The sequence below is a fragment of the Zingiber officinale genome, chromosome 2B (genome assembly GCF_018446385.1).
Source record: "Zingiber officinale cultivar Zhangliang chromosome 2B, Zo_v1.1, whole genome shotgun sequence".
Classification (NCBI taxonomy): Eukaryota; Viridiplantae; Streptophyta; class Magnoliopsida; order Zingiberales; family Zingiberaceae; genus Zingiber; species Zingiber officinale.
In genome coordinates this window covers 61,356,208-61,422,180 of record NC_055989.1, presented here as the reverse complement: position 1 = coordinate 61,422,180, position 65,973 = coordinate 61,356,208, and the positions used below count along the sequence as shown (strand labels likewise).

Below are 65,973 nucleotides of genomic sequence, written 5' to 3'. Positions count from 1 at the left end.
ATTAGCCGGTTCTCCGGGGACTCATCCACCGACGGATTGATAGGCTTCGTCCACCTTACGGACACGCCGAGGAGTAGGAGTTTCATCTCCGAACCTCGTTACATCGTCGAGTTCGAGTTTGAGGTTTGATCTTTCCTTTTTGCGTTTCTATTTAGTTATTTCTGCTGCGCTAACCCTAATCGTAGGAAGAAACGCGAAGAATTTGGGGCGGCTATTCACACCCCCCTCTCTAGCCAAGTACGACGATCCTAACAATATATATCTATACTAAGGGTGATTGGCCCAAAGGAAAATCATTCTTATATCGAATATATATTTAAGGAAGCTCACAAATTAAGTTAAACTTCTTGATCATGCGTATAGTGTGGCAGCCCAAAGGAAAGGGTACTATGTGGCCATTTAAGGGTATTGTGAGTGATGCTAGAAAACATAAGCTAACTAAAAAAACTCATACATAAAGTTAATCATGTGTATGACGTGTCGTCTCAAAGGAAGGCATGTTGTGTAGCAGATAAAAGTAGTTATGAGTTGTTTGGAAAGTACTAATAGCAAGTTACAATTTTATCCAAAAACTTAATGTAATGTTACACTAGATATCTCAATTAATGTCAATAAAGTTGCATGTTTTATTTGTTGCATTTTGTTGTTGTGTAACTATAAAGATACATGCCTTTTTTAGTTAAATTGAGCTATGCTCTTTGTTTTTGTTTATATAGTTCTCTTAATATATGCTAATTTGAACAACATCTTCAAGCTTACTGGCACAAATTTTAGATAATGGAAAGAATATATAGCAATCCTATTAGGTTACATGATACATTTAGGCATGATTGTCATGCACATTTGACTAGTGATTCCACTACGGATCAAAAGGTGATATTTGACAAGTGAGAGTGATCAAATCACATGAGAAGATGTCTATTCTGAAATCACTTAGAGGTTTAATTATTGAGAATGAAGATGCTAAGACCTTCACTAGGGAGTTAGCAGACCAATTTGCCTCAAACGAAAAGGTCGAGACTACTACACTTCTTACAAAGTTAGTATCTATACAGTATAACGGGAAAGGTAGCATAAGGGAGTATCTCTTGGTCACAAGGCTTAAGACACTAAAGTTAAATATGTATGAAAGCATTCTTATGAACCTAATCCTAATCTCTCTGCCTATGCAATTCATTGCCTTTAAGATAAGTTACAACACTCAAAAGAAGTGAACACTAAATGAGCTTATAACTCAGTGTGAATAAGAAAAAGAGAGATTGAGGCATGACACTCATTGTGCTCACATTGCATCCTTATCTCATTATTCGAACAAGAAGAAGAGAAAGGATAAAAGTAAGAGCAAGGGTAAACAATTTGCAATAATTGGTGTTTCAGGGCATAAGGTGCAAAAGCAACAAGATCCGGAGCTAACCTATTTTTTTGTAAAAGGAAAGGTCATATGAAGAAGGATTGCTCTAGATACATTAACTGACATGTCAAAAAAGGTATATTTTTCAACTTTATAGTTTAGAAGTCAACCTAGCTACTGTGCCTAATAACACTTAATGGATAGATACTAATATAACTACTCACATAAGTGTAACTATACAGAGTTGCCTCATGAGTTGAATGTCAATTGATGTTGAAAGATTCATCTATTTGAAAATTGGCAAGAAGACAAAAGTAGATACAATAGGTGTCTTTAGAGTTTGTTTAAGGAACAATATACTTTTAAATTTGAAAAATATATTTGCAGTGTCATCTTTTAAACAGAACTTAATTTATATTTTATATTTAGATAAATCTGGATACACTTATTCATTTGGAAATGAAAAGTTTAGTATTTTTTAAAATTCTATCTTGTGTGGTATTAATTCCTTGATTGACAAACTATATAGATTAGACACTATAACCTATATAGATAATATTATCGTGCATAGTATATATGTATGAAATGAGGTGTGACAAATGAGAATTCATCCATGTTGTGATATGGCGTTTAGGGCATATCTCTAAACAATGCCAAGAAAGGTTAATGCCACTAGAAATTCTTGGTTCCCTTGATATGTTAGATTTTGGAATCTATATTTAGTGTGTCAAAGGGGAAAATGACTAACAAGAGTTATAAGGGTTCAATGTGTTGGTGTATGTTGTACTAATAATTAGGTTTAATGTATGACAAATAGGTTAAAGTTAGATATGTTGTTTGTATAATCTTTTACCAAGTGTACAAGACTTGATAGGTCCAGAGGATTGGAACACCAGTTTGAAGTCTAGCTATGTTGATAGCTGACACAAAGTTCAGATTGGTTGAGATTTAGCAAAAGGAAGTCCAATTGGGTTGATAACTGGCTGAAGTTTAGATTGGTTGAGATCTGGCAGAAGAAAATCCAGTTGGGTTGAGAACTGGCTAAAGTCTAGATTAGTTGAGATCTGGCAGGAAGTCCTGGTGGGTCAAGGGATTTGACATCAAGGAAGTCTACGATTGGTAAGTAAGATAAGTATTGGAGAAGAGTGATCTAGTGAGGACGAGTTCCATTTGGGGACATTACGTAGGTCCAATTTAGGTCTATTTCGAAAACCTAATTTGAGACTGTGACTATATCTTGATCTTGGGGAGACAAGATCTAATTAATACTGCTATCTTATTATTATGCTAACTTTATTTTAGAGGATAAACATATTATGGTTGTCTGGACTAACTCTTTTTTGCAGTAAAGACAAAAGTGAAAAATAGTTATCTAGGTGCCTAGTAAGGATCCGGGCACCCAGACTCCAGGCGCCCGAAGTTGGTTCAAGCGCCCGAACCATCTTCAATGAGACACAGGCGGGTGCCTGGCTAGGCACCCAGGCGGTCCGGGTGCGTGAAGGTGTTCCAGGGTCCCGGACTAGCAAAGTTCATTCAGAAGCTAAGTTGGAGCCGACGGCTGGCCAACACATCAGCAGTCTAGGCGCCCAGATGGAGTCCATGCGCCCAGATGTGAATAAATTTTGAGGATGAAGTTTCGATGAGAGCTCTCCAGTCATCACAGTCCAGGCACCCGAGAGGGGATCCAGGTGCCCAGACGGGGCTATAAAAGAAGCATTCGACCAGCAACTCAAGAATATCAATCTCTACAACTTTTGTACTCGCGCGTTGCTCCGAAAAGGTCTCCATGATACCTTTCATACTTTCGTACTCGACCTATGCTCAAGTTTTTAAAGTTTTATTATTAGTATAATTTAATTCCTACAATTATACTTAAGTTCTATAATTACTTCGTGATTATAGTGATTGCCCAATAAAAGTACTCAATTAGCGCGAGCCTTAGAGTAGGAGTCGTCGAAGGCTCCGAACCAAGTAAAACCACTTGTGTTAGCGTTCACTTTTCTTCTTTATTCTTTTCCATTGTATTTATCTTAACTCATGATTTTTTGAAAAGGCGAAGAATTCTATTCATGTCCCCCCCCCCCTCTGAGCATCTTTACTATCTAACAAGTGGTATCAGATCGAGGTTTCACTCTGACAATGTTATCAACACTGTTAGTAAGAACCTATAGCTGGAGAAGAGAGTAGAGGCGAGAGGGGAATGGGAGCCAGTGGACAATCTGTTACAGTGAGATGGAGGTTTTCGATGCCACCAAATATTAGGGAGCAGTGATAGCATGGGCGATGATAATAGAAAATACCATTATATTTGATTCACCTTTTCCTTTTCATTTCTTCCATATTTTTATCGATTAATTCTCAAAAGTGACCAATTAGATCTAAAAAAAATTTCTACATGCCACCAAAGAAAATTCGAGAATAAATTTTAATAGATGATCCAATATCACATATACCACAAGCCTATGAGATATCCCATTTTGAATCATCTTTGTAGTCTATCCATCTTCTTGTAGGACCCTTAGTAGCCGGCTAGAGGGGTGAATAGCCTACACAAGAGTAAATGAATCTTTCTCAAACTTTACAGTTTTATTAAACTAACACTTGCATAAAAAGAAACTGATTAATTAAAGCAAGAAAAGAGCCACAAAAGAAGTTACTTAGTTTGCAATCAGATGATTGCTAATCCAAGGTAGTTAAAGCTCACTATCAAAGTCTCATTCAAGCGGAGAAGCCTCTTATAGCGTTGACGGCTCACAAACAAGTAGTAGAATAAAAGAGAAGTGCTTACAAGTATTGTTCTAAGCTACTGGGATTAAGGTTGTATTTATAGCCCTGGTCGGGGTGTCTGGAAGGGTTCCAGGTGTCTGGAGGGGAATAAAATTTTATTCTGATCGCAACGGAACGCGCCACGTCGCATTTGGATGAAAATTTAGGTCCGGGTACCTGAACCCAAAAGTCAACTTTTAGTTGATTTTTTTGTCCAGCTCTTCTGCTCTGTTCCGCTCACTTGGGTTCGGGTCTTTTGCTCCGGTTCCGCTCGCTTGGGTGATTTCAGCCATCCGGAATAGGGCTTACCCGAATCCATCTTCCGGCCTTCTCGAGCAACCTTCCACTCCAGCTTCTCATCCCTCGGAAACGCCGCGTGCCTCCTTCTCGTCCGCTAGCATACTCTTCCACAGCGCCTCGTCCCTTGGATGCACCGAGCCCATCGGCTCTCCCTTGTGCCATCCTTCTTATTAGCCGCGTCTTTTGCTCGATTTCTTGTGCTCCTAAGTTCCATCACACTTAGACACAAGATATCAAAATAACAACAAAACCTAACTTGACTTGGTTGATCGCATCAAAACTATCCGGGGTACTTATAATCTCCCCCTTTTTGATGTGGATCAACCCAAATTAAGTTAGGGTAAACCAAGAAACAAATAGTAATAGAAATAGCAAGTACATATTTTGCATATAAGAAAAACATATGCAAAAATTAAAAAATGTCCCCTCCCCCAAAACTTAATCTCTAGTTCTCCCCTTTGATCATATTAAAATGGGGTAAAAAAGTCTAAGGAATAAAATCAAGAAGTTTTTAAGTTTTGAAAATCTAGATTTTCCAATTTCTAAACTTTTTTTGGAAACTTAAAAAAATTAGTTTTGAAAAAATAAATTCCCTTAGATAGAGAAATTGATAAAGTTCCACAGAAAAATAAATTTAACAGATGAGTAATGAAATTTTATTTCTCAAAAAAAATTAATTTTAATTAATTTCTAGTAGAAATTATGTAGACCAATTTATGTGAAAGCATTAGATAATTTTATGCTTTAACAGTTAGTCAATAAAATATGTATTTCAGTAATTGACTTCCAGGCTGTTGAGACACTAAGCCTTTTTAGTTATTAGAACAACAATCACTTCTAGACAAAGTCTCTTAAAGAAATTTAATATTTAATTTCCTTTTCTGAAAGCTCTAGGTCTAACTTAAAAACAAAGCATGAAAAAAAATTAATTTAAACATGACTTTGAACCCAAAATAGATTCCTTCCAACTAGGTTAATTAAAATTTTCTTAAGGATATATCTCTATGATACTCTTTTAATTTGACCCTTATGGTATCTAAAATGCCAATTTAGTCCATTATATTTTCCAACATGTGAGTATGCATTATTTTTAATTTCTTCTTTCAATTTTTCATTTTTCACTTTTATCTTGTCGAAATCCTCTAGTTGACAAGATGTTGCTAATGTTAATTTTAAATCTTCATTTTCTTTTAATAATTTTTAATTTTCTATCTCTAATTTGCAGGAACTCTTCGACAACACTTTTATAAATTTAAATAATTTGTCAGGAGATAGGGACCATACCTAACTTATCTTATTGATTTCTGATGCTCCCCCTGTAGTATTGTTTTCCTCTGATGATACTGTTAGTACACCAAGATAGTTTTGATGTAATCAACCAAGTGATGTTAGGTCCTATTCGTGTTTAACCTTTGTGTTTAAGTGAGCAAGAACTTATGAGCACAAGAAGTCGAGCGAAAGACGCAGCTAGCGAGAAGGACGACACGGGAGAGAGAGCCGACAGGCTCGGTGCATCCGAGGTATGAGATGCTGTGAAAGAGTACGCGGGCGGACGAAAAGGAGGCGCATAGCGTTTCCGAGGGACGAGAAGCCGGAGTGGAAGTTTGCTCGAGAAGGCCGGAAGTTGGGTTTGGGAGAGCCTTATTCTGGATGGTCGAAATCATCCAAGTGAGTGGAACTGGAGCGGAAGATCCGAACCAATGCGAACGGAATCAGAGCAGAAGACTGGGACCAAAAACTCAACACTAAGTTGACTTTCTAGTACAGGCGTCCGAACTTAGTTCAGGCACCCAGACTTGGTCCTAGCACCTGAACCCCCGGGATAGACATGGGTGCCTTGTTTCAGCGGCTTTGCGGAGCGGGTTTAATCCGATTCGGGCACCCGGAACTGGTTTGGGCACCCAGACCAAAAAGTTATCGACACACCACGTGTCATTAGCCATTGCGATAAGGATAAAAGTTTATCCCCTCCAGACGCTTGGAACCCTTCCAGACGCCCCGACCAAGACTATAAATACAAACCTGATCTCAGAAGGTCAAAACAACAGTTGTAATTGATTATTCTTTAGCCTTGTTCTGTAATTGAGTGAGTCAACTACTGTAAGAGGCTTCTCCATCTGAAGGAGATTGTTTAGTGAGCTTTTCATCTTTCTTGGATTAATAACCTCTTTGGTTGTAACCAAGTACATTCTCTAAGCCTCTTCTTTCTTTGATTAGTTTTCTTTTGTACAAGTGTTTATGTTAATATAGCTATAAAGTCGAGAAGGGTTTGTTTTTATTGTGCAAGCTATTCATCCCCCTCTAATGGGTCGCCAAGGGACCAACAAGTGGTATCGGAGCCCAACAACTTTAGGAGGACTAATCACCGAACAAAGCACAAGAGATGGTCGGACCAATCATCAACCCACCGAAGTTCGAGGGAGAATTCGTGAGTTGGAAGAGAGGTATTCTTTAAGACAGATTTCGATTTACTTTTAATAATAAAATTTGGTTTTGTAGCACCTGAGGGTAAAGAAGAATACCAATGGATGAAGAAGGAGCAAGCCGAATTTGTAGCAAACGACAAAGTAGAGTTCCATCTGTTGAGCATCTTACCGCTACAAGAAGTCAACCAGATCGGAGCCTACGAGTCTTACAAAGAGCTCTGGGAGAAATTCCTAGAACTACAAGATGGAACCTCTAAGGTAAAACTCACAAGACGGGATATACTCAGGAACTAGATCAACAACATCAAATTAGAGGAAGAAGAAATTGTTGCACACCTACACTCAAGAATAAAGGAACTCATCACCGGACTCTTGAATCTTGGAGAAAAGGTAAGCAGCCGAGATTTGGTAAGGTACGCGCTTAATGCATTTCCTAGAACTACTGAATGAACATCATTAGTAGATGCTTATTATATATCTAAGGATCTAGAATTAAGTAGTTTAGAAGAATTATTTTCACATTTAAAGTCCATGAAACAAGATGTGTAGATTTGAAGGAGTCAAAGCATAACATTGCCTTAAAAGTAAAAACGGACGAACGAGATTCTAAATCTTCTCTCGATGATGATGAAATGACACTCATGATAAGAAAATTTAAAACTAATAAATTCAATCAAGTGCAGGTAATAGAAGGAAAATAAAGATAAGATGCTACCACTGTAATAAAGAAGGGTACATGAAAGACAACTACCCTAAATTAAAGAGCAAGGACAAGAACAAGAACAAGGAGAATAATAAGAAGTCAGCCCAGACTTAGTATAATCTAAAAGCGACATGGGACAAAACATTGTCCGAATTGGAGATAGACGCCCTCGTAAGACTTGCGCTAGTGGCAAGTCACCAAGAAGACGAAGACGAAGCAACCTCGTCCGAAATGAGCATCGAGAGCATCGATGAAGGGGGAGCGACATTGGAAAAAAGCAGCATTTCAGGGGGAGCTTCAGATTACGGGATCGACAAGAGGTAAGTCAAGTACGGTCTCTTCCTCCTGACAAGTTATTTCAATTCATAAAAATGTTATCGAAAAATTACTGTAAGTTAGAAAAATAAAATAAAGAGTTGAAATCAACCTTAGCTATATTTTGTCGATTAGAAGATCTCGACAAAATAAAAATAGAAAATGAAAAATGGAAAATAGAAATAGAATATTTGAAGGAATGTGCATGCTCACATGTTTAAAATATTAGAAGATATAATGGTTTAAATTGACATTTTAATACCATAAGGGCCAAATTAGAAAAATATTAGAGAAATATATTCCTAAGAAATTTTTAATTAATCCTATAGGAAGGAATCTATTTTGGATTCCAAAATTATATTTAGATTAATTATTTTTTTAGGCTTTCAGAGAGAAAATTAAATATTTACATTCATTAAAAGACTTTATCTAGAAGTGGTTGCTATTCCAATAACCAAGAAATTCTATTACCTCGTCACAGCTTGAAAGCTAATTACTGAAATAAATATTTAATTATTAAGTGAAACATTTACTTGAAAAAAATTATCTAATGCTTTCAAACAGATTGTTAGAAATTATTTAGAAGATAATTCTTTTTAAAAAGAAAATTTCATCACTTAGCTATATAAAAATTTTAAAATAATTTTTGTTTTTTTATTTTTATGTAAAAAATTATCACATTTCTAGAAAAGATTTTTTGTGAAAATATTTATGTCTACTCAACCCTTAGTATTTTTTTTTTCAAAATTCATTATAAGACTCCAGATTTTTTTTCAAAAGTTTTTATAGTGTTTTCCCTTAGACCTTGTTTTAGATTTTTTTTAAGGACCCTATTTTTAATGTGATCAAAGGAGGAGAAGTGAAGATTAAGTCAGGGAGAGGGTATCATTAACTTTTTCCATTAATTTTTATAATTTTTTGCACATTATTACTTGCAAAAAATTACTTTATTATTCTTGATTTATGTTTTTTTCCCTAACTTAACTTGGGTTGTTCACATTAAAAAGGGGGAGATTGTTAGTACCCCAAGATAGTTTTGATGTGATCAACCAAGTGAGGTTAGGTCTTATTGGTATTTAACCTCTGTATCTAAGTGAGCAGGAACTTATGAGTACAGGAAGTCGAACGAAAGACACAGCTAGCGAGAAGGACAACACGGGAGAGAGTCGACAGGCTCGGTGCTTTCGAGGTATGAGGTGCTGCAGAAGAGTACACGGGCGTATAAGAAGGAGGCGTGTAGTGTTTCTGAGGGACGAGAAGTCGGAGCGGAAGTTTGCTCGAGAAAGCCGAAAGTTGGATTTGGGTGAGCCCTATTCCGGATGGTCAAAATCATGGGTGGAACCGGAGCGAAAGATCTGGATCAATGCGAGCGAAACCGGAGCAGAAGACTGGGATCAAAAAGTCAACAATAGGTTTACTTTCGATCCAGGCACCCAGACCCCCGGGACAGTCGAGGGCATCTTGTTTCAGCGGCTTCGTGGAGCGGGCTTAACTCGGTTTGGGTGCTTGAAACTGGTTGAGGCGCTCAGACTGAAAAAGTTATCTACACGCTAGGTGTCACGAGTCATTACAACGGGGATAAAAGTTTATCCCCCTACAAGCTCTTGGAACCCTTCTAGGTGCCCCGACCAAGACTATAAATACAGCCCTGGTCCTAAAAGGTCAAAACAACACTTGTAATTGATTATTCTTTAGTCTTGTTCTGTAATTAAGTGCGTCAACTACTGTAAGAGGCTTCTTTGCCAGAAGGAGATTGTTTAGTGTGCTTTTCATCTTCCTTAGATTAACAACCTCCCTAGTTATAACCAAGTAAATTCTTTGAGCCTCTTCTTTCTTTGATTAATTTTCTTTTGTACAAGTGTTTATGTTAATATAGCTATAAATTCGAGAAGGTTTTATTTTTATTGTGCAAGCTATTCACCCCCCTCTAGTCGGTCGCCAAGGGACCAACAGATGCTCCCCCTTCATCGATGCTCTCGATGCTCATTGAGGATAAGCTTGCTCCGTCTTCTTCTTCTTGGTGACTTGCCACTAGCGTAAGTCCGGCGATAACTTCGATCTCTGATTCGGAAGATGTTTCATCCCACGTCTCCTTTAGATTTCAGTGCTTTGACTGGACTGGTCTTTTGTCCTTGCTCTTGTCATTGTCCTTGTTCTTCAATTTAGGGCAGTTGTCTTTTACGTATCATTCTTCGTTGCAGTGGTAGCATCTTATCTTTCTTCTTTTCCTTTTATTCTGCACATGATTAAATTTATTAGTTTTAAATAACTTTTTAAGTCTCCTTACCATGAATGTTGTTTCAACATCGAGAGAGAAGATTCAGAGTAAGGTTGTCCACTTTTGCTTTTAGGGCAATGCTATGCTTCGGTTCCTTCAAATTTGCACATTTTATTTCATGAACTTCAAATGTTGAAAATAATTCTTCTAAGATATTTACCTCTAGATCCTTAGAGATATAATAAGCATCCACTAAGGATACCAATTCAAAATTCCTAGGAAAGGCATTAAGCGCGTACGTTAGCGAATCTCGGTTGGTTACCTTTTCTCCGAGATTCATGAGTTCAGTGATGAGTGAAGGTGTGCAACGGTTTCGCCTTCTTCTAATCAGAGATTGCTAATCTGATTGCGAAGCAGGTCCCGTTTCACGAGTGTGGCTTCGGACGTACCTTCGTGTAGCTCAAGGAACTTCTCCCAAAATTCCTTTGTTGATTCGTAGGCGCCGATTCTGTTTATTTCTTGCGGAGGTAGCACTCTCATTAGATAGAATTTGGCTCATCCATTTGCTATGAAGTCTGCTTGCTCCTTCTTTGTCCATTGATATTCTTCTTTATCCTTTGGAGCTACAAAACCATACTTCAATATTAGCAATAAATCAAAGTTCATTTTAAAGAATACCTCCATTTTCCTTTTCCAAATCATGAATTCCCCCTCGAACTTAGGTGGGTAGATGCTCGGTCTGACTATCTCTTATGCTTCGATCGGCGGTTAGTCCTCTTAAAGCGAACTTGGCTCTAATATCAATTGTAGGACCCTTGGCGGCCGGCTAGAAGGCGTGAATAGCCTGCACAATAATAAATGAACCTTTCACGAACTTTTCAGGCGGACAAACCTCTTACAACGTTGACGACTCACAAACAAGTAGTAGAACAAAAGAGAAGCATTTACAAGTGATGTTCTAAGCTACTGGGATCAAGGCTGTATTTATAACCCTAGTTGGAGTACCTGGAAGGGTTTCAGGCATCTGGAGGGGGATAAAATTTTATCCCCATCGCAACGGAATATGCCACGTCGCGTGTGGATGAAAATTCAGGTCCGAGCGCCTGGACCCAAAAGTCAACTTCTAGTTGACTTTTTAGTTAAGGTCTTCCGTTTCGGTTTCACTCGCCGGGGTTCAGGTCTTCCATTCAGGTTCCGCTCGCTTGGGTAATTTTAGCAATCCAGAATAGGGCACACCTGAACTCATCTTCCGACCTTCTCGAGCAACCTTCTGTTCCGGCTTCTCGTCCCTAAAAAAAGTCGCGCGCCTCCTTCTCATCCACCAACGTACTCTTCTACAACGGCTCGTCCCTCGGAAGCACCGAGCCTGTCGGCTCTCTCCCGTGCCATCGTTCTCGCTAGTTGTATTTTTCGTTCGATTTCCTGTGCTGCTAAGTTCCTGCACACTTAAACACAATGTGTCAAAATAAAATAGGACCTAACTTGATTTGGTTGATCATATCAAAACTATCACAGTGTACTTAGACTCCTTACCATCACATTGTGTCATGCTAGGAGCTTTTTTCTATTACTCCATGCTCTTTCTATTGCGAACACACGATATAATAGATAAACATGAAATTGGAGTATGTTCACATCGTTCTCGATTATTTTCCACCAAAAGTTTCACATCTTCCTTCCTAATACGTCATAACTGAAATTCAGTCTAATCATTGCACTATAACCTAAGGACTTTTTTTTTTTTTTTTAGTTAGCATCATATATCCCGCTTACGTCAATTAATCTTAAGATAATTAATTAAATTTTATAAAAATTTTCCATTAATAAATCAGACAATATTTACAATGAATCATCTATTATGTCTATTATGTCAGTATTCTTACATTAATCATTTATTAAAAAAATTTACCTATTAATTCGTTAAAATTCTGAATCGATTTTTAAATATTTTAAAATTTTAAAAATTAAAAAGGCGCCTCAACCGAAGCCCTGGGCAGATTCTGGCTGTTAAGGATAATTTAACAATATGCCAAGCCCCATCTAACTATCACTAACCACGCGATGGTAATAAAAGTTGTCCTAATCAACATCCGTGCATACTATCAAATCTTAAATCCATAAACAGTGCTGTAATACAACACTTGGGTTCACTATCACCATAAACCTAACTCTCTGTTTATCCAACACTTAATAAATCCAAATCTCTATTTGATACCTCATGATAATCTAAAATTAAAGAGTGGGATACGGATAGCCTCATAAGCCTAAATAAGTGGGTCAGGCCGACCCTGGTCTAGCCGGTCGGCCCCCAAAAAAATATATATATATTGAAAAATTAAATAATAATAATAATAATTATAATAATAATTATTATTATTCAGTTAGTCTGATTGATTAATTTGAAATAATCAATCCGTCCCATAAAATTTTTCTACCTACTACCAAGATAAATTGGAAAAAATACGTAGAGGGTAACCTAGAAGTCCAACATCTTTTAGTTGCACGTTCTATTTAGAGAAAAAATTTCTACAAATACACAATAACTAGGGATCGAACCGTAGATACCTGGATGACAACATGAAATTTTTTCACCCCTACTAAGGTAAATTGGAAAGTGCACGCGACGAGCAGCTCAAAAGTCCAGCATCCGTTGGTTGTTGCGCGGCTCATTTGAAGAAATTTTTTTTATAAACTAAGGATCGAACTATAAATATCTAGATGATAATTTATATATTCTACCGTGACACCATAATCTCGGGGCATTAAAAAGAAAAGAAAAAGGATTGAAAAAAAAATGATAATCCCAGTTAACCTTATTAACTATCCCTGGGGTGATCAGTCCGGTCTCACGAAAGTTTTTCATTGGCCATCAGGGTAAATTGAGAAATGCACGCGGTGGTCAGCTCAGAAGTCCAGCATAACACCATAATCTCGGGACATTAAAAAGAAAAGGAAAAGGATTGGAAAAAAAAAAGATTAATCAGGCTCGGTAACGTCGAGCCTGGGGTGATCGGTCCGACCCCATGACAATTTCCCACCGGCTATCAAGATAAATCAGGAAGCGCTCGCAACGGGCAGCCTAGGATCCCAGTATCTTTTAGTTGCGTGCCCCATTTGGAGAAAAAATTTCTACAAATTCATCATAACTGGAGCTTGAATCATAAATACCTAGATGATAATCTGAATGCCCTATCATTGCACCATAATTCTGGAGCAAAAGGAAAAGGATTGAAGCAAGTTATGGGTGGGTCAATGTTACCTGATAAAATTAAAAAACTACACGTCACTGAAAGTGAGTGTGTTAATTAATGATGAGACAAATAATAATTAATGCATCCATACTTCTCATTCAATAAATACATTACATACAATGGCCATGCTTCGTGGAGAAGTACGATCTGGAATCTACCAAAATTCAGTTTTTCCATTCACTTCAAAATTTCAATAACGAAGATGGAACTGGTAGTTGTTGAAAGGTAGATACCACATCTTCTCCACGAAGCATGGCCATTCTATTATTACACACTAAATCTGGCCAACAACGATTCAAACTGCTTGTGCCAACTACTATTCAAGGCTGCCAAACAGCATATATGGCTCTAAGCTTCTACTCTCAGCTCACCATCAAGATTGATCCAAAATGCAATCTCGCACCACCACAAACGCTCTTGTTTCATTCCTATTCCTGTTCTTGTTCCTCTGGGCGATCCCAGTTTGGTGCTCTCTCCCCAGTGAATTCTCCATTGCAGGATATGACCCTGGTTCCAACACAACAGGACGCGCTCTTGAGCTCTTTGAGGAGTGGCGGATGGTGCATCGCAGAGTCTACAGGGACCCTGCTGAGAAATCTCGGGGATTAGAGAATTTTCTCATTAACATAGAATATGTTCTTAGCCGGAACGCAAGAAAAACAACTCATTCCCTGAGTCATGCAGTTGGGCTCAACAGGTTTGCTGATTTGAGCAACGAGGAGTTCAAGGCCAAGTACCTGAGCAGGATACCGCGGGTTAGAGAAAAGAGGCGAAGCAGGGTTGAACGCAATGATGTGGATTCGGCAACATTGAGCTGCGAGGCACCTAGATCACTGGATTGGAGGAAGAAAGAAGCAGTCACTGCAGTTAAAGATCAGGGAGATTGCGGTGAGTTGCTTATAAATTTTACTTCTTAACTCAAGATAGCATCAGAAGACAATACACAATTTTGCTTCAACTAGGAAAATGCATAATATCATAGGTAAAACAACAAGAAATGGCAGCACTGATTTGTTTGTTATAGTAGATTTGGTGAATATGCAGGACAGAACAAATTGCAGTTATGAGCCATTGCAAGGATAATGCTAACTATACTTCTTAATTTGAGTTTAGCTACTAATTTCATTCCACTTCGAATGTACGCTGGCATTCATTGTTACAGATACTCTTCAGGCAAAATAAGAGAAAGATAGGATGGTGCCAATGTATCAACTTGGCATGCAGACAAAGCTTGAACTGGTAGCTACTCTGTGAGAATGAGAACTAGCCAGTCACCATCCTGTAGAACATCAGAAAGTTAGGGTTGAAGAACTTCTCTTCTTGCCGAGTGATACCAACCTGACCCAACCTGACGACACATTCTCAGTCGACCGGGAGCATCTTGTTCACCTAACCATTCAGCACACCTGGACCACTTGACTTGCCAAATCGACTACCCTAACATGCTTGCTTAGTCCACCCGGTAGGATAGGCCCAAGGAATCCTCATGACAAGACTAGAATGTCTAGTCCATTCAGCTTGATAGATTTGTTTAGGCTTAGCCCACTCAAATCATCTACCCTGCTCCCACTTGAAATGGGCACCTTGCCCATATCGTCTAGCTTGCTAAACAATTGAAAACATCTATCCTGCTTGAATCTTTAGAGTCATTTGACTCACTCGACACATTTAGACCAACCCATCCTATTCACTTAACTTCTCTTTTTACTTGATGAAACCAACCTAACAGGTCCAATCAGTTCACGGAGAGTGTTCAATCCATCCCAACCATTTAATATGTTGAACCACCTGACCTATAAGACCTCCTAGTCTGACATACTTGCTTAGTCTACCAGTTGTATAGTTCCAACCGACCCAACTAACCCTCTCAGCTAGACCAAAATGATGTGTCCATTTGGCCCACTTGATTTATTCAGTCTACTTAACCCACCTATATCAAACTCATCAACTGGCTCAGCCCACTTGAATAATCATGCTCATTTGTTTGGCTCAGCTTCCATATTCACATGGTGTGCCCAACCAACCTAGACTGATAGATCAAATCAACCCACTCGAAATGATCAACCATCTTTACCATTCAGCCTGTCCAAACCTTCGAAACCATTAACCTTCAAGCCCTTTCAGCCCTTTAGAATTGTTTCCAAATTATCCAACCCAATTGGTCGAGCCAATTCAATTGATAACCTACTGAACCTATTTGATTCAACCAAACAAGTTTAGTGTTCATAACTTCAAGGATAGAACTTGAGAATGAGATTTGGCTTGGCTCTCTTGAGCAATTAATTAGGATTTTAGAATCACAGTGGATATTACTTTGCTAGAATTACAGTAGTGAGTATTTTGATGAGGAAAAAGTTTAATAGTTGTCTAATTAAGAAGAAATCAAAATGTTGGATGAAAGGGATTTCTGATTCACCTAACTTTTCATCCACTCTAAAATATCATAACAACTAAGTAAAAAAGAAGAAAAGAAAAATCTAAAATTGCATCATCTTTATAATTCATCATCTCAGTTTTTCAATTCTAGCAGATAGAAAAGGTTTACGTTGACCATAGAATATGAGTATTTTATTCACCTAATTGCCTAGAGAATTGTAAGACCATGAAAAAAGTTATTTTTGCTCCTCATACAGCAGAAATACAAACAAGGTTATGTGTCATGAAGAGTCTTTATAAATAGACTTCATGTGCTAAGGTCATCTACTGCATTCATCATTAACCAAGGACAAATTCAGTAGGTAATTCAGTTAATTATCAATAAACCAACAATTCCATCTACAGGATCCAAAGCTTAGCACTACTAGAACAATATTTAAACAGAATGATGTATAAGTCGTCATAATAAACTAACTTGAATTTAGATTATGAATTTCACATATGACAATCATATCGTATATTAGCGTTTAGGCAATTTTGATGATACCTTTTTCAGATATTCTCTGAAACTAAAGCTATCTGCTACAGGTAGCTGCTGGGCATTCTCTTCAACAGGGGCAATAGAAGGTATAAATGCAATAGCTACAGGAGATCTTGTCAGCCTCTCGGAACAAGAGCTTGTTGACTGTGATACAACAAATGAAGGTTGTGAGGGAGGTTACATGGATTATGCATTTGAATGGGTAATAAGCAACGAGGGAATAAACACTGAATCAAACTACCCTTACACTGGTCAGGATGGGACATGTAGCACTGAGAAGGTACAGCATACGTGAAAAATCATCTAGTATAGCTTATTGTTAACTTTTTTCTCCTCTGACTCCATGTTGGTTCTTTATCAGGAGAAAATCAAAGTGGTGACGATCGATGAGTACAAAGATGTAGCTGAAAGTGAAAATGCTCTCCTGTGTGCTGTTGTTCAACAACCTATCAGTGTGGGAATTGATGGTTCATCATTAGATTTTCAGCTGTACACAGGAGTAAGTATGCTGCAACAAACTCTTTTATCTATCTACTATGCAACATTTTTAAGCATAGAGGGTTATGCTGACAAGGTGAAACTCAGGGCATCTATGATGGAGACTGCTCCAGCAATCCGGACGACATTGATCATGCGGTACTAATTGTTGGCTATGGATCACAAGAGGGTGTTGATTACTGGATCGTGAAAAACTCATGGGGCACAAGCTGGGGAATTAAAGGGTATATCTACATAAAAAGGAACACAGATTTAGCTTATGGTGTTTGTGCAATAAATGCAATGGCTTCCTACCCAACCAAACAATCTACATCACCATCACCATTTCCATCACCTGCTGTGCCAACACCATCGCCGTCGCTGCCGCCGCCTCCACCACCACCACCTAGCCCTACACCAGTTCAATGTGGAGATATGTCATACTGTTCTTCGGAAGAAACTTGTTGCTGTATATTTGAGCTGGGAAAATACTGCTTACTCTATGGATGCTGTGGCTATCAGAATGCAGTATGCTGCACTGGGACTGCATACTGCTGTCCTCATGACTACCCCATTTGTGATGTAGCAGACAGACTATGTCTGAAGGTATGTTAATTTCACAAATCATGGAATCGGTAGTTAGGATAATTGATCATTCAGAAGAAAAAGAAAAATGACTTAAATAATTATTCAGAGTTTTCACTTAGTCCGCATTAAGCTTAGTTAATGATTTTCCCTCAAATCTGCATTCCATGTAGAACAATGGAGATTCCTTGGGTATAGCAGCAAAGAAACTGAAGCTTGCCAAACACAAGTTACCATGGACAGAGTTTGAAAGGGAAACCAACTATCAGCATTTGCCACAAGAAAGTAATGAATTTGAAGCTTCAAGTTGAAGAATGAACAGTAGTTGTATGGAAGAAAGATGGCCTTGAAGGCTCGCGTTGAAATTATATGGATTTGCCTACACAGAAAGGATTTAGTAATATGATTTTTCTGCACACTCCAAATTTATTAGTTTCTCAGGCCAAATTCAATAAAATTAAAACATCAAACAACTGCATCTGGTCTGTAGTTGTATTATCCCAGATTATTTGCATTTCATACATAGATACATTTGGCAAATGCAGCGGGGAAAACTGATTACACTTCAAATACTCTGCTTGTGGTCATTAAACTATCTGTCCTTGTACTTTAGCATACAATACTATCGCTTGAAATATTGCATAAAGCAACAGTAGATAAGCATGAAAAACTAAACTTTAAATTGGCTTCTGCATATGGGATTTTGCAAAGCAAAATCTAGGTAGACTAAAAGGTCTCATATTCAAGTGCAATAACAGATTAGTGTCTTATCTTATGTAGGATCCATGATCACATAGATCTTAGCAAATTTACTAGTGCGAATTCAGATTCTACTTTCTTTCTGAAAGAAGGAAGAGCAGATCTTTATTACATTCTGTTTCCTCCCAACTATTGCCAGACTTGTTTTAGGAAAAAGATGCGCATTGGAAGGTCACCATAGTGATTTTTTTGGAGCTGAAAACTTAGATGGCAATTGAGCATAAGCATGAGATACTAAAATTCTTTGTTATGTCACTACATTTGCAAGCTGTAACAAAGAAGGAAAAAAGAACTTAAAGATAAAGATAATAAATTGACTTGAAGAAAGCAATTAAGTGAATCATATTAAAATTAGAGAGCTAAAGCAGAGTCTTGTTGTTAGAGTATTAAACTTAGAAAGCTAAAGCAGATTCTTGTTGATGCAATACTAAAACCATATTATTCGTAAGTTCTAACTTAGATGATTGTTCAAAGAGGTGGCTGCACAGAGTTGGAAGTTCTTTTATTTAGTAGTGAACGAATAAACATGATTTAACATTTTAATCACGATCCTCCGTGATACACAATTCAAATGCCAGAAACTCTCAGATGGAAACAGGATTTTTATCCGGTGCCGAACTGCTTGCCTAATGGTAAGCTCTTCGTGCAAGAATCATTTGAATTGTCATACAGAATTGTGTAATTACTGCTGCTCACGTTCCTAAAGTAGCAACCGTCCGTGCTCTCATACGTGTACACTTGCTGAGTGCGGCCCAGACCACTCTGCACCAAGTTTCCCTTCACCTTCATGTAACCGCTGGCAGTCTGCAAATTCTTTAAGGAGCTGTATGCAAACCCAAATTTCTGCCCTGAGAATCTGTTCTCATCAAACCCTATAGATAAATTTGCAACCTCAGTGTAAGTATCATTCACTTGGTCGGTAGTCCCTGTGTACAGATACAGCGGAAAGCTTCGAAGAACGTGTTCAGAGTACAAGACAGAAGATGGATGCTTGGTGTTAATACCATATTCAAATTCTATAGTCTGATTGATCATTTGGTTGCTTCCATTCCCAGAGAACACCATCAAATTACCAAATTCAAGTTTTTGGAAGAAATGGGTGGTGATTTCCCCGTAAGAAGAATTCACCCATCCGGTTGAGGAAATGTACCTGCTTGCGATCGTCTTAAACTCCCCATCAAGACCCTCAAACTGGGAATAAAGTGATGGTGCATAGCTTGGTGCTTCATACGCGATCAAGTTTCCTGAAGTATATGAGCTCTGCCTGTCCAACCAGAGATGCAAATTGGCATCGATGAACCACACATTCAAAGCATCAGTGACTCTGAAACCATATTCATGAAGCTTCCCGTCCAAAACCTTCCCCAAGAAGGGGGTGATCTCGATGTCATAAGAGGGGAGATCAAACGATCCTATGCCGGAAATGGGCCTCCACAGTAGGGGGTTGACTCCGCCGGTGTAGATCACAGTGAACGGCCAGATGGCGCCGAGGACTTCGCCGTCTAGACTGGCTATGACTTCCCTGAATGCCCCATTTCCTGGGAGATAGGTGATGTTGTTCTCGGATAGGTAGACATTGGGGGGATTGGTGTACCAGAACTCATCTGCCGAGTGGAAGGACACATACACCTCGAGAACTGCTCGGTAGGTGTTCACCGGGATGGCGAGCTTTGTCGATTGAACATCCGTTGAGTTCTGGATCAAGAACCACAAGCCATCGTTCAGCGGGAGGCTCCGGGAGAGAGGGAGAACCAGATCCGCCGGGGTGGAGAACCCGGGAGCATGGTAGTCAGCAGCGCGGCGGCGCCCGTGCGAGGAATCGAAGTAGAAATGGAGGGAGACATTGACGTGGTAGACGCCGGTGTAGGTGTTGTCGACGAGATTGCCGAGGTAGACCGCGAGGGTTTGGGGCCGGACAAAGAGTGCGGCGTAGCGGGTGACATCCTTGCGGACGGTCCAGACAATACCATTGGGGCGGGGCTCAGCGGTACAACTTCGGAGGAGCTCGACGCCGCCGAGCCAGACGCCGAATATGCGGTCGAACTGACGGCCCTGCGAGGAGGCGGACCACTGGAGGACGACGTGGGAAGGGGCGCGGCCGCCGCGGAGGCGGGCGCAGGAAGGGCGGTAGGCGGCGGTGACGGGAGGCCGGCCGTAGGTGTACCCGAAGTCGTGCTGGAGGAGGAGGGCGGAGCAGGCGGGGGCGGAGGCGGGAGGGAGGGGGGCGGGCTTGGTGACCTCGAAGAAGGTTGTGGGTGAGAAGGGAGGGAGATCGCGGGGCGGCGTCGCCGCTAGGGAGGGCTGCTCCTCGTCCGCGGGGGTGAGCTTTGCTCTGTGGAGACGGGCAGTTAGGAGGTTGACGTGGAGTAGGAGGAAGAGAAGGAGGCGAGGAGAGGCGCCGCCCATCGGGAAACGGAAGAATGCCCGATTCGCTGGAGGTAGTGAACCAAATTGTTTAATGTCCCGAACTTTACAGAATGGCATGAGAATCAACGAAATTAATTGTTTTTAATTTTTAACGAAAATGATTTTTAATTAAACAAGTAGAAGAAATAAATCAAATATAGAGATATTGTCTCGATTCAGGGTTATCCGATATTATCTACTGCTCTTTTGATGAACACAAAAGTTTGGACTCAAGAGTCATTAAGCGTGCATTCCATATGGCCCTATTGATAAGCACTAACCACTAAGGGCATCTCCGTTAAACCTTTAAATGATATATATATATATTTAACCTCCAATCTACTATATCAATGCCATTAACAAATAAAAAAAAATCTACTATTCTACCTCCATTATATAAAAAAAATCTCTTTATAACTTTTTATATATCCTATATTACAAATCATATATCTCTATGTTATAAATCACAAATCACAATATAATAATATTTTATTATTAATTATAAGTTCAATTTTTAAGAATTTTTTTTTAAAAGTTTTTAATATTTTTCTTAAACTACAAACCTGACCTCAAACCTCACCTCTATAATGATTCAAACTTTTTTATTAATTTTTTTTTAATTCTACAAATCTCATAAATTTTGTATTGAAAATGTCATAAGAAAAATAGAATGTAGCGTACATGTGTCTTATTAATTTTCAAGATGGGCCATCTCGTAGGAATAATTTTCAATTTATTTGGTTGATCGATGAGAAATTCTTATAGAACTGGATTAGTCATCTCAGAATTCAACTAAAATATATAATAAAATATTTAAGGAAATAAATAAGAGAACTGAGTTTGAATTTTAATATGGATGAATATTCGACCACATAAATATGGAAGGAGATACATGTAGGTGCATAGGCCCACCGTCTATGTTACGTCCTGAGGGCATAGATGAATATTCTAAAAATTGACCTATATGTGTAGATAAGTTGTGCTTTAGATTTATTAATAGAAATATATTTGACCCAGGTTGAGAATTGATAATTTGAGGGTTCTTAAGGGTCGACTCTTAATCTTAACCGTCTAAAATAGTAATAGTTTATAGTTCGGGAATCGTCAATTCACGATTAGTCACAATTCAAAATTATTATATTATTTTTTTAGAAAAATATATGAATTTATAAAATTATTTATCGGACTAAGATGTGGTTGGATTTATTAAAAATAATTATATAGTAAAAAATATTAATTAGTTATTAAATAATTAATTAATATATAAAATGATATAGAGATAAATATTTATAAATTAATTAATAAATAAATAAGCGTGATTTTTACTAGACTTATTAAGAATAATTATACAGTAAAAATATTAATTAGTTATTAAATAATTAATTAATATATAAAATCATTTAGAGATAAATATTTATAAATTAATTAATAAATAAAATAAGAATAATTTTTTCTAATGGTTTTGAATAATAATAATAATACTATAATAAAAGAAACTGATTAATAATTAATTAATTAACATATGAAAAATTAATAGATAGAGTATGGTTGATTAGGATATTTGTTTCTAATTAAAAAAAAAAATCCTAGTTCTAATTTTTAATTTGGTCTGGAACCGAGTGGGTATCAGGCCCGTTGACCCGACTTCGGCTCTGGCCCCGGGCCCGGTCCAATTTAGACATGACCCGAGGTCAAAAATTAATTGGACAAATTCATTAATAATATTTTTAAAAAATACTCCTATTTTTCCTCATTATTAAAAAAATATTATTCTATTTTATTTTCCATCACAAAATATTTCTATTCCATTGCAACTATAACTAAAATTGTTATAATATAGAATAAAATTATTCCATCTAAATTAAAATTATTATATAGAGAGTATTATTATATTAAAATAATTTTTAACTTAGTTAAAAATTATTTAAAATTTGATCAAATTTATTTTAATTTATTCAAAATCACTTTAACACTACTATAATAATTTTAATCAATATTATTATATAAATTAATTTAACCAAAATTATTTATAACAAAAACTACTACAGATTAACTCAATTTTAAACAATACTAATTGATATAAAGGTGCTTTTGAAATGAAAAATAGAATGGAATACCCTTTAATATATTATTTTCAACGTAAAATTCTTTTTTAATAATAATGAAAAGAAAAAAAGTACCTTTTTAATTTTCACCCTTTTTCAAATATATGTTTAAAATTATTAGGTAAAATTATAAATTTTACTTTTAGATGAATAATATTCATAGCTTGTTTGTGTTGAAGGATGTTTTTTTTTTCAACAAAAAGATAAAATACGATATTGAAATTATCAGAGGTAAATTAGAAAATATATCGTATACCATGTGTTTTAAATTTTTTAACAAAAGTATTATATTTTTTATAAAATTTATTCTATTTTGCTCTCTTCTTCTTCTTCTTCTTCTTCTTCTTCTTCCTCCTCCTCCTCGTCTACTACTACTACTACTATTATTATTATTATACCCAACGTTCGACTTCTTGAATACTTACGGGAAAAGGTCTTGCACATAAGATCTGCATATGTGATATATGGACATAAGATCCAAACCTGACCAACTTGAAACTTAGACCCAAGTTAATAAGCCCTAAGTTTGACCGGTTTGCCCTCAAGGGCTCCATTTTCTTTTTAATCGAGATATCGAAATTTTTTTGAATAGACTAATTCCAAAAGTAACCGATATGATCCTATAAAAGTTTTTTACTAATACTCAAGGTAAATTAAGAAGTTTTCTCATAGACTCATCTAAGTGGCCAATGTTCTTAATTTTATCATCTCACTGAAGGAAAATCCTTGTAATGTATTATAGTAGGATTTCGAATCTTAGATACTTGGTTAGTCTAACCATTACACCGTAGTGTTAGACATTTTGCTGGAGATTTAAAAAAAATACTGAATTGAAATTATATAAAATCAATTCTAACTTATTTGTTGTGATGATCTGAGTGGATAATTTCAGGCTACCAGTGGGAGCTGGTTCTGCCAAGCTTTCGGTGGTCTGAGTCATAGAGTTGATGCAGTATGCAGCCGAATTAGGAAAGGAGTTCGTCGAGGAAAATGCCGAGGCTTGCGCTTAATGTAGTTTCCTTGAAATAGATTAACCACACCTCCGATTGTGCTTTGAGGTTCTCTCAGATCGTCTATTTTCCATTATACAACGACAAAACCACACACAACCAAGCACTGGTTGTTCGTGGTAAACTAAGAATGCACTTGAGTGCTATCACGAGTAGTTCCGCCGAACGGATGCACGACTAAGAGAAAATGTAGGATCGTTGCGATAGAGGGGGGTGAATAATGCTCATGGGTTTTCACTTTTTTTGGAAATCGATAGTGTAAACGTGTAGCGGAAAGAACAAAGGAGAAAGAAGAACACACAAGAACACAAGTCATTTAGTTGGTTTGAACCTATGGCAACTCCTACTCCAAGGCGCACACATGAGAGTGCTTTCATTGGACAATCACTGATCAATCGAAAAGTTACAAAAGCTATTACAATTTGTACAATTTGAGTACAAGTAATTTGAATAATAAAAGAAATACCGACAATGTGGAGGAAAAGATCTTCAGCGTAGTTGTCATCGGAGTAGCTTTCTAGCATCGTAGAGGCCTTTTTAGAGTAGCGTGTAGGAGCATAAGTTGTTTGAATTAATGTGTTGAATCTACTAGTCGAACCCTCCTTTTATAGCCCCATCCGAGAGCCTAGATCTCCTCCCGGGCGCCTGGAGTGTGCTGATGTGGCAAACTCTCATCGAAACTTCATCCTGGAAGTTTATCCATGTCCGAGCGCCCAAACCCCCTCCGGACGCCTGGACCTAGGGGTGTAAATGAACCAAACTGCTTATGAGCTATTCGAAGCTCAATTCGATAAAATCTCGTTTGAGTTTGTTTAATGAGGCTCCTTAATATAAACAAACCAAGCTCAAGCTTCACAATACTCGGCTCATTAGCTTGTGAACATGTTTGTTAAGCTCATAAATCAACTTTTAAATGAAAAAATAATAGTTTTGATATTGAATTTATAGATTTTACATTCTACTTATGAAAAATATAGACAAATATATCAATTTATTTATTAGAATAAATTTATAAATTTTAATAAGAATATTATAATTTTCTCTAAATATATAATTTAATTTTAATGAATATTTAAATTTATAATTTATATTTATTAAAGCTCGTTTAGGCTCGATAAAATCTCGAATAAGCTCGTGAGCCATAAATATATTCGTTAAATAAAGCTCGAGCTCGGCTTGATTATAAATGAGTCAAACTCAAACATTCAAGAGTTTGGCTCGGCTCGACTTGACTCGATTACACCCCTACCTGGACCACTAACGTGGGTCAGTGAGTCATTGTGCTTCAACTCGACGTGATGATGAGATTTTTCTTGTCCGGGGTACCTGGAGCAACTCCAGGTGCCCGGACCGTTCGGGTGCCTGGCCAAGCACCCACCCGGGGTGCTCCCTCATCGCAGCTTACCCGGGCACTTGGAGCAACTTCGAGTGCCCAACGTCTGGGTGCCTGGAGCAACTCGAGGCACTTGGATATTCGGGCGCCTGGAGCCCTGTTTCCCAGCCAACTTTTGCTTTCAACCACCTGCACCACAGAGTTATAAAGACAAGCAATAACATGAAATGTAATGAAGTTTTCGACAATCTTCGGAGCAACTCTGACGCCTACTATTTCCTTTTCGGGAATACATCCTCATCTACTCCTTTTAGAAGAGATTACCTTTTTCCAGACCGGTCCTTTAGATCATTGTACTTTTACTGAGCATTCGAGATCTCGAGACTTTCACTAAGTGTCCTCGACCTTTCACTTAGTGTCCTCGATCCTAGGATTTTGCCCGACATCCTCGACCTGCCAAGTATTTGTCCAATCCCACGAACTAGAACTTCATTGCCTAACCGTAGCTAGGACTTTTCCACATTTTTCCTAGTCTCAACTAAGACTTTCACTTTGCCTAAGATCACTTAGAACTTTCCTGCACACTTAATTCAACTCGTTATATCACAACACAGCTTAACTTTGAACTTGTATCAATATCAAAACACAAGTTTGATTAGCTAGTGCTTCTGTTAGTAATTAGCCCTAAGAGTCAATTATGAGATGATTATGCTTTTTGGGTTACTCATTAAGTTAGACTCAAATGAATCCACTCATTGGATTGAGTCCAATTTGAATTAGACACATTGGATTAATGGGTTAGACTTATTGAGTTATTGGATTAATAGTTAATCCAATATAATAATCCAACCCATTAAGAGGAATACAAAGAGACAAAAATCCTTGGTATTCATGGGATAAATATAAATAGATTTTGGAATGAATTTTTCATTAGATGAGAAAGAGATGAAAAGTGTGGCTCTTAATCTTCCCTCTTCTTCCTCCTTGGGTGATTTTTGCTCTTGGTCGAACCTCTATGAGTGGCTAACACCATGAAGGTGGTTCTTCTCCAAAGGTTTTGTTCGTGTGACGAATGAAGGATGTGTTCGTGTGGATACCGTAGAGGCGTGAACGCTTGATCGCGTTGAGATATGCATCCAAAGAAAAAGTTACTGTCGGGATTGCGAAGGGCATGCAACAAAGGTATACCTCTCATGTAAAAATTAGTATATGATTATTTTCTCCTTCGCATGGATCTTCTAGAGAGGATCTAGTTAATTTTCCGTTACGCTTAAGTGTGTTTAGCGGGCTAGATCCCTACAGTGGTATCAGAGTCACTTACGAAGGGATATACTAAGTTGTTAGAATTTTTATATGTGATATAGAAATGCATGATAGGTTTACTATGATCTGTAAATTATGAGTTCCAGCCAAAAAATTAGTATTTTGTTAAGAACAAAACATAGTTGGTATGTGATCAGCAAGGTCTCGGCCGAAGGTGTTTTGTTCGAAATGAAACATAATCGGTTTTTGAGGATAGTAGGGTCTCGGGTATGGCAGCAACTCATAAATGAGTATGCAAAATATTTTTTGCTTCGGAGGCGCTGCCCCCTAACCCCCGCAAGGGGCACTTCCCCTTGATCCCGCCCACTAATCGGCTAGCAGGACCGCCGTGGCATTGCGGCTCATAATTTGATATTCACATCATAACAGATTTATGTCATAAGGATATTGTGAATATATATATATATATATATATATATATATATATATATATATATATATATATATATATATATATATATATATATATATATATATATATATATATATATATATATATATATATATAACATGGTGCATGGTTATGACCCTTGAACCCCTATATGATTGTGTGTGATGTTATAATTCATAATACGACCCGCGTGTCATGCCTTCATCCTTTTATTTTTGTTGTAATTTTAGACTACACCCGAATGTAACTCGAGTTTCTTTAGATTTTGTAATGTATAAATTATAAAGGAGTTAGTCTACTAGACGATGGGCGAAAAGGAAGGAAGGACAACAACACATGACGACCAAGGAAGTGCTTGGAGAAGCTGCTTTGACCTAGGTTGACTTATCGCTCTTCTCATTGGCTTGAGAAGATTGTAGTTTATATATGTGATGTGTACTTTGATTGTATTCGATATATGTCTAGTTTAAATATAATTAGATCCATTTAATATATGCCTTCCAAAGTTTAGTACTCACTTCTAACTCGATCAATTGTAGTCATATTTTGCCAAAACAATGTGACTCAATTTATCTTGCTAGAGTGCGACAGGACAATTGTGATGTCTGACTATTAAACTTGGGTGCGACTTAACTAAGTTATCTCATTTAGATTGAGAGCTTAGAGGCATATCCCATAAGATGGAATTCAAATTGCACTAATCTTGGGTGATTAGCCAAATCCAACTCAAGATAAGCTATAATATGAATTTCATAAGATAGACAAATGAACAAATAGTATTGTTCATCTAGCTATATAAGAGTTGCATTTGATGCAATTGGTATATGATGTCTACCTACATTATACGGGTCTTGGGCGATTAGCCAAAGATAACTCAAGATGAGGTATAATATGGATCTTGTCCCACATGAATGTCATTGCGATTGGATTTGGAGCTAGTAGTGTGGGTAAAACCACAACCATGACTCACTCCTACCAAGATTTACAATTCTATGGGAGAATTATTTAATAAAGGCCTAATTAAATGATCTATATATGATACTAAGTTTTGCATTATGTTGTTGTAGATTACCATGTTATCAAATACGTCGAACACACTCTCTCTCTACGATCTGTCCTTGATAAGGACAAGCTCAATGGAGCTAACTTCCTGGACTAGTACAAAAACTTGAGAATATTTCTTAAGCAAAAACGGAAACTGTATGTCCTAGAGCATCCTATTCTTGAAGCACCCCCCGCTACTGCCACTAGAGCTGATAGGGATGCTTGCAAAAAGCATCAAGATGATGCATTAGATGTGTCATGCCTTATGCTCACCACCATGAACTCTGAGCTTCAGAAGCAACATGAGAACATGGATGCTTATGATATGGTTGAACACCTTAGACAACTATATCAAGGACAAGCAAGACATGAGAGATTTGAGATCTCTAAAGTGCTATTTCAATGCAGAATGCAAGAAGGACGCCCCGTAGGGCCATATGTACTCAAAATAATTGGGTATGTAGAAAACCTATAGCCATTAGGATTTTCACTAGGCCAAGAATTGACCACTGATCTGATCTTGCAGTCATTACCCGATAGCTATAGTCAATTTGTCATGAACTACAACATGAATGAAATTAACAAACCACTGCCTGAGATGTTGAGCATGTTGAGAACTGCTGAACTCAACCTTAAGAAGATAAAACCTAGTACCATTTTGATGGTGTCTAAAGGCAAAGGCAAGTGGAAGTCTAAAGGTAAGGGTAAGACCCAAGCCAAAGGCAAGGGCAAGACTCATGCACTAAAACCCAAAGGTAGGGTTGCTAAGGAAGAAACCTGCTTCCACTGCGGTGAGATCGGACACTGGAAGAGGAACTGCAAGGTATACCTAGAGGAACTAAAAAGGAAGAGAAGTGAGACTTCTGCCTCAGGTATATATGTTATAGAAGTCAATCTATCTATTTCTTCTTTATGAGTATTAGATACCGGATGTGCATCTCACATTTGTACTAATGTGCAGGGGTTGAAAAATAGTAGAGTGTTGGCAAAGGGCGAAATGAGCCTACGAGTAGGCAATGGTGCAAAAGTTGTTGTTGTCGCTGTAGGAACATATTCCTTATCTTTGCCCACTGAGCTTGTTTTAGAACTAGAAGAGTGTTGTTATGTGCCCGCTTTGACAAAAAACATTATTTCTATTTCTTATTTGGACAAGAAAGGTTTTTCATTTGTAATAAAGGACAAATGTTGTTCCGTTTATTTCAATGATATGTTCTATTGTAGTGCACCTCTTATGAATGACCACTATGTTCTAGACTTTGAAAACTCAATCTATAACATAAATACCAAATAGTTCAAATCTAATGATTTGAACCAAACATATCTCTAGCATTGTCGCTTGGGTCACATAAATGAGAGTCGTATATCCCAACTCCATAAGGATGGACTTTTAGACTCATTTGATTTTGAATCATATGAGGCATGTGAATCTTGTCTTCAAGGCAAAATGATAAAGACTCCATTTAGTGGACACGGTGAAAGGGCTAATGATCTGTTAGGACTCATACATACTGGTGTATGTGGCACTTTCAGAATAGCAGCTAGAGGAGGCTATTATTGCTTCATTACCTTCACTAATGATTTTAGTAGATACGACTATGTGTATCTGATGAGACACAAGTAAGAATCCTTTGAAAAGTTCAAAGAATTCAAGAATGAAGTACAAAATCAACTTGGTAAGAGTATTAAGATGCTTCGATCAGATCGAGGTGGGGAATGCCTTAGCCAAGAGTTTCATAATTATCTCATTGGGTGTGGGATCATACCTCAACTCACTCCACCTGGAACACCACAATGGAATGATGTATCAGAAAGGAGAAACCATACTTTATTAGATATGGTACGATCGATGATGAGTCATACGGATCTTTATACTTCTTTCTGGGGGCATGCTCTAGAGACGGTCACTTTCACACTTAACTGAGTTTTATCTAAGGTCGTCATAAATACACCATATACGATATAAACAGGGAAGAGTCCCAAAATATCTTTTATGAAGATTTGGGGTTGTGAGGCTTACGTTAAACGACAAGTCTCAGATAAACTAGGACCCAAATCAGACAAGTACTATTTTGTTGGATATCCCAAGGAAACAAAGGGATATTACTTCTATAATCCCACACAAGGCAATGTGTTTGTTGCCAGAACTGGTGTCTTTCTAGAAAGGGAATTTATTTCTAGAAAAACTAGTGGGAGTGAAGTCGATCTTGAAGAAATTCAAGATACATAAACTAACACCGACGCCTTAATGGAAATTGAACAGGTACCACAAAATGTTGTGGATCAGGATTTTGTTACACCACAAGAAGTTGTGGAACAATAATCTGTTCAAGTAGCACATGCTTTACGCATATCTAATAGGACTCATCGTCAACCTGAGAGATATTCATTTCTCTTGTCTGACCACGGTGATGTAGTGCTTATTGGTCTCGATGAGCCTACATCTTATCAAGAAGTTGCACAGTGTCTAGATTCTGAGAAATGACTAGAGGCCATGAGATCCGAAATGGAATCCATATACACTAACCAAGTATGGACTTTGGTTGATCCACCTGAAGGGATCAAACCCATTGGGTGTAAGTGGGTCTTCAAAGTGAAGACTGACATGGATGGACATATGCATACCTATAAAGGCAGATTGATAGCTAAGGTTTCAAGCAAATTCATGGTATAGACTATGATGAAACTTTTTCACCAGTTGCGATGCTTAAGTCCATTCAGATTTTACTTGCTATTACAGCTTACTATGATTATGAGATCTAGAAGATGGATGTTAAAATCGTATTTCTTAATGAAAATCTACTCGATGATGTGTACATGACATAACTTGAGGGTTTTATAGATCCAAAGCATGCTGGAAAGGTTTATAAGTTGCAAAGATCCATTTATGGATTAAAGCAAGCTTCTAGAAGTTGGAATCTTCGATTCGATGATGCGATTAAAACGTTTGGTTTCATTAAGAATGAAGATGAACCTTGTGTCTACAAGAAGGTTAGTGGAAGCACAGTCATTTTTCTCATATTGTATGTAGTTGACATACTACTCATTGGAAATGATATCCTCACTCTTCAGTCAGTGAAAACTTGGCTTGGGAATTATTTTTCAATGAAAGACTTAGGTGAAACAGCCTATATTTTAGGCATCAAGATCTATAGAGATAGATTCAGGAGATGACTTATTCTAAGCCAGAGTACATATATATTGACAAGGTGCTTAAACATTTTGCCATGCAGAATTCTAAGAAGGGATTTATGCCGATGTCACATGGTGTGAGTCTTTCGAAGACACAATGCCCTTTTTCTAAAAAAGGAAGGGACCGCATGGACCAGATTCTTTATGTATCTACTATAGGGTCTATCATGTACGCCATGTTTTGTACTCGTCCAGATGCCTCGTATGCGTTAAGCATGACGAGAAGATACCAGTCGAATCTAGGTGAAGGTCACTAGACAACATTTAAGAATATTCTTAAGTACTTGAGAAGAACTCAAGATTATTTCTCGATCTTTGGAGACACTGAAGAGCTTGCTGTAAAGGGTTACAGTTGTTGCTGTAAAGGGTTACAGTGGTGCAAGCTTCCAAATTGACAAGGACGATTCTAGATCACAGTTAGGGCATGTATTTTACTTAAATGGTGGTCTTGAGTATTGGATACTACAACGATTCCATCACATTCTAGGGATCATAGATATATGAGATATGAGGATATGTAGAGAATCAAACAATGCTAACATTACGGATCCTTTGACTAAGGCTTTGGCACCGAGAAAGCATGAAGGTCACACTAGGTCAATGGATATTAGATATTTCAGTGATTGACACTAGCGACATAAGGAGATTGTTAGTGTAAGCCCTAAGAAGCAATCAAGAGTTAATTGACTCAGGACATTTTGTATCATATTTCGTTATTTCATTAGAAGGCAAAGGTTATGGTTATTATATTTACTTCAATTCAGTGTCGAATGAATAAGTATAATAATGTCCTAGAGTAGAAGGTTCTAATCTACAATATATCAATTAGTTGAAATGATAGTGAGATATTGTAGAGAACGCTACTCTAAACTATTCCTAGTCAAGCATTAATATACAAGGACAATATTAATGCATTAAAATAAGCATTTAGATCAACGGATGACTTAATCTCACAAGTCATGGATATGAGATATCAGGTTGACACATGGATATATATTAGAGAATATGTGCTGAATTGATCCGCCATGAGATGTTTCATGGATCGTTATACGAGTATCATAAACATTCTCATGTGACTATTGGTATGAATAGTCCTTAGACCTGAAGTCACTACAGTTCCCTACATAAGGATTTGTGTACTTTGGTATCATCAAACATCACCTGTAACAGGGTGGACTATAAAGTCGATCACTGGGTATGCAATAAATTATACGGAGGGATGTGAGTGATGTAGATGAGATCTATCTCTTTCATATGATGGAAGCAATATCTGTGGGCCCCTTGATTAGTAGGACACAAGAATATATAGTCATACTCAGATGAGTCAATATGAGATATTGAGCTTATTTGTTTAGTGTGTCTACTTAGAGATCAAGAAACACAAAGATTGATAAGAGGATGACATGATCTATTCCTCATTGATCAATCTAAATATCAAGGATAGAAGGATTGAGTCTTACAAGATAATAGCCACAGAAAGGTTAGCTAAGATCTTGACTTTCTCGTCACTTGGGTAGCAATGATGCATTACTAGATGTCACTCATTACTTATGCATTGCAAATATTGATTTGGATACATTGCCAACGTTACGAAAGCCTATTGGGTCACGCACAAAGAACATATTGGTTTGGAGATGGGTATTTTAGTTTGACTAAAATACTAAGGATATTAAGAATAATGGGTAAATCCAAAGTGTTGGTGTCATCTTAGTGGTGATTGACACTACTGCTAGTGGGAGATTATTAGTAATTAATCATAAGAGTCAATTATGAGATAATTAGGCTTTTGGGGTTACTCATTGAGTTAGACTCAAATGAACTCACTCATTGGATTGAGTCCAATCCGAATTAGACACATTAGAGTAATGAGTTAGACTCAATGGGTTAGACTTATTGGGTTATTAGATTAATGATTAATCCAATATAATAATCCAACCTATTAAGTGGAATACAAAGAGACAAAAACCCTTGGTATTCATGGGATGAATATAAATAGGTTTTGGAATGAATTTTTCATTAGATGAGAAAGAGATGAAAAATTTGACTCTTAATCTTCCCTCTTCTTCCTCCTTGGGCGATTTTTGCTCTTGGCCGAACCTCCATGAGTGGCTAGCACCATGAAGGTGGTTTTTCTCTAAAGGCTTCATTCGTATGACAAACGAAGGATGTGTTCATGTGGATACCGTAGAGGCGTGGACGCTTGATCGCGCTGAGATATGCATCCAAAGAAAAAGTTACTGTTGGGATTGCGAAGGGAACACAACAAAAGTATACCTCTCATGTAAAACTTAGTATATGATTATTTTCTCCTTCGCATGGATTTTCTGGAGAGGATCCAGTTAATTTTTCGCTGCGCTTAAGCTTGTTTAACGCGCTAGATCCCTACAGCTTCAAGCACCAACATCTCCCTCTTTTTTATTTATGGTAATCTAGTTCAAAGTTAAGTAAAAATATTCAAAATAATAAAGCAAGATTTGTAAAATAAATAGCAAATAACAAATTTTCAAGTAACATTTTTCAAGTAACATTTTTCAAGACAAAAAGAAATAAGTTTAAATATTACTCACTCCCCCTTAAATGTTACTCTTTCTCAAAATAAAACTTTTTTACTTTACTTTTAACATATTTTACTCCCTTTAACATATATCAAAAAACTACTAAGTAGAGAGAAATTTGTTAACTTGTAAAAAATAGTACTTAAATTTGAAAAACTAACTTTTAATCTTTTTTCCAAAAATTTTTTTATCTTACGCTCCCCTTGAAAGTATCTCTAAACTTTCTTTTCAAAAAAAATATTTAGCTTTAAAAAGAGTTTCTTTGAAAAATAGCTAAATACTTAGCGTTAATTTTTTTTTTGAAAAATACTTAGCTTTGAAAGGACTTTCTTTTACTTAGCTTTAAGAAAATTTCTTTAAAAGGTACTTAGCTTTAGTTATGCCTTTAAAAAAAAATCTTTTTGAAGATACTTAACTTAACTTAACTCCTTTTACTCTATCTTAATTAATGTAAAAAAAAAAAAACTTTTAATAATTACTCTAAGTAATTACCTTAATTTTAAGGGGAATGTAAGCTTTATAATTAAAATTAGTCATGGACTATGACCCTAGAGTCCAAGAATGGAAAAAGTTTTAAAACATATTTAAAATAATTATCTATTTTTCTAATTTTTCATCACACTTTTTCTAAGTTATTAAGCATGTTAAGCTTATGAGTTGGTGTGAGATGAAGTTAATTTAATCTTAATTTTAAGTTGATTTTAATCTTAAGTTTATTAATATTAAAAAAATAATTAGATTGATAAATTAAATAAAAACATTAGTTAACTTTTGAAAAATAATTAGATTTAAGATTTGAAATTTGAATTTGAATTTTGTGAAATATTTAAGCTTGAATGATTAAATTTAAAATTTTAAAAAAATATTTAAGTTTGAATAAGTTGAAATTAAATTTGAGTTTGAAAAATAATTAAGATTTAATTAAGATTTTGAAATTAATTTTTTAAAATAATTAAGATTTGAAAATTAATTAAAAACTAATTAAGATTTTGATATTAATTAAGCTTTTAAAATTAATTAGGATTTTAAAATAATTTTTTTTAAATTAATTAAGATTTTTGAAATTAATTAGGATTTCAAAAATATGGATTTTGAAATTAATTATGTTTTTGGAATTAATTAAGATTTTTAAATTAATTATGTTTTTAAAAATAATTAGATTTTGAAATTAATTATGTTTAGGAAATAAATGTTTTGAAATTAATTAAGATTTTAAAATTAATTAAGTTACGAAGATAATTCTATTTTTGAAATTAATTAAGTTTTAAAGTTTAAATTAAGTTTAGTTTTATTAGATTTAATTAAGTTTAATTTGATTAGGTTTAATTAAGTTTAATTTGATTTAGGTTTAATCAAGTTTGGTTTGCATTTGATTTAGGTTTAATTAATTTTGGTTTGAATAATTTTTCATTTTTAACCTAAATCCATCTCACCCTTTTCTGAATTTTCAATCAGGAACCTTATGAGTTTTGTAAAATGATTTAGCTTCAATTTAGAGTGAAATCTAAGGTTTAATTTATATTTGAGTTAGACTTAGGTTTAATAGTTAGTCAATTAAATATCTATTTCGATAATCAACTTCCAGGCTTTGACGAGGCACGAGACCTTCTTGGGTATTGGAGCAACAACCACTTTTTGACAAAGCCTTTTAAGAAAATTAGATATTTAGTTTTCTTTCTGAAAACCCTAGGTCTAACTAGTCATGTGTCGATCATGTCTAAGTCCTTATCTATCCTAATCTAAGCATAAATAAAGAAAGCGGTAAATCAAGTATCATGTAATTCTATTTAATAACTAAAATGGTATTTTTATTAGCTTCCGCTGGATCTTAGCCTCGATAAGGTCTATCAAGTAGTAGATTTGATCCTTGGGGATCCAATATTGATTAAGTTCAACTTGATTAGTCAAATTAGACTTAGGGATCCATGATTGGACTAGATTTCTATTTGTTTGATTTACTAACGATAGGTAAGATCTAAATCATTGTTTAGCCTTATATCTAAGTTTGGATGGATTGTATACAACTTTTTATTTTCCAAGAATCAGATCAAGGTTCTTGGAACCCAAAGTAAACTATTCTAATATGTCCTTGAGTTCCTTGACTTCACTTTTCAAGGTGGAATTCTCTTCCTTAAGTTGTTGGACTTGAGTTGATGTTCCATCTTGAACTTGTTTAGTCAAAAAACTCAAGTTAGTCTCCTTAAGGGTTGTTTCCTCTTTTTAGAGTGACTTGACCCGTATATTGGACTTAGCTAATTTACGCATCAAATAATTAATTAAATTATATAAACGTTCTTTTGTAGAACTTACAGTGTTGTTTGGCCCTTCAGAAACAAATACGGATCCATGACTTCTCTCGATCTTGGCCTCTAATTTAGCACCGATTCCAGACTCGGACTCGGTTTCGACAATGTGAGCTTATATTGGGAAAACAAGGAAGCTTGATTGTTTGTGTTCTTTGTTGGAGTCTTCCAAGGACTCAGACCATGTTGCTTTCAAAGTCTTTCTTCTTCTTTGCTTCTGGTTTGGGCATTCTAACTTGTAGTGTCTATTCTGGTTACACCCGTAGCAGGTCACTTCTGATTTGGGCTTCATTGTTTGATTCGGACCTGGCTGCTTGTTGTTGGATTGGATTATCTTTTTCTTCTTAAGCATTTTCTGAAATCGGTTGACTAGTTCGGCGGTGATCTTGTCTTTGTCTTCAGAATCTGATTCATCTTCATATTTGGATTCAGGTTGATACTTGGGCTTCACCTTCTTGTTTATGAGTTTTCCTGCAAGTATTGTAATAACTTTCTTGACCAGAGTAGCATTAGTTTGTTCATGTAATTCAAACTCAAAAAATAACTCATCTAACCTAATAATTGAAAGATCCTTAGATACTTTGTAGGTATCTCCATAAAATCGTGTTGTTGTGATACGATATCAAAAGAATTAAGTACTAAATCTATCTATGCTAGTATATCATAGGGGTCAACTCGAGTCATCTCCCAACGAATGCAACGATGGAATGATAACCATAGGATTGTATGCTATTTATTTTTTTAGATTTTTGATATGGAAATGGGGGTTTTGGATTTTGATTCTAAACCTAACAAATGAGATAGCAAAATAAATATAAAATTTACCCTAATAAAATGAATAACATCCTATCTACCCATTAATAGTGATCTCACAATGCATTGTCACTTTATGCTACAATTTCACCATCAATGGAATTAAGGAATGAAATGACAAGGCATTAAATGAAAGATAATCTAATAAATGAAAGACAATGCAAGTAAAGGAAAGCTAACCTAATTTAATTTACAATTGCACTAGAATTAAAGAAAACATAAAGTGAGTAATTTATGAACTAAGCATTAAAGAAATCTAATCTAATCTAACAAAGCATTTAAATGAAGACATAAAACTAAACAATTGAAAGAGAAATACAAAGCAAGAGTTAAGCAAACTAAGACACATCAAATTGAACCTAACTATTTAAAGAGACATTTCATCGAACACATGACATGCATGAATTAGAACCTAACTACGATTGGAATGTTTCATCAAATAAGTTGTGCGCATGAAACTATTTAAGCATAGTACGTGTAATTCAAATATGGAGAATCAAGTTCAATGCAAACATTCAACCACAATTAATAAACATCAACATCAATAAAACTAAGTTACCACTCCACAATTCACACTCAACTTTTAATTCCAAAGGACTACCCTCGCCGTCACACAAGGGCCCAGAGATAGAACCCTTAATTGGGTGAAAAGTAGCACACTTCCGATTTGCTGTTTACTTTGACAACAAGGATGGATGACTCTTCACTTGAAGAAACTCTCTCCAAATGAAGTTGGACGATAATGATGGAATGGACTGTCAGACTCCTTCTCACTTTGCCGTCTGAACCCTAGATGGTAAAGCTGTCGGAAGGAAGTCGGAAGGTGGAGGTCACATCGGAGAAACCTCTCCGGCTAGGTGGATGCTCAGAGCTCACTGCTACCACTGCCCCTTAAAGTGCGTTGCCGCTGTCACTACGACACATACACTAGGGAGTAAGGGAAGTAGAGGAGAACACCGGAGAAACCTCTCCAACGAGTTGAACTTGAACAATGTCACTGTCGAAGCTTGTTACCCCCGTAAAGAGTGCTTCCTATCGTCGTCGCTTGGAATTAAGAAGAAGAGAAGCGTGGAAAGGGATGGCCAGATGACAACAGTGAAGGAAAGAGAAGAGGCCGTTGACCGATGGTGAGGAGAAAGAAAGGAGCGGTGGCGGTTGGTGATGGCGTGAGGAGAAGCTGCATGACCGAAAAACGAAGAAGAGAGGGATGTTGTGTGTGTGGGAATCAGGAGAAGAGGTAAGGTTAATAGGTTTCAGATTTTGGACTTAGGTTTTGGGTTCATGAGAAGTTTGGATCCAGATTTGATAAGAGAGATTGAAATTGGGCTCTGAAATTGAGCTTCAAGATTGGGCTTGAGGATTGGATTTAAAGTTGAAATCATTAGAAAGTGATCTCTTTCTTGATTGAGCTAGATGAACCCAACTCTCCATTTGACTTGAACTAAATATTCTCAAATTGAACCGAGTTTGGATCTATAGCTTTGAACTAATAGGTTTGACTCGACTCATGTCTATAGCTATTCTTTAATTCCCTACAAAATCATGAAATAATGCCAAAATTAGAGGGAGAGTATAAAAAACTCACAAATATACCCTAACTCACGAATCAAAATATTAAGCAAGAGTTAAATGAATGAGAGGATAAAAATGTTTAGTATGAGAGCTAAAATATCACATCAAAATCTAGTTATCAATCCCCCACACTTATTCTTGTACATCTCAAGCAAGTAAAATAAATGAACACTCAGGACTTTTATTAGAAAGAAACGATTACAAAGCTCAAAGTAAGACCTTAGAGTTCGTCTGTGTGTCTTGCAATGAGATAACCAAGGCGGTTATATAGAGGAAGACGAGAGGATGTGGGTGCTCATTGGGCCCCATCGTCCATCCTTTACATGTGCTTCCAGCTAATAAAGCCACCTCCCTACGGGATACTTTACACACACACCGAGGGAAGGACAATTGCCTCGTGACTATAGCTAAAGCATTACCACCGAAAGCAGCAGTAGTGCGATGCTGACACAATGCCAGACCACATGCAGCTGACACTTCTGCATTATTTGATCTGACCCAACACTCTAATCTCGCTCACCGTCTCAGGTACTGTTGACTATGGTTCATCCAAATCTGACGAATCACAGTCGAGCATGACAGACTCCTCCAACTACAATTCCAGTTCTTCTGAGAAGGTCCACTATCGTTGCCCCTGGTTCTCGCGGCTACTATTCGACATCGCCGTCACCGTTTGATGCATCCACAGAAAAGTCGTCCCTCATTCCCAGTCCAGAAGCCTTTCTATTTCTAGAATTTTCAACGCCGCCCGCGACCTTGCATTTCTCCATCAGAGTTGCTGCGGAGCATGGTGGGAGAGGAGGAGGAGGAACGTGTCCCTGTTCCTGGAATCGGCGGCCCCACAGAGACACCTATCGCCGACAATGCTATCCCTAACCCAGACGGCGAGCGAGATTAGAGATTAGAGTGTTGGGTCAAATCAAATAATGCAGAAGTGCCAGCTACATGTGGTCTGGCATCATGTCAGCATCGCACTACTGCTGCTTTCGGTGGTAATGCTTTAGCTTTAGTCACAAGGGAATTGTCCTTCCCTCAGTGTGTGTGTAAAGTATCCCGTAGGGAGGTGACTTTATTAGTTGGAAGCACATGTAAAGGATGGACGATGGGGCCCAATGATCACCCACATCCTCTCGTCTTCCTTTATATAACCGCCTTGGTTATCTCATTGCAAGACACACAGACGAACTCTGAGGTCTTACTTTGAGCTTTGTAATCGTTTCCTCCTGGGCACTTTCTAATAAAAGTCCTGAGTGTTCCCTTCCCATTATCTTTTATTGGAACCCTGTTTTTCCCATGCCACCGCCCCCATCTTGGTATCAGAGCTAGTTTAAGGGAAGCTGCTCTGCCTAGCAGTCACTCATACCATCAAGGGTCTTGAAAGGAGGGTCCTGAGTCTTAACTCTTTGGTAGATTATCTCGAAGGATACTGATGAAAGACTGTTGGTATTAGGCAAACTGGGTGAGTTAAAAGGATAGGTCCTAACTTGGCCGTAGGCAGGAGGCTGCTGTGAGCCCAAGGGCACACCTATATGAGCTAAACCTGGTGAGGAACTGCCCTGCCTTTCTGAAAGTATAACCTTCTGGGAGAACCCTGTCCAAGATCGGTGTGGATTGAGGACTCTACTAATCGACCCACCCTGGGAAAGTGATAAGGGAGAAATGACAACAGTGAACTCTAAAACCCGGTTCCAACTCCAGAAGGAACCTGGAGGATTACCATCTCTTGAAAGTAAGATCCTGCAATGCAAGTTCATCGTTTGCGTCCATCCCATGGCATACAACTTCTATACCCACCATGGCTATTATGTGGATTTGCCTACTCCACAAGCATACTATGAGCAATCCATCCAGTCGCTCAGTAGTCCGGTCGTCTATGACGACTCCAATGATGACTCCAACTCGTTCTATGAAGCAGCATATGACACTGAGCCATCAACATCACGATGCTATCATCATCCACAGAATTGGAGGTATTATCATCTCTACTTGCAGGAGCGAAACCCTCTCTGCGAGGCGTCGCGATATTATTCGGGATTCGTAACCAGCGTGCATTCCGGATCGGAAGCCAGCAATGACTCGGAGGTAGAACGACTTGATTCCCATCTTCAGGAAGAAGGATCTTCCCCATTCGAAGTCATTGACTGCCATGCGACCCAACGATGGCAGCAAAGGGCTCTCAAACCCCTGCCCTCTGAAGATCCACCCAGGGGCACCATTGGCTACACGCGGGAGGTTTTCGACAGTGATCGTTCATCTCCACTGACCTTTGCGCAGATGGTTTGTGACGATCATCAGGCGCCCGACAAACATCTGGCCGACATTCTTGGCTGCACATGCCAAGAACCCATCTACGGCGACTACCCGCCTAGTGATGACCTGAGCTCTAGTGACGATGAGTGCTCGACCGATGATGGTCCTGCTACAGAACCTAACTCTGGTTCTGTTGACTCTGGTTCATCTGAATCTGACAAATCACAGTTGAGCACGATAGACTCCTTCGACTACAATTCCAGTTCTTCTGAGAAGGTCCACTGTCGTTGCCCCCCGATTATCGCGACTGCTTTTCGACATCGTCGTCGCCGTTTGACATGTCCACAGAAAAGTCGTCCCTCATTCCTAGTCCGGAAGCCTTTCCATTTCCGGAATTTTCAACGCCGCCCGCGACCTTGCATTTCTCCATCAGAGTTGCTGCGGAGTGTGGTGGGAGAGGAGGAGGAGGACTGTGTCCCTGTTCCTGGAATTGGCGGCCCCACATAGACACCTATCACTAACATTGCTGTCCCTAACCCAGACGACAAGCGAGATTAGAGTGTTGGGTCAAATCAAATAATGCAGAAGTGCCAGCTGCATGTGGTCTGACATCGTGTCAGCATCACACTACTGCAGAGTCACGAGGGAATTATCCTTCCCTCGTGTGTGTGTAAAGTATCCCATAGGGAGGTGACTTTATTAGCTGGAAGCACATGTAAAGGATGGACGATGGGGCCCAATGAGCACCCGCATCCTCGTCTTTCTCTATATAACTGCCTTGGTTATCTCATTACAAGACACATAGACGAACTCTGAGGTCTTACTTTGAGCTTTGTAATCGTTTCCTCCTGGGTACTTTCTAATAAAAGTCCTGAGTGTTCCCTTCTCATTATCTTTTATTGGAACCCTATTTTTCCCACGCCGCCGCCCCCATCTTGATTCCCCAATCCAATACCCAATCATATTTGGAAGACGATAAAAGAATAGTTACCTAGGATTGTCAATATTAAAAAATCAATGCATTCATGAATTTAGTTTTTGCATTTGTTAACAAGTATGGTGACTTCAATGAATCTTGAATAGACTAAGAATGATAAACCTCACAAGACAATAGTGGTTGCTCTCACACACACTAATAATGCAAAAGTAGAGTTCTCTCAAAGCTACTCATGATGTTGTACTATCATATGCTTGCTTATTTCCCATTCTCCACCACTATAAACATAAGAATAGCATGAGTTTGAAGGACTTATTAGAATCACAAAGAAGAGGAGAACAAGAATAAGAAAGATGGTATAAAATGTAAGAAAGAAAACAATGAAGATATGAGACAATAGGAATGCTACCATGTTGAGTTCAACCAAACAATACACATAAGCACTCCTTATAAACAAATCACTATTTCCCTTCTCTTGCTTATCCGTATACACTCTAAGCTCAAAGTAGTACTCCAAAAAAAATGCACATCAAAATCTATCATCACTTACCACTCAAATAAATAAAAATTATACAACATGTCAAAATATTTTATTTTATTTTCTTTCTTTCTCTCTCTCTTTTTTTTTAATTTATGGCAGCTACATTAATTATTATTATTTTCTTTTCTTTTTTTATTTTCAACATGAATTGTTATTAATATAAGTCTCTCAACAATATAAAACATCTCTCAAAAATAAATATGGCTAAAAAAGATAAACCATGGCTCGACTTGTTGGTGCAGGGAGCACCGGATGATCGAACCTGTATTTTGATAATGACAAAAGGTTTCAAAGTTAAGCTATCTTGTGATCTAACATGTTGAACTAAGTGTACAGGAAAGTCCTAAGTGATCTTAGGCAAAGGAAAGTCCTAACTGCGGTTAGGTAGGTGGAAAGTCCTAGCTGCAGTTAGGCAACAAAGTCCTTGTCCGGGGGACTAGGCAAAGTTGAGGACATTGCGAAATCTTAGAATCACAGATTTTAGGTGGAAGTCCTGGGAGTTGTGGACACTCGACGGAAGACTAGACGGGCTAAGATCGGACGTCCAGCGGAAAAGTCTTGAAGCCTCGGATGTTGAACAAAAGTATAGACGGTTTGGAGGACTGATCTAGCAAAAGGAAATTTCTCCTAAGAGGAGAAGGTGAGGACATGTTCTACATTGAGGGAACAGTAGGCGTCGATTCGACCTAGGATTTTTAGAAAATCTGAAATTCAGAATTGGATAGTCTAGAGACTATCGAATAATTTATTATTTATAATTTATTGTGCTAACTTTGTCTTGCAAGATATATTTTATATTTTAGACTAACATGGTTTGCAAGGAGTGAAAAGCACAAAATAAGCTCAGATGAACAGTGCTCAAGGCACCTCTAGGGAAGTTCGAGGTGCCTCGAGCACCTTGGCTAAAGGCTCGTGCGAAGAGGTGGGGAGGCGGCTTTCGTGTTCCTGAAGGCACCTTGGAGCTGGGATGGAAGGCGCCTTCCATGCCTTGAAGGTGCCTTTAGATGGATAGACAGCGCAGGCTGCGGAGCTTATCGACACCGAGGAGTTGGGGATAAGATCTGAACTGGAGGCGCCTTTAAGGAGGTTGAAGGTGCCTTCAACATCTTATAATTTTTCTTTTCGAGCTGTGCATCCACAACAACTCATTCTCGCAATCCTTCACTTGTGCACTACTTCAAGGACGATCCTACGACTCTGCGGCGTGACTCGAACAACAAAAAGCGCCACTTTCCGGATCCTTAGTTGTCAGTATATTTTATTTAAAGTAAAGTTGTAATTCAATATAATTATAATATTCAAACTAATAATAGATTTCCCAATGAAAGAGATCGACGATCGTGGGTCTTGGAGTAGGAGTCGTCAAAGGCTCTAAACCAAGTAAAACCAACACATGTTAGCGATTGTTTTACTTTTGCTATTTTACTTACTATTTTCACTACGTTTATTCTATGTATTCCAAAAGTGTGAAAAAGTTACGAGTGCTATTCACCCTCCTCTAGCACGTTTCAATCCTACAATTGGTATTAAAGCAAGGCCGCTCTAAATCAGTACAACTACTATTCGAGCATTTTTCGTCCGTTTTTAAAAAAAATAAATTCTTACGTCTTTTTTCCATTTTCAAAGTTTTACCATAAGTTAGGATTGGTCTAATAACCTCTCCTAATAAATTTGTCGACTCGTTAAACTTTTTCTCAAAATTAGTGCAGCACCATTCGAGCCGATTTTTCACTTTATTCTCTTTTCTCCAGCACTACTAATCTAAGATCAAGTCTTGGGACATTTATCATTTTTTTGTATACAAGATTTTTCTAAATGTCCCACTAAGAAGACTATAGCACCGCTCGTCCACCTCTCTTCTATGACGAGGATTTCAGCTACTAGAAGAGCCAAATGAAGTACCACCTCAAGACCCAAGTGGAAATGTAGATTATAATCCAAACTGGATTTACATTTCCCACTGAAGATGGAGTACTCGTCCCCTGCGATAAATGGGATGAACGAACCATTAAGAAGATCGAAGCTAATGTAAAGGCAACCTAGACCCTCCAGCGTGACTTAACCAAAGAAGAATTGAACCGGGTCGACCCCTTCAATAGTGCCAAAGAACTATGGAAAAAACTAATCGAGCTACATAAAGGCATCTCCGATACTAAGGTAAGCAAACGAGACTTAATTTTTAATAAACTATAAATATTAAAATGTAGGATAGTGAGTTGGTGAGTCAACTCTATGTCCGGATCCAAGACCTACTTAATGGTCTCCATGTAATTGGCCAGAAGGTGGAAAATCATGATATTATAAGGTATGCTCTCAATGCTTTTCCAAGGAACACTTTGTGGACATCAATGTTAGATGCTTACAAAGTTTCCAAGAATCTCTCTCAAATTAGATTAGATGAATTATTTCCAAAATTTGAATTGCACAAGTAGATTAACACAGTTCCGGTTGAGAAAGGTATTACGTTGGTTGCAAGCACAAGCAAGACAAAGGAGACTAAGAAAAAGTACCCAATCGAACCCGAGTCCGAAGACGAATTAGACTTAGAAGAAGACAATGGAATTATCGCTGAACTCATGAACCTAGTCTGGAAGCTATACAAGAAGAAGAAGGGATTCACCAAAAGAGAGATTAAAAAGGTGATCTAGTCAAAGATGACGCAACCAAGTCCAAAAGACAAGTCCAAAGTCATCTTCTACAGCTACAACAAAAAGGGACATATCAAGGCAAATTGTCCAAACCAGAAGGAAACAAAGAGGCAATGGAAAAAGAAGGCGCTACAAGCAACGTGGGATGAGTCTTCATTAGAAGACTCCGACGAAGATCTCAGACAGACAAGCCTCCTCATACTTTTAGCCCGAGAACAAGTCATCGAGTCTGAATCCGAGATAGAATCAAAAGCTGAGTCCGAGAGAAGTCACGGATCTGCATCTGATTCAGAAGATTCCCAATCTATTATAAGAATTTCCTTAATTAGATCTTATAACCTGATCTCGTACTTGTCTAGAAAACTAGCTAAGTCCAACCTCTGGGTCAAGTGACTCCAAGAGGAGGTCAAAGTCCTCAAGGAAGTGACTAACCCAAGCTCCTTGATAGAATCAGTTCAAGCTGGAACTTCAACTCAAGTCCAAGAACTTGAGGAAGAAAATTCTAACTTGAAAAGTCAAGTTAAGGAACCTAGGAACTCATTGGAACGATTCACTTTAGGTTCCAAGAACCTTGAACTAATTCTTAGGAAACAAAGGACTGTATACAAATGATTCGAACTTGGGTATAAGGCCAAACAAAAATTTAAATCCTACTTGTTTGTTGTTAATTGAACAAATAGTAAAATTGTCTAAGCATGGGTCCCCAAGTCTAACTTAGTTAACCAAGTTGGACTTAATCAATATTGGATCCCCAAGGATCAAATGCACTATCTTGATAGACCTTATCGAGGCTATGTTCCAAGGGAGCCAATAGAAAGACCATCCTCAATATTAAATAGACTTGCTTGATGTTTGCTTTATTGCTTTCTTTATACATGTTTAGACTAGGGTAGATAAGGACTCAGGCTTAATCAACATTTGATTAGTTAGACCTAGAATTTTTAGAAGAAAATTAAACATTTAATTTTGTTAAAAGGCTTTGTCTAGAAGTAGTTGTTGCTCCAATACCCAAGAAGCCTAGTGCCTTGTGATAGCTTGAAAACCAATTATTGAAATGGATGTTTAATTGACTAACTATTAAATCTTAGCTAACTCAAATATAAATCAATCCTTAGATATTAATCTAAGTTAAAGATAAAATTAGTCATCTCACAAAACAGATAAGGTTTCCTGATTGATAATCTAGAAAAGGGTGAGATGAATTTAGATTAAAATAAAAATTAGTCAAACTCAAATCAACCTTAATCTAACTAAACTCAAATTAAATTTAAATCAACATTAATCTAACTAAACTCAAATTAAATCAACATAATACAAACCTAACTTAAAATTAACTTAAACTTAAAATCAAATCAAATTCAAACTTAAATTAAACTTAACTCAATTCAAATTAAATCAAACTTAAATCAAGTCAAGTTAAACTTAAATCAAATTAATCTAACTAAAGTTAAAGTCAATGAACCATCTCACAATCACCCATATGTATAACATGATTGACAACCTAGATTGGGTGAGATGAAAAATCAGGGGTTGAATTCAATCAATTTATCTTATAATTCATTTAAATCGGATCCAAATAAAATACTTTATGTGTAGGAATATAATGATTTAGACCAATGGATGTTAGATAGTGGATGCTCCAAACACATGACTGGAGATCGATTGAAGTTCACCAAGCTAAAACTCAAGAACTTAGGGTCAGTTGTGTTTGGCAATGACAGAAACCTTAAGGTAATCGGAACAAGTAATATTGAACTGAGTTCCGATTTTATAATTTGAAAAGTTTTATTAGTTGATAAGTTCACTTTTAACTTACTTAGCATAAGTCAATTGTGTGACTCTGGTTATCTAGTAACATTTTCTAACTCTAAATGGTTTAGTTAGACGTTTACCTAAATTAAAAATTTTTAAAAATATAATTTGTAATGCTTGTCAACAAGGTAAACAAACTATGTCAACTCATAAACTAATAAACCTAAATCGAACCAACTCAATACTTGAGCTCCTACACTTAAACTTATTTGATTCACATGGAGCCAAGTCACTAAGTAGAAACTAATACTGCTTAGTAATAATTGATGATTGCTCAAGATTTACTTGGGTAAAATTTCTAAAAATCAAAGATGAAACTTTTGAAATCTTTAACAATTTTTGTAAACTAATAGAAAATGAAAAAGATACAAAAGATTAAAAGAATTAGAAATGATCATGGAGGGAAATTTGAAAATTATAGGTTTAATGAATTTTGTCAAACTAATGGATATAATCATGAATTTTCATATCCTAGAACCCCCAATAAAATGGTCTAATAGAACGAAAAAAAATAGAACATTACAAGAGGTCATTTGAACTATGTTAAATGAATATAACTTAAGTAACCAATTATGGGCTGAAATAGTAAATATGGCATGCTATATTCAAAATAGAATATTAATCAATAAATTTCACAATAAATCCACCTATGAAATTTATTACAATAAAATACCTAATCTAAATTATCTAAAAATTTTTGGATGTAAAGTACTGATATTAAATACTGAGGATTATTTAGGCAAGTTTAAGTCAAAATCCTCAACTACATATTTTTAGGGTACTCCACAACTAGTAGGGCTTATCAAGTCTTTAACAAAAATATTCTAAAGGTTGAAAAAACAAAAAATGTGATTTTTGATAAAGAAAATAACCTACCGAATTTAATCAATGAAAATAGTATTCAAAATATAAAAAATATAGAAGATGATGAAGATAATCAAATTAAAGCAAAACACAATGAATTAGAAGAACCAATTGTTGACCCCAATATAAGACCATCTAGGGTTAGATCCAACCACCCAACTGACCAAATTCTGGGTGACCCCCTAGGAGTTCAAACTTAATCATCTTATAGAAACTTAAGTCAAATAGCTCTTATTTCCAAAATTGAACTTAAAACTATAGAAAAAGCCATACCTGACCAAGAATGGATAATTGTGATGCAAGAAGAATTAGCTCAATTTGAAAGTAACCAAGTCTGAGAACTAGCACCTAAACCCACAAATAAATCTATAATTGATATTAAATGGATATTTAGAAATAAACTAGATGATAAAGGTGAAATAGTTAGAAATTAAGCTAGACTCATGGTGAAGGGGTTCATCCAAGTAGAAGGATTAGATTATGATGAAACCTATGCACCTGTAGCCAGACTTGAATCCATCAGGATGTGCCTAACCTATGCAGCATATAAAGAATTCAAGTTATACCAAATGAATGTAAAGTCAACATTCCTAAATAGGTTCATCAAAGAAGAATTTTATGTAAATCAACCCCCAGGATTTGAAGACTTAGACCACCCAAACGATGTCCTTAGATTAAAGAAAGTTTTATATGAACTAAAATAATCACCTAGGGCTTCGTATGAATGACTATCAACATACCTAATATCTAAGGGGGTTAACCAAGGACAAATAGACCAAATATTATTTGTTAAAATCTTAGAAAAAGATATTTTATAGCTCAAATTTATGTAGATGACATATTTTTTGGCTCAACCTATACTAAATTTTTAAAAGAATTTACTAAATTAATAAAAAAATAAATTTGAAATGAGCCTAGTAGGAGAACTTAATTTTTTCTTAGGTTTACAAATAAAATAAACAAAAGAAGGAATTTATGTTTTTCAAACAAAATATGCTAAAGAATTAATTTAAAAGTTTGGAATAGAAAATTTTAAAAATATAAATACCCCTATGACAACTAATGTTAAAATTGACTCTGATTTAGAAGGAAAATCAGTAGATTTAAAATATTATAGAAGTGCAATAGGAAGTCTACTATACCTAACTGCAAGTGGATTTGATATTTTATTTGCAGTAGGTATGTATGTTAAGTACCAATCATGTAAAAAGAATACTTAGATATATTAAAGGAACCCTAAGTGTAGGACTTTGGTACCCTAGAACTAACACATTTGACTTAGTTGGGTACTCTGACTCAGATAATGCCGGGTGCAAACTAGATAGAAAGAGTACAAGTGGAAGCTGCCAATTTCTAGGTTAGTATCTAGTAAGCTGGTCCAGTAGAAAGCAACATTATGTTGCTTTATCCACTATTGAAGCAGAATATATAGCCTTGGGAGAATGTGCATCTCAACTATTATAGATGATGCACACTTTAAAAGATTATCAATTAGAATATAAAAATATAAAAATATCAATTAATAACATAAGTTATGTTAGACTTTCGAGCCACAAAAACTACTTTTTGCGTTGCGGAAACCTCGAAGCTAGCCACGGATCCGTGCGAAGATAAATAAAAATATTCATGTACATGTTTGTCTACACTAGATCTACTTTAGATCTACATGGAAAAGAAGTATTACCCTTGTAGCGATGCCCTTCGCTTATCCCGCTCATCCAAATGATTGCCGGATCTCGTAGAGTGTCAAGTGTGTACTCCACTACACGTATCCATACGGACAAAAGGTGGAGAAAACTACTTAGAGTGTGCTAGCACTCTTGAGAGGTCTCGGGAATGGAGGAGAAGGAGAGAAGAAGAATAGAGGAAGAAGAAGAAGCCTTGAATTCCCTTGATTCAATGTGGCCGGCCACTTATTAGAGCTCTTATATCTCCATGTAATACCAAGAGTCATGACTTTTGGTCTTCCTGTCACGCCCCGGAGGAGTCTCTGTCCGAAGAAATAATCAACGGGACACCACGTGATCTAATGATCTCCCGGCAAAACAGATCTACCAATCGATCCAGGAAATCTGTCCTCCGAATAGCTAAAAAGTGCGCGGATTTGGTTAATTGATCAACGATTATCCAAATCGCGTCATGGTCTTGTCATGTCCTCGACAAACTCACCACAAAGTCCATAATAATATGTTCTCATTTCCACTCAGGAATAGAAATCTGTTGAAGTAAGTCGGCAGATCTCAAATGCTCGGCTTTCACTTGCTGACCGCCAAGACATCTAGCTACAAAATCTGCGATGTCATTCTTCATGTCATTCCACCAATAGGAACGCCTCAAATCTCGGTACATATGGGTACCGCCTGGGTGGATAGCCAATCGGGAGTGATGAGCCTCCTCAAGTAACTCCTCCCTGACCGGTGAACTGGAGGCACTCATAATCGGCCTTGGTAATATATAATACCCACATCAACGCGGGTGAACTCTGTTTGCTGCCCAGAACCTAGCTGGTTGCCAATGAACTGTAAATACTGATCACCAGCCTGGGCCTCTCGGATCCTCGTCCTGATCGACGATTGAGCAACCATGGTAACAAGAATACCCTGCTCTATCTGTAACCACAACTCGGTGGCAAGCCAAAGTCACTCTAGACTTCCGGCAAAGTGCATCGGTAACCACATTAGCTCTCCCCGGGTGATAGCTAATGGTATAATCATAATCCTTCAGAAATTTCATCCATCTCCTCAGTCGGAGATTAGGTTCCTTATAAGTAAAACAGATATTTGAGACTCTTACGGTCAATGAGAATCTCAAATGTAACGTCATATAAATAATGTCACCAAATCTTCATGACAAAAATAATGGCGACTAGCTCCAAATCATGTACAGGGTAGTTCTTCTCATGCTTCTTCAACCGACGAGAAGCATAGGAGACTACTCTATCGTGCTGCATCAGAACAGCGCTCAAACCCTGAATAGATGCGTCGGTGTAGAGGACATATCCGTCCTCTCCAGAAGGTAAAACCAAAATCGGAGCCGACACTAGTCTCCGCTTCAGCTCCTAGAAGCTGGTCTTGCATTCCACAGTCCAAGTAAACTTCACGCCTTTCATGATCATGCGTGTAAATAACATAGCAATCCGTGAGAAACCCTCAACGTATCTCCGGAAATATCGAGCCAAACAAAGGAAGTTGCGAGCCTCTTCTATAGACTCCGTCTACTCCCAACGATAATAACCTCGATCTCCTGTGGAACCACGGTATACTCCTACTGGTGACCGTGTGTCTCAAACATCTCACAGAAGACAACCAAATCAGCACTACTGATAATCACATATACATGTTCTCGTCGAAACATCTTTAGACCTATGCAAAGGTAGTGTACGTGACTCACCTCAAATCCGTAATAAATCACAACATCGTCAACAAAGACAATGGAAATTGATCCAAACATTCTAGGGATACCCCAATCATCGAGTCCATGATAACATCTAGGGCACCGCAAGCACTAATGGTAAAACCAAGACACATAATGTCCGTATCACAGACATTCCTAACAATAAGATCCCCAACAATAAACAGATCTAATCACCAACGATATATAATCACCAAAGAATAGAACCTACGGTGTGAGAGCAATGATCTATCACACGGAATACCACATATGTGGGAGCAACGCTCTACCACAAGAAATCCTCCATATGTGGGAGCAACGCTCCACCACAAATAATCCAAAATATAAATATGGGAGCAATGCTCCGCTACAAACAATCCTCAATATGTAGGAGCAACGCTCCACTACAAACAATCCCTAAATATGTGGGAATCCAGAATATGTGGAAGCTATGCTCTACCACAAACGATCCATAACATGTGGGAGCTACACTCTACCACAACAATACATAAGTGCCCAAAGCACCTAACTATCTAGCTAGAGACTGCACAAGATCTCTCTACTACAGATCACTGTGGGTAAGCCTAGGGTATAACCACCCAGTAAGCAAATCAAATCTATAGTCAACTCAATCAATATCGTAGTGGGTCACCTGCCGATAAGAAAATGGGTTGACAAGGTAGTCCAACAAATGACATAATGCAGACACTCCACATCCTGCATTCAACATAAGTAGAATCCTCATGATACTACCAACAATACACCTGGCACACGTGCACACACAACATAGGTATAATCGACATAATCCTCCAATTATTGTACACCAAACATATACACAACTCAGGTATATTCAGTATAATACCTCCCACATGTCAATCAGGCACGTACAGCTAACTAAATAGCTATAATCCACAAGGAACCTACAATAACCACATCAAGATGGAAATACTCACACTATCTGCAAATGAACTATCCATCATAGAACTCCTTCAACTCATAACAATCATATCTACACACCACATAAATATGCATAATCAACATATTTTAAATCCAATCTATCACACAAACCCTACGCCACCTTCTAAGTTATCCAATTAGGTACATACAGTCCAAAATTAAAGTACTCATGGAATAGGATACATCGATCCTCTATCGACTGACCAAGTCGTCATTAGTATATGGCTAATTCAATCCTTTCCCACATCAGTATAAGCTAGGTACTCGATGTGCTCAAGATATCCAACTAAGCACGAATAACCCAAGATTCAAACATCTAAAAGTAAAGTAGGTCAACATAAAGATATAAATACTATCCACTACCCAGCTATTAAAAGCAGAGGCTGGTATGTGCCTCAATCTGCTAACCAACTAGTAATAACATAAGCTAAAAACTACTGGTGTATGACATGATAAATCACCAGAAACTGTAACCCTTAATCTCTATCAAGGTCGATCATCATCAGGGTTTTACCTAATACATAAAATATCTACTATCTCAACTAGACAGGTACTAATAAAGAATACTAATACATGTCATAGACTGTAATAGTGAACAGGGCATAAACTAATCAAAAAGGTAGGATAACATATACCAACATACCTCCTATAGCTTGGAGATGTCCTGCTTCTGCCAAGTCCCAAAATCCAAAAAGTCACATCGAGAAGACTAAAACATGAAATCCGAAACACGAGAAATAAAACTCGTAAGCCGATCTCTGATACCAAATAGATTGATATCAGATAAATCTCGAAAATCCAAAACACATAGCAAGTATCGTATACCAGCTCTGATACCACTAAATTGTCACGCCCCGGAGGAGTCTCTGTTCGAAGAAATTTCGGCAGCATCTCCCTTGTACGGCGGACAATCTGAAACTTTTCTACAAGCACTATATACCTCAGCCACATGCGGCTGGAATAATAACAATAAAAGAAAACAAACACCACGCAGTTAATATCAAATTCAGCCTCTGGCTGACACAACCACGCAGTAAAAAAAATAAAGCAGCCCACTCGGCTGTACCAAAACCAAAACACAAAACTGCTAGCCGGCTAGACTTACACAACCAATAACATAAGTACAAAATACCACATAACAACGTCAACACTCCAAAGATAAAACCAGAGTACAGAGCTAAACAAACTGATACATAAAACAAACAAAACATACGTGAAACCGATAAGTCTTCTGATGTGACGTGGGGACCAGCAGACAGGATGCTCCAAGCGACACCATACATAACCTGGTACCTGAAAAAGATAGTGCCAACGGGGGTGAGTTCAACAACTCAGCGAATACCAATGGACATGAGTAGTAAGATATATCTAACAGCAACAAACATGGAATACAGCTTCCTAATCATATATAGGGAATATGCAAAACTGAAAGGTAACTGAGGAAGCTGTACTCACCAGGAACTCCTATCCAGACAAAAGGGTCGTCAAACCGACAATAATCCTGTATGCAGGTCAAAGTATGCATCCAACCAAAATGCAGCAAACCAAATGCAGCAAACACAATCATAAGAATATAAATGCATCAATGCATATGATGCTAATGATGCGTCTGGTCACCCCTCGATCATCTCACACACAAATGGTGAGACCGAGTGGGTAGGGTGTGACAACCGTGAACTCGTCGTCACTACTCACGATGAGTGACCGAGTGGACGGGATGCTATCGGAGTACTCCTGTGACCCCAAATCATAAATGGGGAGCTCAATGCTCTCAACTCCGGTACACGATGACGGGGAGGTATCTCTGCCGGCTACCACCGAGTCACGACCAACAGAGCCAAGCGAGTCCACCATCTGCCGGCTACTATGTTGCTACACTAAATGCCCGAGCCAAACAGAGGAATCGATCACGGCTACCACTGGGTCATATGACCATGAGCCAAGCAAGAACCGCCACACACCTGCCTGATATACCACTAAACCATGAGTGGGGGTGTGTGCAGTACATGTAACTGGCGATGGGCTCAACCATAGTGGAGCCGACAATCGCACAGCATGCAATCATGATGCATGTCACTATGCATAACAAAAACTGATCAACATAACCATATCCATATATACAAAATGGGTACTGTAAAAGCGATGGTCACATACCAAAATCTATAGTACACAGGTCAGATAGAATATCAAAAATCTATGTCCTGAACATAATAAGTATGGAATATCCTGATCAGTATAGAAAAATCCATATATACATAATATGGGTACCACAGTATCAGTAGGTCAATCCACGGATCTAGGGCATACAGGTCCTCTATGGTATAACAACCTAGATCCTAAACATATCTCCTTCCATAACATATGTACCAACAATATGCAAATATCAAGAATCAAGGTCTAGGTACACGAATCATATATGATATACAAATAGAGGTACACAAGCCAGTCATGGCATAAAACCTAAGTATCAGACAATCTCGATACACATGACTGAAACCAAAAGTCCAGAACCTAGTCCTAACCTCAGTAAAACATGGTATGTCACTTATTCTAGAAACTAAGATACTCATGGTAATACAGTACTCATGGCAATAAATCACATGATATAAGCACGGATACGTCACAGGCGATAAACCTAACATGCTATGGATATCAAACAGTGACATACCAAAGACAAACATGTTCATTGCTTGTAGTTATAAAATACTATGCATATCCAAAGACAATATCATAAAAGATAAGTCAAGAGGTACCCGCCTCCGATATAGATTGAATCGAACCAATCCGATGTCGAGACGCCCGTCTCGAATCACAGTCCTGTAACAATACATTTTACAATTAATTATATCATTAAATCAAAATGACCAAATCCTAAACCTATTAGGATTAAATCATAGTGAATCAATCCAATAGATCCACATCCCCTTCACAATTCACCACACCTCACCAATTCCAACACATAAGCAATTATGTATGTACCAATTCCTACCTAAATCAATATGTACCATAATCATGTTCCTTACCTAAATTCACATGATCATCTAAACAAATCCTCCAATTCGAAACATGATCTACAACCAATATTTAAATACATATAATCCTTACCTCAAATCACAGCTGTGCTGGATGGAAGGGTTGCTGTTGGAAACCAGGTGTCGCTGGACAAGAATAACAACCTCTCGGCAAAGACTTCTTGACTCTTCCTCTCCAAATCTCGTACCCTTGATCCACAACCAGGAGGAAGAACATACACAGCAAAGAAACACAACAGGAAAGAAAATCAAAGGTGAAGATCACTGATCCTCTGCCAAGTTCGTGGCTGCTGGACCCGGGTGGCAGAAATGGACTGTCGAATCCCAAAATCACCAAAGATCACCACTTCCTCACCAACTCGTAACCTTCTTCCTCCCCACTGGTCGGAGGTGATCAAGAATCCGTCGATAGTGCTAGGGCACGGTGAAGTCGGCTGCCGGTGCTAGGGCACAGGGAAGAGGTTGGCGTCGCTGGAGGGGAGAGGGGTCGGGGCTGCTCCGTGCGGCGCCGATCTAGGGCAGAGGTGTCGTGAGGGAGGAGGAAGAGGGATCGGCCAGGGCTAGGGTTCGGATGTCGGCGGATCGGGCGCAGGGGAGAGAGATCGGCAATGGGCGACTCGGCCAACGGTGGCTCTAGGGCACACGGAAAGAGTGGCCGGAGAGGGCAGCGGCAGTGGCGTCGTCGGCGTCGGCAGAGGAGAGGGTGGCAGTGGGTTTGCGGCGCCGGTTGGGCGACGGCTGCGCCGTAGGGCGTAGATCAGTGAGGAAAAGGGGCGCAGGTTTGGGGAAAGAATCGGGCGGGTGAGGAGAGAAAATAAAGAAAAAGAAAAAGAAAAGAAAAAGGAAAAGAAAATAAAACTTTTCCTCATTAAAACAGGGTAGCCTAAACAGGCTTTCCCGGACTCCATTTTTATCCCCGTTAACTCGTCCGTACGAGCTTTGAAAAATTCCCGAAAAATCTCCAAAAATCCCGGAAAATTCCCTTATTAATATTCGCCTATTTTCGGTATTTTACACTTCCTCATGAGGTGGCACACAATGATATAGCCTTGATGATGTGGAACATCATCATTGGCCGGCCCATGCCAAGTCACAATGAGGTGGCATTTGGTCAAGTCAAACTTGACCCTTCATATTCCCTCTCAAGTCAAGTAAAACTTGACCACTTATCTCCCATGGTTGATCAAATCTAACCTTTGATTCAAATCAATTTAATTTAATGAATCTCTATTCATTGGTTTAAATTGATTCAATGAATCATAATCTAAATTAGACTCATTCGACACATGAATCAAATTGAGTCCAACTCAATTAGTCTAATCTGGATTACTCTTAATCCAATTTGGTTCATCACATGAACCTAATCCTCTTGGTCCATCATATGAACCTAATCTCCATCTAACTTCCCTCTGTGTGTGACCCTATAGGTTCTTGTAACGTTGGCAATGCTCCTAAACCCATTTAGAAACATAAGTAATGAGCGATATCTTACTCTAATCAATTTATGTCTTGAACTCCAAGTAGACTCACTCTAATCAAATGAGCTCAATATCTTATATTGACCTATTTGGACATGGCCATGCACTTAGTGGTCTCACTCTATCAAGAATCATGATGTCACTCCCGTCATATAGGAGGGATAGATCACATCTACATCACTCACATCCCTCCGCATAATTTGTTACATACCCAGTAGTCACCTTTATAGTCCACCCATTTACGGGTGACGTTTAACGAAGTCAAAGTATGTAACTCCTTATGTAGGGAACCATGGTGACTTCAGGTCCAAGGATTGATAATCATACTAATAGTCACATGAGAAAGTATATGACACTCATATAACGATCCACGATACTTTCTCATGGAGGGTCATTCAGTATACATTCTCCAATGCATACCCATGTGTCAACTTGATATCTAATATCCATGACTTGTGAGATCAAGTCATCGAGTTGACCTACATGCTAGTCTCATCGCATTAACATTGTCCCTGAATGTTAATACTTGACTAGGAATGATTAAAAGTAGTGTTCTCTATATTATCTCATTATCAATTCAACCAATCGATTGATATAGATAAGAACCTTCTACTCAAGGACGCTATTATACTCAATTATTTGGCACCAATACAAGTAAGTATAATAAGCATAAAGAAATGCCTTTATAAATATATATAGGAATATGATACATCGAGTTCATACAACAATCATCACATGATCGGCTGTAGGGCTCTCACTAACAAGTTCCATCAATTTAACAAAGAATCCAATCTACCACTCAAGTACTAAACACATAGAGGTAAAACATTACTTTGTAAAGGATCATGTAGCTAGGGGTGATATTGTACTCGACTGTATTGAGTCCAAGTCAAACCTACCAGATATTTTCATAAAACTTTTACCTGAACTCGAGTTTAGTATAATCAAAAGATAGTTTGTCATGTTCTAACTAAAATAGATTCAAAATAAAATATTATTTAAAAAAAATCATTTCTTTGTTGTTTCTTTAAAAGTTATGTTTTTTTATTAAAAAAGGTATTTTTCCAAAACAACTTGATTTTAAAACTTAGGATAAATTATTTTTGTTTTCATTAAAATTACTTATTTTAATAATGCTTTCAAAGATTGGACTTAGCCTAGATCTTTCTCCCTAGAAAGCATGTACCCATAGGTATCATCCAAAGCATCTCACAAGCACACAAGGAATTGTTGGTTAGAGCCCTAGAGCCAATCATTTGATGATTGTAAGGACTCATTGTATCATATTCTTGTATATATATTAAGGCATTTGGTTTTTGGTTATTATTGTTAGGACCAAAAGTAGCTAGAGGGGGGGGGGGTGAATAGCTCGTCGCGTGCTCGTCGCTCGGCGTGGCTTGTTTCTTCAAGGATATGCAGCGGAAAATAACAGAAACAAACACACAACGCTAACAATGTTGGTTTACTTGGTATCCACCTCACAAGAGGTGACTAATCCAAGGATCCACACCACGCACGCACCCTCCACTATGAAAACACTCCTTTTCGGTAACTACCGAGGGCGGAGAAGCCCTACAAGACTCTCAGTACAAGAAGAAAGGAAAGGAAAACAAAATACAAGCGCAAAGCTTACAATGAGTACAGAAAACCCTAACCCTAGCTTCTCTTCTTGCCTTTGATCCGCCTCTTGACTTGGAAAGCTTCCAAGATCCTTCAAGAACTGGCGATCTGATCTTTGAGAGCGCTGTGGAGAAGTTGGCGAAAGATCTGGAGTGAATCGGAGAAGAGATGCCAAAGACAACGTCCGCCTGTGGCTATAAACCCGACGCAACGGTCGGATCCCGATCGATTCGAATGTTCCCAATCGATCGGGGAGGCTTTGGATCGATCCATGGATCGATCCAGAGCGCCTATCGCGCGTCGGATCGATCCACGAATCGATCCAGCGCTTCTTGCGTCCCAATCGATCCAGCGATCGATTGGGACATCTGATCGATCCACGGATCGATCCGACCATTTAGCACAGAAGGCTTGGATCGATCCATCGATCGATCCTTGGTTTTTTGCCCAAAACCAAGTCCCAAGCCTACCAAACCAACACCCGGTCAACCTTGACCCGTTGGTACATCATGCCTAGCATCTGGTCACTCCTTTGACCTGCTAGGACTTCCCACCAAGTGTCTGGTCAATCCCTTTGACCCACTTGGACTTTTCTAGTCGTGCCAAGTATCCGGTCACTCCCTTGACCTACTTGGACTTCCACCAGATGTCTGGTCAACCTTGACCCATCTGGATTTCCTCATGCCAAGTATCCAGTCAATCCTTTGACCTACTTGGACTTCCCAACACCAGATGTCCGATCATCCTTGATCCATCTGAATTTTCCCTTGCCTGGCTTCACTCACCAGGACTTTCACCTAGTTTCACTCACTAGGGTTTTCCATCTGCCTAGCTTCACTCACTAGGACTTTCCATCTGCCTAGCTTCACTCACTAGGACTTTCCATCTGCCTAGCTTCACTCACTAGGACTTTCCATCTGCCTAGCTTCACTCACTAGGACTTCCCAGTCAAGTATCCGGTCACTCCCTTGACCTACTTGACTCTTCTTCAATCAATATCTTATTGTCAAACATCTAAACTCAAACCAAGACTCAGCTTGGTCAACCAGGTCAACCTTGACCTGAGGGATGTTGCACCAACAATCTCCCCCTTTTTGATGTTTGACAATACCACAATAACACTTACAATACCACATGTAAGTTAAGCTAATCCCATAGCCTCATTCTTCATGCCACTGGGTAATGAACACATAAGTTAGACTCTTCATTCTCCCCCTAAGAGGGCAAACTCCCTCTAGGTAATGAAAGCCTAACTTACACCCATTCACAGGTCCTTTCATTCTCCCCCTATTGGCACACATCAACCCATCTTTGGGCACACATCAACCCATGCCCCAATTTTGGGTACACATCAACAAATCCATTTGTTGACGACTCTCCCCCTGAAGAGTTGCGCATCGTTGTTCACAACATCACTCGTTGTGATCAACACGATAATGAAGGTCCCATACCCTTCATCTATCCCTAACTTCTCCCTCAATGTAGACAAATACCCAACCCTGAGCATTTTCTAACCACTTGAGTTTCCACTTGAAATAATGAGGATATCCACTCCCCATTTCAAGTTCAAAAGCTCGTCCATGAGCATTTTCTTTAAAGAAGGTTAACCACCTTCCAAGGTTCATGAAAAATAATTTTCATGCCTTTAAAGAGTCCCTCCCCCTAAAGACATGGTGGTAACTTCTGTCATTGCACCAACAATGACTTGGAATCCCTAAACCATTAGGAAAACCAATTTTAGAAGTTTTGAGGTTCAAATATTCAAAATTTGAAACAAACCTCAATCTAAACTTCAACTTAGCCTTCCTTAACCAATTCATCCTTGTTTTCACATGAAAATACCCTTTTTATGTATACAAATGTATTTTAGGGGTTTGGAATGGTCACATAGACTAAACATGGTTCAAAGATACTGAAATCAGCCTTCCCAGCCAAAATCAGCAACTTGGATCGATTGGAGTTGGGTTCCAATCGATTGAACCTGTCTGAATCGATCCACTGATCGATTCAGGCCTTGTGGATCGATCGGCTGATCGATCCAGCGAGCTACTGCTCGCGAGAGTTGCCTTCTGAATCGATCCACGGATCGATTCAGGCACTCCAATCGATCCATGGATCGATCGGAGCCTCTGATAGTTGCTGAATTTTAAATTCAGCCAACTTCAGAAACCCCTAGAAAATTCTACAAAAATCCAAAAATTATGAAATTTTGTGTAGACATTATTTAGGGCATACTTAGTCATGGAAAAATAGCTTTCTATGAAAATACTTTATATTGTCAAAGATTGACACAAACTTGAAAACTTGCAAAAACTTTAGCGTTTTCTTCAAGTTTGTGTCTAACTATTCAATGGTGATTACTATCAAAAGATAGCCTTCACCAAGGTTTTCCAAAATCATTTTAAAAACATTTTCAAAACCAATATCCCATCATGTTCCTTGGGCATAATGCACATGACTTGTACATTAGCTTTCCCAATGATGGGAAAACACATAACTATGTGTTTTGATGAACTTAAAAACTCAAATGAATGCACTAAATCAACATCTTGAGCTTTGTTCATCATCCTAACATCTCACTTGTATCTAATGTGCACTAAAGCACATACAAGTCACCTTATAGTCTTTGTGAGATGTAGATTTTGGTTTTGCCCTTATCTAGGGATCATGCATATCTATCTAGGCATTTCAAAGATATTAGACATCCACCTAGGATGTCACTTGTTAATAAGTGTTGTTAAATGCCATTTATCCTTAATTACAAGGAATTAAACTAATGCATGATAATGTTATGGCATACATCAAAATACAATAACTTTCAAAAGAAAGATTTCTATAACTACATGATGTATGAATGTCATGACATGATATTTTTGGATTTTGCATAATAAAACATGAATGCTAAAATAGACATGATGTCATGGCATATGATGGGCAAACAATCATGGCAAGATTTAGCCTAAATAAAATATACCTAGATTAACTGTCTAAGTTTCCTTGAAATCTTAGCTAAACTTACAACTAAAACCTAGATTGCCCTAAAGTGCTTCATGAAAATGCCAAAGCCTAAATTGGCATTTCTACTTCCCTTGATTAATTTATGCCAATTGAAATTAAGCATATTCCTCAAATGTTGGCATATTTCATTTTTCCACAAGAGTAGCACAGTTAAATTTAGGGCCGGATTGCCTTAAATTTCCTAAGAGCATACCAAAATCCCAACTTGGTAGTTCTTATGAATTTCCCAATATGTGCCATTTAAGATTAAAATCAATTCTTCCACCATTAGGCACATTTTACTCTTTCAAGGAGTAAATAATAATTTCATTTCATTTTCAAAGGTTAACAAAAACCTTGAAAATGCTCCTTGAGTGTCAATTTCCTCAAAGTTGGGTTAACTACCCTTCTAATCGGAGTTGACACTCTCTAACCCATCTATGGGGTAGAGAAGATGCTCCTAGGAACCCAACACCTATTGGTGCTCCTTGGATGCTCTAGGTATTCACTAGGGATAACTTCCCTAGATACCTTCCTAGTGACCTTGTTTGGCTTCTTGGAGGCCTTGGTCACACTTTCTAGGTCAACTCTAGGGATAGCCTCTCTTGTGACCTTGTTAGTGACTTTCTTAGACTTCTTAGAAGTCTTAGTCACTTTGGTTGCAAAGATACTTCTAGGGATATCTTCCCTTGTATCTTGGACTTGACCTCTAGACTTAGGGTTTGTTCCATAGCTATATGGAACCCTATGATAACTAGGCACATCCTTTTTAGCTTTGGGTTTGTATCCCAAACCTCTATGACCAGGTGATGACCTTTGTGCTCCTAGACCTAGGCTATGCTCATTTTGGCCTAATAAGATATTTTCCATCCTTCTTAGGGTCTTTTCCATTTTATCAAGTCTTGACCTCAAGACTTGATTTTCCATCACTAAGTCCTTAGTTTTTGGTTTTCCATTAAGTCCATGAGCATTTTTGTTTCTAGGCTTGTAGCTACAATCCTTAGAGTTCTTGCCTAGATTTCTATCTACCTCCCTAACCTTAGGTGTGGTAGTCTTAGCATGGAGAGCCACATGATTTTCCTTAATTTTACCATGCTCTCTATTTTTATGGTAAATAGCATTAAAATGATAAAAATTAGAGCTATCATGCTTTTTACCATAATGCAAGGGAATAGGCTCAATAAAAGTTACCTTCCTTTTTACCTTGGAGGCTCCCCCTTGACTAGTGCCTCCTTGAGCCTTGACCACCTTCTTCCCCTTGGGGCATTGACTCCGGTAATGCTCCTTTTGATTGCAAGAGAAGCATATAATATGCTCCTTGCTCTTCTTTGTATTGGGGATGGTCTCCTTGGGCTTCACCTTGTCCTTTTGTACCACTTGGCCCTTCTTCTTGGCCAATTTAGGGCACTTGCTCTTGTAGTGCCCATGTTCCCTACATTCAAAGCATATGATATGATTTTTATTATTAATTGAAATATTTATACCTTTGCTTGTAGGGGTGGCATCTTTTTCTTTGGATCCGGAGGTAGAAGCTTCCTCTTGATCAACCCTTGATCCTCCTTCATTCGATTTTTCTTGACTTGTGGAGGTAGAAGCTTCTTCCTCCTCTTCTTCTCTTGACCCGGATGTAGAAGCTTCTCCTTCTTCTTGATCCGGTGTCACCGAGGATTGCTCCCCCTCAATCCTAGAGGTGGAGGTTTCATCATCTTGAATATGAAACAAGGAGTATGCTCCCTCCTTGTTCCCTTCGTTGCATTCCCTTGAGGATGAAGCTTCTTGGATTTCCTCTTCTTCGGAGGTTGAGCATCTCTCAACCTCGGAGTCCTCCTCTTGGTCTTGCTCCAAAGAGTCACCCTCTCTGGATTCTTCATGATCTTGTACAGTGGAGGGGATCTCTTCATGAAGCTTGTCCAATTTGCTCCATAATTCCTTTGCATCTTCAAATTCTCCAATTTTGCAAAGGATGGTGCTTGGCAATAAATTAACCAAAAGCTTGGTCACTTTGTCATTAGCCTCGCACCTTTGGACTTGCTCCCGGCTCCATTTGCTTTTCTTTAGAACTTTGCCCTTTGAATTTCTTGGAGCCTTGAAGCCTTCCATTAGAGCAAACCATTGCTCTATCTCCATCATAAGAAAATTTTTGATTCTTGATTTCCAAGAATCGAAACTCGTAGAAGTGTATGGTGGAGCCACCCTTGTGTCAAATCCAAGCCAATCTTGGAATTGCATCTTGAAGTTGAGCTTGATAAAGTCTTGAAATTGAAGAATTTGCTCCAACTTCTTCACCCTCTAGCTTTTCTTGATATGCTTGACCCTTCCGGCGATGATTCCGGTGAAGAGCGGCCTTGCTCTGATACCACTTGTTAGGACCAAAAGTAGCTAGAGGGGGGGGGGGTGAATAGCTCGTCGCGTGCTCGTCGCTCGGCGTGGCTTGTTTCTTCAAGGATATGCAGCGGAAAATAACAGAAACAAACACACAACGCTAACAATGTTGGTTTACTTGGTATCCACCTCACAAGAGGTGACTAATCCAAGGATCCACACCACGCACGCACCCTCCACTATGAAAACACTCCTTTTCGGTAACTACCGAGGGCGGAGAAGCCCTACAAGACTCTCAGTACAAGAAGAAAGGAAAGGGAAACAAAATACAAGCGCAAAGCTTACAATGAGTACAGAAAACCCTAACCCTAGCTTCTCTTCTTGCCTTTGATCCGCCTCTTGACTTGGAAAGCTTCCAAGATCCTTCAAGAACTGGCGATCTGATCTTTGAGAGCGCTGTGGAGAAGTTGGCGAAAGATCTGGAGTGAATCGGAGAAGAGATGCCGAAGACATCGCACGGCTATAAACGACGCAACGGTCGGATCCCGATCGATTCGAATGTTCCCAATCGATCGGAGGCTTTGATCGATCCATGGATCGATCCGAGTCTCTGCTATCGCTCGGATCGATCCACGAATCGATCCGGCGCTTATCGCAGCGTCCCAATCGATCCACCGATCGATTGGGACATCTGATCGATCCACGGATCGATCCGACCTTCGCTAGGAAAGGCTTGGATCGATCCACCGATCGATCCGGCTATTCGACTGATCGATCCAGACATTGGTTTTGCCCAAAACCAAGTCCCAAGCCTACCAAACCAACACCTGGTCAACCTTGACCCGTTGGTACATCATGCCTAGGATCTGGTCACTCCTTTGACCTGCTAGGACTTCCCACCAAGTGTCTGGTCAATCCCTTTGACCCACTTGGACTTTTCTAGTCGTGCCAAGTATCCGGTCACTCCCTTGACCTACTTGGACTTCCACCAGATGTCTGGTCAACCTTGACCCATCTGGATTTCCTCATGCCAAGTATCCAGTCAATCCTTTGACCTACTTGGACTTCCCAACACCAGATGTCCGATCATCCTTGATCCATCTGAATTTTCCCTTGCCTGGCTTCACTCACTAGGACTTTCCATCTGCCTAGCTTCACTCACTAGGACTTTCCATCTGCCTAACTTCACTCACTAGGACTTTCCATCTGCCTAGCTTCACTCACTAGGACTTCCCAGTCAAGTATCCGGTCACTCCCTTGACCTACTTGACTCTTCTTCAATCAATATCTTATTGTCAAACATCTAAACTCAAACCAAGACTCAGCTTGGTCAACCAGGTCAACCTTGACCTGAGGGATGTTGCACCAACAATTATGCTTATTTGTATTAGTGTCAGATAAAATAAGTATAGTAACGTCCTTGAGTAGAAGGTTCTTACCTATATCAATCGATTGGTTGAATCGATAGTGAGATGATATAGGGAACACTACTCTAAATCATTCCTAGTCGAGTATTAACATTCAGGGATGATGTTAATATAATAAGACTAGCATGTAGGTCAGCTCGATGACTTGATCTCACAAGTCATGGATATAGAGATATCAAGCTGACACATGGGTATGCATTAGAGAATGTATACTGAATGACCCACCATGAGAAAGTATCATGGATCGTTATATGAGTGTCATATACTTTCTCATGTGGCTATTAGTATGACTATTAGTCCTTTGACCTGAAGTCACCATGAATCCCTACATAAGGAGTTATGTACTTTAGTTTCGTCAAACGTCACCCGTAACTGGGTGGACTATAAAGGCGATTACTGGGTATATAACGAATTATGCAGAGGGATGTGAGTGATGTAGATGAGATCTATCCCTCCCATATGACGGGAGCGACATCAATATTCTTGATAGAGTGAGACCACTAAGTACATGGCCATGCCCAAATGAGTCAACATGAGATGTTGAGCTCATTTGATCGAGTGAGTCTACTTGGAGTTCAAGATTTAGATTGATTAGAGGATGACACGGTCTATGCCTCACATTGATCAATCTAGATGTCTAGGATAGAAGGACAATGTCACATATTGTGAGGAGTCACAATTAGTAGTCACAAGGTGATGTTGGATCTCAACATTCTTGTAACTTGGGTAGCAATGATGTATTGCTAGATGCCGCTTATTGCTTATGTTTCTAAAGGAGTTTAGAAACATTGCCAACGTTACAAGAACATATTGGGTCACACACAAAGAATAAGTGGATGGAGATTAGGTTCATATGATGAACCAATTGGATTAGGTCCATATGATGCACCAAAGATTGGATTCAAATTAGACTTATTGAGTTAGACTCAATTAAATTCAATTGTTGAATGAGTCTAATTTAAATTTGATTTATTGAGTCAATTTATATTAATGAATTGAGATTCATTAAATTGAAATTGACTTGAATCAAATGTTGGATTTAACTCAACAAGGAAGAAATTGGTCAATTTTGACTTGACCAAATGAAAGTTGAAACATCAAGTTTGACTTGATGCATTGCCACATCATGTAGGTTGACTCATCCTACATGGCATGACATATCCTTGCCACATCATCACCACCTCATAATGGTGTGTGATGTAGCCTAAAATCTATATTAAATGTCACAAATAGGCTTATCAAATTAATAAAATGTATTTTCCACTGAACCCCTTAATTAAACAATAATGTCGTAGTAACGAGCCCAGGATCGCTCTCGAGGAACCAACAATATGATGTAATCTTAGGATCGTATTTTTATTCTTATTTTTGGGGTTTTCGATATAAAAATGGAATTGGGGGGAATTAAACTTGAATTTAAATCTAACAAATGAAAAGTACAGCGGTAAAGAAATTAATCTAAAGCATAACTAAAACCTAACTATGTGCCAATGAACAAATCATTACGCATTGTCACACTACGTTGTGATAAATCCATCAACACACTTAAACTAAATATGAAATAACAAGACAGAAATAAAACCTAA

General features: G+C 38.1%; 2 protein-coding genes across 2 annotated transcripts; one reads left to right on the top strand and one right to left on the bottom strand.

Annotated features, from left to right (window-relative positions):
* Positions 1-13,682: 13,682 nt before the first annotated feature.
* Positions 13,683-17,892, top strand: LOC122045681 (low-temperature-induced cysteine proteinase-like). Its single transcript, XM_042606004.1, has 5 exons — positions 13,683-14,218; positions 16,295-16,527; positions 16,609-16,746; positions 16,833-17,330; positions 17,483-17,892. Exons 1-5 carry the CDS (start codon positions 13,720-13,722, stop codon positions 17,618-17,620), a joined length of 1,506 nt encoding a protein of 501 aa, XP_042461938.1. The 5' UTR covers positions 13,683-13,719; the 3' UTR covers positions 17,621-17,892.
* Positions 17,893-18,519: 627 nt separating this feature from the next.
* On the bottom strand, positions 18,520-20,546 carry LOC122045680 (peptide-N4-(N-acetyl-beta-glucosaminyl)asparagine amidase A-like). The gene has a single exon (XM_042606003.1). It carries the CDS (start codon positions 20,472-20,474, stop codon positions 18,672-18,674), a length of 1,803 nt encoding a protein of 600 aa, XP_042461937.1. The 5' UTR covers positions 20,475-20,546; the 3' UTR covers positions 18,520-18,671.
* Between the last annotated feature and the right edge of the window lie 45,427 nt (positions 20,547-65,973).

Bases quoted from the DNA above. Each gene is read 5' to 3' on its own strand.
- LOC122045681 (XM_042606004.1), top strand. From the start codon at position 13,720: ATGCAATCTCGCACCACCACAAACGCTCTTGTTTCATTCCTATTCCTG. The intron at 14,219-16,294 runs GTGAGTTGCTTA...TATCTGCTACAG, and splicing joins TAAAGATCAGGGAGATTGCG to GTAGCTGCTGGGCATTCTCT. The intron at 17,331-17,482 runs GTATGTTAATTT...CATTCCATGTAG, and splicing joins CAGACAGACTATGTCTGAAG to AACAATGGAGATTCCTTGGG.
- LOC122045680 (XM_042606003.1), bottom strand. From the start codon at position 20,474: ATGGGCGGCGCCTCTCCTCGCCTCCTTCTCTTCCTCCTACTCCACGTC.